General features: G+C 41.8%; 2 protein-coding genes, 1 long non-coding RNA gene and 1 pseudogene across 3 annotated transcripts; 3 read left to right on the top strand and 1 right to left on the bottom strand.

The window, feature by feature from the left end:
• The first annotated feature begins 2,454 nt into the window (after positions 1-2,454).
• Positions 2,455-18,965, top strand: LOC106609622 (uncharacterized). The gene is made up of 12 exons (XM_014208575.3): positions 2,455-2,818; positions 6,852-6,918; positions 7,078-7,179; positions 8,047-8,138; positions 8,246-8,341; positions 8,471-8,765; positions 13,543-13,567; positions 13,889-14,195; positions 14,780-14,906; positions 17,719-17,933; positions 18,224-18,358; positions 18,581-18,965. The coding sequence occupies exons 1-12, from the start codon at positions 2,754-2,756 to the stop codon at positions 18,621-18,623; spliced, it is 1,569 nt and encodes a 522-aa protein (XP_014064050.2). The 5' UTR covers positions 2,455-2,753; the 3' UTR covers positions 18,624-18,965.
• A 1,838-nt stretch (positions 18,966-20,803) lies between these two features.
• Positions 20,804-26,142, top strand: LOC106609282 (aquaporin-8-like; annotated as a pseudogene).
• Positions 26,143-31,162: 5,020 nt separating this feature from the next.
• On the top strand, positions 31,163-39,953 carry LOC106609621 (uncharacterized). The gene is made up of 3 exons (XR_001329728.2): positions 31,163-31,248; positions 32,359-32,458; positions 38,728-39,953. It is a non-coding gene; the product is annotated as an uncharacterized LOC106609621 (long non-coding RNA).
• Positions 35,716-36,536, bottom strand: LOC106609615 (hemoglobin subunit beta-2). The gene is made up of 3 exons (XM_014208574.2): positions 36,398-36,536; positions 36,059-36,281; positions 35,716-35,919 (listed from the first exon to the last, which is right to left on the bottom strand). The coding sequence occupies exons 1-3, from the start codon at positions 36,487-36,489 to the stop codon at positions 35,791-35,793; spliced, it is 444 nt and encodes a 147-aa protein (XP_014064049.1). The 5' UTR covers positions 36,490-36,536; the 3' UTR covers positions 35,716-35,790.
• Positions 39,954-61,433: the final 21,480 nt, after the last annotated feature.

Genomic DNA, 61,433 nt, shown 5'->3' with positions numbered 1-61,433 from the left:
TATTCACTCTGTGATAGGGTTGGATCCTATATGCTACTTTTATTATTGTCCTGTAAATGGTTCAGTGCCTATAATTTAGGCTGTGTGTAGAATGGGGCATAAAGGAAATTACCTCTACTAATAAATTACTACTAGATTATAGTGATAAGGAAAACAGCATACAAATTTGGCTTGTGTATTCATTTGCCTATAACTAATCAGAATTCCATTATGTTTACATAAAAAAGAGAATACTTCAAAATGAGAAGCTCCTGCCATGGAAAAGACGACTGGGCGGACATAAAGTGGAAAGGAGGGGAAATAACTCACAACATGCAGCAGGACACCTATGGGGTCTTTGTAATGCAGATTTGATAGTTATATTTTCAATAATGAATGGTTAGCTGTTATGTGACAATTCGGTCAAAAACTCTATTTTATTTTTTGGTGTAGATGGCCAAAGAAGTTGCACAGAACTTCCCCAACATCCCCTCCCAAATTGATATGGAACCTTCAAAAACACATGGAGCAACTGCGAAAAGAAATGGCTGAGGATATACTAAAAATGTCTGGTATGTAATGACATTTAATTCAAAGTAAATGTAAACTCTTTATTTTTATGTAGTTGTGTCGGACAGCTATATGTTCAGTTCATGCCCATGATTTCAGAGTTCAACAAAGCCAACAACTGCTTCATGTGTGCCACTGATAAAGAACCTGGATGCGGCCCAAAGACTGACTGGGTTAGTAACTTTATTTAACATGTTTATAATCTTTTGATAACAGTGACGGTATGTAAGACAATATAACACAATGGATGGCTAATTCGTCATTCGTCATACTGCATTGATATTTGATATTATTTATAACGTGTTACACTTTGTTTTGTTTTGATTGAATGTTTTGCATGCCAACGGTGGTTCCATATGCTGTGCCTAGGAATGAAGACAAAAGAGTTCAACAGAGTGAAGAACACTAACTGGAAGTGCTGTCTTTGTTGTTGAAAATGTATGCTATACCCCATCCACACTGAAGAGTCTCTGAAATGTACATCAACCAGGGATATAGAGAAAGTTAACACTGTGAAATGTTTTGTACTTAATTGAAGTAAAGTGTCTGTTGACATGTTGGAAAAGATTAAAGGTCTACAATTTCTGTTTAATTTGTCAATATTACATTTTTATTCATTGATTTACTGGCCACCATTACTGTGGTTACATGTTCTGTATATGTATTGACCAGCAAACCCACTGCAGCCTACCTCACTAGCTCACTCTCCATCCCTGCTTTGGACAATTAATAGCATGACTCTCGTACTTTACCCTTTTCCTTTATGGTTGATTATTAACGATGAAAGGAGATATTATCTGTCTCTCTCCTGTCTATCTCTCACTGTTAAATACTGTGAAAAAAACAGGGAAAATAAGTACTTAGAACTACCAATTATTGTAGAATAATATTAAAGAAAAGGATAAACACAACACTGGACTGAACCCCCTAATTGTCAAACTAATAATAAGGTTATGCAATATGGGTGTAAATCCACTGCATGCTTCTTAGGTGTGTAATTGACATGACCAAGGAGTTATTGCAAATTTGAAACTATGAAAAATGTACGTTACACCACGTGATTTTACAGTACACAAACAAGAGTGTGCAATATAGAAGGGTAGTCAGTGGATATTAAGTCACATGACCACGGAGCTATTGAAATTCTACATTTAGAAAAATTCATGTAAAACCATATGAGATGAAAATGGACAAACTAAAGGGTGTGCAATGTGTAGGCCCACTGAGTGGACATTCTGAACCTTGTTTGAAGTCACTAGGTGACATGACCAAGGAGCTATTGAAATTCTACATTTCAAAAAATTAATTTAAAAACGTGTGAGTTGAAAATGGACAAACTAAAGGGTGTGCAATGTGTCGGCCCACTGAGTGGACATTCTGAACCTTGTTTGAAGTCACTAGGTCACCGCCAAGTCTAAGGGTAGAGCTCGAAAAAATTCAAGCTCCTTGGGTGCTGCCATAGAGTTACATTAGAAGTGCCCATCCAAGTAGGCTCAAGGTCATTGGCCACAGATAAAATGACATCAAATCACGTTATATCTACAGTAGCTTTAATTGGAATGATCATGTCAACATCATACTTTCAAAATCTTAGCTAGCAGTCATCATCATGAATGAAGTTGACAATCTACTGGCAAATCCTTTTTAATCCTTGTCATATGAAGAGAAATAACGAAAATAAATTATAGATGAAATGTATCGGTGCTCATTGGACATAAATATTACACAACAAGTTTGAAATCGCAAATTCATCAATGAGTGGTTTGGAAGGAATCAGTGGCTAACTGCAAGCATTGCAAATCAATCATTAGCCTGCTATTCGGTGGAGTGGCTGTGTGGTCCCAAGTCTAAGATTAAGGTTCTCTTTTCCTAGTTTCAAGTTATAAACATTTAACATTGGCCATGCTGTCAATGAAGCATGATTTGTGCTGCGCTCAAAACAACTGTTAACTCAGAACTGCAAAATCTGACTTTAGTGAGTTCAAGACAACTGGGAACTCAGGAAAAACGAGCTACGACTGGGAAAATACATTTTGAACTTTCATCCAACTTGAAATTGTAAATCGGGAACTCTGGCCTCTTTCTAGAGCTACAACCTGAAGATCACTGACGTCATCATGATTGGACCTTTTTTTTCCTCAGTTCCCGGTTGTGTTGAAAGCACAATAAATCCAGAGAATGCCAGACTTTGATGACAAAGTTTGATGACAAAATTTGCCCACGAAGGACCGCCGCGCCACCTTCCTGTTCAACTGAGCACAGCACAACTGTGAGTCCAAACATGTCTTGTATGCTGCTGCATAAATTATGTAATATGCCAGGAAGATATGTATACTGTAGCTAAGAAAGTAATACTAAATGCAGTAGTGTAAAGTACTTAAGTAAAAATACTTTAAAGTACTACTTAAGTCGTTTTTTAGGGTATCTGTACTTTACTTTACTATTTATATTTTTGACAACTTTAACTTTTACTTCACTACATTCCTAAAGAAAAATTGACTTTTTACTCCATACATTTTCCCTGACACCCAAAAGTACTCGTTTCATTTTGAATGATTAGCAGGAAAGGAAAATTGTCTAATTCACGCACTTATCAAGAGAACATCCCTGGTCATCCCTACTGCCTCTGATCTGGTGGACTCACTAAACACACACTTTGTCTATAAATTATGTCTGAGTGTTGGATAATGTGTTAAATAATGAATAAACAAAGTGTTGGAGAAAAAAGTAAAAGTGCAATATGTGCCATGTAAAAAAGCTAACATTTAAGTTCCTTGTTCAGAACATGAGAACATATGAAAGCTGGTGGTTCCTTTTAACATGAGTCTTCAATATTCCCAGGTAAGAAGTTTCAGGTTGTAGTTATTATAGGAATATTTCTCTCTTTAGTATTGCCAATGTAACAGTATAGCTTCCGTCCCTCTCCTCGCCCCTACCTGGGCTCGAACCAGGGACACATCGACAACAGCCACCCTCGAAGCATCGTTACCCATCGCTCCACAAAAGCCGCGGCCCTTGCAGAACAAGGGGAACAACTACTTCAAGGTCTCAGAGCGAGTGACGTCACAGATTGAAACGCTATTAGCGCGCACCCCGCTAACTAGCTAGCCATTTCACATCGGTTACAACAGCCTAATCTCGGGAGTTGATAGGCTTGAAGTCATAAACAGCTAAATGCTTGAAGCACAGCGAAGAGCAGCTGGCAAATGCACGAAAGTGCTGTTTGAATGAATGTTTATGAGCCTGCTGCTGCCTACCATCGCTCAGTCAGACTGCTTTATCAAATATCAAATCATAGACTTAATTATAACATAATAACACACAGAAATATGAGCCTTTGGTCATTAATATGGTCAAATCCGGAAACTATCATTTCAAAATCAAAACGTTTATTCTTTCAGTGAAATACGGAACCGTTCCGTATTTTATCTAACGGGTGGCATCCCTAAGTCTAAATATTCCTGTTACATTGCACAACCTTCAATGTTATGTCATAATTATGTTCAATTCTGGCAAATTAATTACGCTATTTGTTAGGAAGAAATGGTCTTCACACAGTTCGCAACGAGCCTGGCGGCCCAAACTGCTGCATATACCCTGACTCTGCTTGCACGGAACACAAGAGAAGTGACACAATTTTCCTAGTTAAAAGAAATTCATGTTAGAAGGCAATATTAACTAAATATGCAGATTTAAAAATATATACTTGTGTATTGATTTTAAAGAAAGGCATTGATGTTTATGGTTAGGTACACATTGGTGCAACGACAGTGCTTTTTTTGCGAATGCGTTTGTTAAATCATCACCCGTTTGGCGAAGTAGGCTGTGATTCGATGAGAAATTAACAGGCACCGCATCGATTATATGCAACGCAGGACAAGCTAGTTAAACTAGTAATATCATCAACCATGTGTGACTATGTTAAGATTGATAGCTAGCAACTTACCTTGGCTTCTTGCTGCACTCGCGAAACAGGTAGTCAGCCTGCCACGCAGTCTCCTCGCGGAGCGCAATGTAATTGGCCACAATCAAGTGTCCAAAAATGCCGATTGTCTAGTCAGAAGTTTACATACACCTTAGCCAAATACATTTAAACTCCGTTTTTCACAATTCCTGACATTTAATCCAAGTAAAAATTCCCTGTTTTCGGTCAGTTAGGATCACCACTTTATGTTATGAATGTGAAATGTCAGAATAATAGTAGAGAGAATGATTTATTTCAGCTTTTATTTCTTTCAGTACATTCCCAGTGGGTCAGAAGTTTACATGCACTCAATTAGTATTTGGTAGCATTGCATTTAAATTGTTTAACTTGGGTCAAATGTTTCGGGTAGCCTTCCACAAGCTTCCCACAATAAGTTGGGTGAATTTTGGCCCATTCCTCCTGGCAGAGCTGGTGTAACTGAGTCAGGTTTGTAGGCCTCCTTGCTCGCGCACACTTTTTAAGTTCTGCCCACAAATGTTCTATTGCATTGAGGTCAGGGCTTTGTGATGGCCACTCCAATACCTTAACTTTGTTGTCCTTAAGCCATTTTGCCACAACTTTGCTTGGGGTCATTGTCCATTTGGAAGACCCATTTGCGACCAAGCTTTAACTTCCTGACTGATGTCTTGAGATGTTGCTTCAATATATCCACATAGTTTAATTTTCCTACTTCATGATGCCATCTGTTTTGTGAAGTGCACCATTCCCTCCTGCAGCAAAGCACCCCCACAACATGATGCTGCCACCCCTGTGCTTCACGTTTGGGATGGTGTTCTTTGGCTTGCAAGCCTCCCCCTTTTTCCTCCAAACATAATAATGGTCATTATGGCCAAACAGTTCTATTTTTGTTTCATCAGACCGTAGGACATTTCTCCAAAAAGTCCCCATGTGCAGTTGCAAACCGTAGTCTGGCTTTTTTATGGCGGTTTTGGAGCAGTGGCTTCTTCCTTGCTGAGGAGCCTTTCAGGTTATGTCAATATAGGACTTGTTTTACTGTGGATATAGATACTTTTGTACCTGTTTCCTCCAGCATCTTCACAAGGTCCTTTGCTGGTGTTCTGGGATTGATTTGCACTTTTCGCACCAAAGTGCATTTATCTCTAGGAGACAGAACACACCTCCTTCCTGAGTGGTAGACAGCTGCATGGTCCCATGGTGTTTATACTTGCATACTATTGTTTGTAGAGATGAGTGTGGTACCTTCAGGTGTTTTGAAATTGCTCCCAAGGATGAACCAGACTAAATCAGCCAAGACCTCAAGAAAAAAATTGTAGACCTCCACAAGTCTGGAGGTCTACAATTTTTTTCTTGAGGTCTTGGCTGATTTATTTTGATTTTCCCATGATGTCAAGCAAAGAGGCACTGAGTTTGAAGGTAGGCCTTGAAATACATCCACAGGTACACATTACATTTTAGTCATTTAGCAGACACTCTTATCCAGAGCGATTTACAGTAGTGAATGCTTACATTTCATACATTTTTCATTCATACATTCTCCGTACTGGCCCCCCGTGGGAATCAAACCCACAACCCTGGCGTTGCAAACACCATGCTCTACCAACTGAGCCACACGGTACACCTCCAATTTACTCAAATGATGTCAATTAGCCTATCAGAATTTTCTAAAGCCATGACATCATTTTCTGGAATTTTCCAAGCTGTTTAAAGGCACAGTCAACTTAGTGTATGTAAACTTCTGACCCACTGGAATTGTGATACAGTGAATTATAAGTGAAATAATCTGTCTGTAAACAATTGTTGGAAAATTACTTGTGTCATGCGCAAAGTAGATGTCCTAACCGACTTGCCAAAACTATAGTTTGTTAACAAGAAATTTGTGGAGTGGTTGAAAAACAAGTTTTAATGACTCCAACCTAAGTGTAAGTAAACTTCCGACTTCAACTGTACTTGGGTGCACTTTGATTTTCCATTGTTTTTCATCTGTGTGTCGAAGAACCCCATTTCCTTTGATCTCAGCCTATGAGACTTGGAAAGCCCCGTTCCGTTTACAAAAATTGTATTCATACTGTTTAAGTGCATTATTCACGGCTTCCTGTGAGGTCTGGTCCACCACCCAAGCCTCGACGACGTTAGAATGAGTTCTCTGTGGATTCAAGTGTCTTCTGAAATGTCCTCTACTTGTGGTGTTATGTCAGAGATTCTGGGGAAATTAAGAAGAAGATAAATTAATGTTGTCTATTTTTACATGTTGGATGCATCCATGACGCAAAACATATACCTTTTTTTACATGCAAACCTGATTTGGGAATCACAAGGCTTTTTATAACGTGGGGATGTTTTGTTCTCATTCTTCCAGGTTGCCTATGTTGTTCCTGTCAGAGTGTGTGCTCGTCTACGTGACTCCAGATCAGTCATCCAAGCAGGTGAACTGGGCCTCAGACACTTTCCACACAGCCATGTTCATCAACTATGAGCAAGTAAATGAGCAAGATCAGACTCTGAATTATGGCTAGATGGAATCAGCAGAGGCAGTCTGTCTGAATTGCTGCACGTCTAGGCTAATGGTTTCCATCTCTGTCTAGGTGAGCATGATGGATCGTTTTGGCCAGGTGATGATTGAGAATCTGCAGCGTCGTCAGTGTAACCTGGCAGGAGTGGGGGGGTGTCAGTCACTGGAGTCCCAGGTACAGTACCCTCAGCCCTCTAGCAACTATACAACAACCTTACAACAACACATCAAAACACCTTTTTGTTAGATCTGAAGGGAAGTTACAGATAAATATAAGGGAAGCGCTGATAATGGGGCATGGTTAGATAAGGTACACATTGTGACGCAAATGCTGTCTATACGTGCTGAGTGGGTGCCTTCCAGGCCTGTATAGAGGAACACTTGTGATTAGGAGATCCCAAATCTGTGTTTACCGCAGCTGTGTCAGTCTCCTGATCTCTCTGTCTGAAACCAAACCACGGTCTCAGGGCCAAAGACTTAGGAAGTCACTAGGTCAAAAGTTTTGCTTGCTTTAGAAAGTTTACATTTTAGTCATTTAGCAGACGCGCTTATCCAGAACAACTTACAGGAGTATTTAGGGTTAGGTGCCTTGATCAAGGGCACATCGCCAGATTTTTCACGTAGGCGATTCGAACCAGCGACCTTTCGGTTACTGGCCCAATGCTCTTAACCGCTCAGCTACCTGACTCTCTAGTTTTTCACTCATTATGATCCGTTGCTTGGAAATATTAAATATTGAAACTTGATCAAATGTCACCCCAAACACTGAACCAGAATCTGGTCCTTACAGGAGACGTTGATATGGCAAATCTCCTTTAAGCCCAGGAAGCAGCCATTGAATCTGCCATTCACCAGCTTTTCAAGCTAAATAATGTCAAAACATGTTCATTACTCACCAAATATGGAGTTTTGATTAGCAACTATCGTCATTTACTGCCGTCACAGCCGGTATGAGTACTAAATCATGACAATTAAATGACAAATCCCAAGTGTTGATTTTGTGCAAGACATTCCCTGAAGTGGAACATGTTTGCATTAGTAGAAAGAGCACTTCCTAAAGACGGGCTGGGAGAATGTAGATGATCTGGATATGATGACTGTGTACAGTGTTATACCTCAGGATGACGTGGCAAGGTAAGACACAGTCTGTTACATACAGTAGGCAAATGGTACATCTCATGTTATTCCTCCGTTTTCACGTTCTTTAGCTCTGATAAGTTTCTCCACCCTTGTTTATACAGAATAGAGCATCTGGAGTTTCTGGATGAAAAGGAACTTCTGCAGCAGCTTCTCCAACACTCAGTATCTGCTGCGCCACCAAGGACAAGTTCAAGCAGGTACATATGGGTTAGATTAGTCACATACACATTATTTGTAAGTCTGTACATTTGGATACAGCACATTGTTTTATTTCTATCGCTGTTCATGACAAGATGACCAATGACACTATTGTCTGCTTGTTCCAGGACTCTCACAAGTTGCTTTCTGAACCTGGACTGTCTTGTCTTAAGCCTGTTTCTCTGTGCCATGATCAACACTATCAAGAGAGGAGAGAAAAAACCCATCAACACCTTCACATCAGACTCAAGTCTTGTCTGTCTGTCTGCTCTGTGGGAAATGCATGGCATCAGCAGAATTCTACTGAATGTGTTTCCGTTGCATCCCATAAGAGCAACCACTGTCTCCCAACATGCTTTTGTGAAAGAGAAGGGATGTTTCCGCTGGAAGTGTGATACAGTGCATTCGGAAAGTATTCAGACCACTTGACTTTTTCCACATTTTGTTACTGTCACGACTTCCGCCGAAGTCGGTTCCTCTCCTTGTTCGGGCGGCGTTCGGCGGTCGACATTACCGGTCTTCTAGCCATCGCCGATCCACCTTCCATTTTCCATTTGTTTTGTCTTGTTTTCCCACACACCCGGTTTACATTTCCCTCATTACTTGTCGTGTATTTAACCCTCTGTTCCCCCCATGTCTGTGTGTGAAATTGTTTATTGTTGAGGTTGGCACGCTTCCGGCTGGTTTGCGCCGGGTTTTGTTTTATACCCGTACTTTGTACTTGGGTTTTTGTACTTTGTGCTGCCTCACTTGTTCGTTGGGCATTTTTTTTGCGACGCGGTTGCGTTCTGTGCAAATTATTGTCTAAGTAAAGTGCTTTGTCCACTCATCTCTGCTCTCCTGCGCCTGACTTCTATGCACCAGCTACACTCACCCCTCGACAGTTACGTTATAACCTTATTCTAAAATTGATTACATTCATTTTTTTCCTCATCAATCTACACACAATACCCCATAATGAAAAAGAAAAAAATGGTTTTTAGAAATGTTTTCAAATTTATTATTATTACTTATTTACATAAGTATTCAGACCCTTTGCTATGGACTTGAAATTGAGCTCAGGTGCATCCCATTGATCATCCTTGAGATGTTTTACAACTTGTGAGTCCACCTGTGGTAAATTCAATTGATTGGACATGATTTGGAAATGAACACACCTGTCTATTTAAGGTCCCACAGTTGACACCGCATGTCAGAGAAAAAAAACAAGTCATGAGGTCGAGCTCTGAGACCTCATGACTGGGTACCATTCCCCAGGCAAAGATCTGGGGAAGGGTACCAAAATAATTATACCGCATTGAAAGTCCCCTAGAACAATGGCCTCCGTCATTCTTAAATGTAAGTTTGGAACCACCAAGACTCTTCCTAGAGCCAAACTGAGCAATCGAGGGAGAAGGGCCTTGGTCAGGGAGGTGACCAAGAACATGATGGTCACTGACAGAGCTCCAGAGTTCCTTTGTGAAGATGGGAGAACCTTCCAGAAGGACATCCATTTCTGCGGCACTCCACCAATCAGGCCTTTATGGTAGAGTGGCCAGACTGAAGCCACTCCCCAGTAAAAAGCACTTGACAGCCCGCTTGGAGTTTGCCAAAAGGCACCTAAAGGACTCTGACCATGAGAAAGAAGATTCTCTGATCTGATGAAACCAAGATTGAACTCTTTGGCCAGAATGCCAAGTGTCACGTCTGGAGGAAACCGGGCACCATCCCTATGGTGAAGCATGGTGGTGGCAGCATCATGCTGTGGGGATGTTTTTCAGCGGCAGGGACTGGGAGACTAGTCAGGGTCGAGGGAAAGATAAGCATAGCAAAGTACAGAGAGATCATTGATGAAAACCTGCTCAAGACCTCAGACTTGGGAGAAGGTTCATCTTCCAACAAGACAACGCAATAGTGGCTTCGGGACAAGTGTCTGAATATCCTTGAGTGGCCCGGTCTTGAACCCGATCAAACATCTCTGAAGAAACCTGAAAATAGCTGTGCCTAACCTAACAGGGCTTGAGAGGATCTGCAGAGAAGAATGGGAGAAACTCCCCAAATACAGGTGTGCCAAGCTTGCAGCGTCATACCCAAGAAGACTCGAGGCTGTAATTGCTGCCAAAAGTGCTTCAACAAAGTACTGAGTAAAGGGTCTGGATACTTATGTAAATGTGATGTTTCAGTTTGGGGGGGGGGGGGAATAAATTAGCATATTTAAAAAAAACTGTTTTTGCTTTGTCATTATGTGGTATTGTGTGTAGATTGATGAGGGGGGAAAAACAATTAATACAATTTAGAATAAGGCTCTAATGTAACAAAATGTGGAAAAAGTCCAAGGGGTGTGAATACTTTCCGAATGCACAGTATGAATGACAAGACACTGATAGCTTAAGGACATAAGCCCTAGCCTTCATTTCATTTCATCCATCTGTCTGCTCTGCACTGTCTGTTTCTAATGTTCATTCAGACAACATAAAGCAGGTTTGCTGGATGTTGGAGAAAAGTCAAAGGAAGATTTATTTTTATTTGTCAAGTTTTTAATGTGCCATTGTGTTGTGAACTAAAATGTTTTGTTTATTTAGAAATGTATTGCTAAGACAGATATTTTCTTATGTATAGAAATTAGGAATGAATACTTTGGATGCACTTTAACGGATCTGTTTGATTCAATTGCTGGATTTGCAGTAGCAATAGATACATTTGCATGTAACTAGGATTCTTGTCTGGAAGAAATAAGCAGGGCATTTTCACTCAGCAGAGCGATTTCAAGTCCTCGGAAGTGATACAACAGTACCAATGACATGACAATGCAGGTCTATGGCGGTTGAATAAAGCTGTTTAATATTTGTGTATGGAAACCTGACCACCATCATGTGGTCAACAAACTGTACATTTGATACCCTGAAAGTCTAATGTCATTTCCACATGGATGACACATGGTAGTTAGAGGGCACAGAAAGGAAATGTTTGAGTTTCGCCTGTCGCCCTCTGTGAACTGTGTCCTGATGGTCAGACCTGTGTTTTTCCAGAGAAACATTAACCCAATATGACCTTGTGTACACTGAGGTAGAGATAGAGATAGCAGCACTAGAGCACTGAAGACATGGTAAGGCTAGAGAGATGTTTATAACACTGAATTACAGTGCCTAGTAAAAATCCACACCACTTGCACAGTCTTTGCATTATTTGGCTTATTTGAGCTGTTCTTGCCATAATATGGACTTGGTCTTTTACCAAATCAGGCTATCTTCTGTATACCACCCCTACCTTGTCACAACTGATTGGCTCAAACGCATTAAGAAGGAAAGAAATTCCACAAATTAACTTTTACCAAGGCACACCTGATAATAGAATTCCAGGTGACTTCATGAAGCTGGTTGAGAGAATGCCAAGAGTGTGCAAAGCTGTCATCAAGGCAACTTTGGCTACTTTGAATTATATAAAGTATATTTTGATTTGTTTAACACTTTTTTGGTTTCTACATGATTCCATATGTGTTATTTCATAGTTGTGATGTCTTCACTATTATTCTACAATGTAGAAAATAGTAAAAATAAAGAAAAACCCTTGAATTACTAGGTGTGTCCAAACTTTTGACTGGTACTGTATATTAATAAAAAAAGATATTCCGTTTTATTTTTTACAAGATTTCCCAAAAGTAGTGCACTGGGCCTTTACTAGTCCTGTATTAGCGGACCAATATAGCCATCTGTAGCACAGACAAACATTTTATAGGCACATCAGGTGCAGGAAATTAGGTGATCATTAGTCAGTGTCCCAGCTTACAGAGCTGTGAGGCTGCTGGTTTTGTTTGGTGGCCATGAGGCCTTTCGTTATGTTTTGAGTCTTTAGTTTGGGCATGCCTGTTTCTAGTTTTATTTTTTGTATATTTATTTTAGTCACCATCTGAACAAATAATAATCCTCTTGGCTGGCCGACCAAGAGGTCAAGAAGGAGCTGGCCCTGGACCCTGGTAAATTGGCTGTTTCCTGGGCACATGTGCATTCAACACAGTCCTCATACGCTGATATTTCACATTGATGCACACCTTAAATCAGGTTACAGACCAGTTAACTAAGCATAAGACCCCTAGACATAAAGTGCATCAACGTTAGGAGGATAGGTTTCATAACATGTCTAAACATCTGTGTTCCTCAAGGTTCTGTTTTAGGACCACTATTGTTTTCACTATACACTGTATATTCTACCTCTTGGTGATGTCATCCGGAAACACAATGTCTACTTTCAATGCTATGTGGACGACACACATCTGTACATTTCGATGAAACATGGTGAAGGCCCAAAATTCCTACCCTGGAAGCCTGTGTTTCACACATAAGGAAGTGGATGGTGGCAAATGTTTACGTTTAAACCCGGACAAAACATAGTTGCTAGTTCTAGGTACCAAGAAACAAAGGGATCTGCTTTTTGATCTGGCAATTCATCTTGATGGTTGTACAGTCGTCCTAAAGTGCATTCTGTGTGGTGCATATGTTGGATTTATCGAACGAATGGGTCAAACTGTATACGTAGATGGCCTGACAGAAATGGCAGCAGAATGTGAATGTTGAACTTTTGTTGCACACATATCCAGATGATGCAGCGTACTCTTTTGTGCAATGACGCTATTGGTGAAATCCTGTATCCTGAAAATAATTTTTACCAACCCACTGGTTTACCTATTTCCGATTAAACTTTTCCCATCACTGAAAGCTGGAATGGCCTTACCAGTAGGCTCGGGCAGTATACCGTATACATGGGTATTTGGAAATGTTTTTCAATAAATATTAATATTTGTAGATACTTTTTAAGTAAATACCTGCAGTCAACTTGTGCAATACCTTAGGAGATAAAGCAGATTGTGTTCTTAATTTCACCTGTCACATTGTCACAGCTGGTTTGCCTGACCTTGCAATTAGTTAATTTTCATTTGCGCTCGTTAGCATATTTAGCTAGCAGCCTCTATGGCAATTCAATATTACTTGTGCTAATTTTGTTAGTATTCTGGTAATAGACGCCCAATAGGATTTTTGCGTTTTTAGCGCCCCCTTGTGTACTAAAATGATAATACCATTAATCCCGGGATGAGTAAAGACGGTATGACGATATGAAAATATGGATACCATCCAACCCTACTTACCAGTTGGTACGGGCTATACAATGTGTGAAAATAAAGATTTATATCCAACTTTTCCTGAGTTCACACCATATCTCCCTAAAGGTGCCCTGCCATCTGGGATCACGAGGTAATCTGGTGTGGCAACTACTATGGAGTATGGGTACAAGGGAGGACCAAAAAATGTATTTCACACATTGTATAGCCCGTACGACTGGTAAGGCATTCCATCATCAGTCTGTCATGCACTACAATAGCCACTTCCGCTACAGCTAAATACTATGGACATATGGGGATGTGTGCCAAAACATGCCATCATAGCAAAGGGAGGTGGCGTTGTGGCGATACTCCCACGCATATCCTGAGACCACCCTAATGTGACGGTCCTGTCTGCACTCTTATCAGTGCATGTGTCACACTCTGGCTGACCAGTTGACAGAGCAGGTGTAAGTGACACAGAGAGCAGCAGTAGTCAGCAATATGTCTGTGATAGAGTCAAAGACGGAGCTCTTCACCGTGGCTGGGGCTGACACTGGGGACTCAGGGCCAGGTTCAGGGGTAGTCAACCCCAGGAAAATAGTCACCACCTTTGAGAGATATATCCAGCCGTGCTTGGCTGAGGTGTTAGGATGCACTCTCTTCATCTTCGTGGGATGTGGGTCTGTTATTGAGAATGCTGGCGTTCCAGGGAGCATCCAGCCCGCTCTGGCTCATGGGCTGGCGCTAGCAATTGTTATCGCTGTATTGGGAGAGATCAGGTAAGGACATGCTGGCACCTGGTAACATCTCACTCTGAGGTCAGAAAGTTTTACTATGTTTTTGTGAATTATTTGAATATAATTTTGTTCTCATGACTTGAGATTTACTGTAACTAGAGTCTGACCAATATATCAGTATTATCGGCTGATATTGGCCCTTTTACTGCTTTATCAGTATCAGCAATAAGTCAACCAATAACCGATATTCAATAAACAGGATGAAAAGGGAATCTTATGCTGATCTGAACACTTGTGGCCATTCTTATGATGTGTCATTATTGTTACAATGTATGAAATCAACATTTGAAGCATATTTATTGGACAATCACTCTTTTGGATGCCAATTTATGATAATTCAGTGTGGAAAATTACACTTTTTAATTTCCACGCTGTAAAACAGTATATCGGCACATATATCGGTATTAGTAAGTTTTGTCCCCCCCCAAAAATCGGAATCAGTATCGGACCCCAAGAAACATATCGGTAGGGCTCTAGTTATAACAAGTATATTAATCTCTTTTATCAGTGTGATTTTCCTAATGCATGAGTATCAGTGCTAAACATGTTATTCTGTCTGAATCCAGTGGTGGCCACTTCAACCCAGCTGTGTCTGTGAGTGTGTGCGTCAGTGGAGGACTGGACGTCATCCTACTGGGGCCGTATATACTCTCACAGATAGTGGGGGGGATGACCGGGGCTGGCTTGGCAAAGGTAAGGGGGCTTTCACATCAAGTTTGTTTAGAGCGGGGGATTTTTTTTACTCTGGAGTGATTACCCCCTAACATTTTTTTGGACAGGTGTAAATATGAACCGCAATCAGTGCGCACCAAACAACGCGCTGTGGTTCACTCAAAGTACAGTCTGTCTGATTCCATTTGTATGTGGTGTGCTTCACTGCAGGTGAGAATGCAGTATGGACCAAACAGAGGAAAATAACCAGAGACCCGCAGTATTGTTTGTTTGACGCAATGTCAAAACTTGATAGCTCTGAAACATTTTGTGAGTAGCAGTGCATTTATGAGCACATCCAGTGGAGCTGCAGGGGAGACTGAGACTGGTTGTCACACTTCTTACTGTGTATATTTCTCAATAACGGTAGATCTATATCATAAGAGACTCTTTTAAACAAGAGAGCAGGGTCTTGGGTAGCTGACTAAACTCCACTCCATGGTGAAGGAAGTTTATGATGAACTCCACCAATGGAATGGAGCAGAGACCAGGCTTTGTGGAATTCAGCTCTTACTACATCGTTTCGCCCAAGGTCAATACTTAAAAAATGTTTACTTATGAAACGTTTACCTTGTACCTATGTTTGTCCTCTGTAGTTGCGTTTCTTTGTTTGCTGAAATTAATACTTTTTCTAAAAACAGTAATCAAATACAACCACCGACTGTTTTCTCATTGCTGTTGCTCTACAATGGCAACTCAGCGTAAATGAGCATGTGGCAATTGAATCTCAACAAGTCGGTGGTATTTCCTTAACATTTATTGAAAAAGTATGGATTTCAGCAAACAAAGAAAGGTGGAGTTCATCAGAAACGTCCTTCACCATGGAGTGAAAATTAGGCAGCTAGGTCTTGGGGTTGAAATGGGCACCCTTTTGGAGTTATTATTCATTGGAAATGAAGACATTTAGCCTACAGTCTTAGAAATAGTCATATTGATTTTGATAAAACAATATTCAAAACACATTTCAACAGCTTAAACTTTGTAAGTAGAATTTGTTATATAATCACTCCCAATTTAGCATAAAGGCTACTTTCACTTTGGACAGGAAGAGGTCATGTCCCCCTACATTCTGAAATTGCACTTTTGTGCTCCTCTTCCAGTTTTATCATTGCAATGTGATACCAAAAAAAGGCAATTCTTTAGGACCTATGTGGACGCCTCAGAGTGGTCGGGTAGGCTGTTTGGAGTTTTCAGTCAGTTGGATTTAGGACCATGCAGACACCACAAAGCGGGCAGACAGGATCTGTGAAAGGCAAAGCTTGAGGAAGGCTGGCTGGACTAGCACAGGAGTTGAACAGAGGCAGCTGCTGTCAGTGTGTTGCGCTTTTTCTCCGAGTTGTTAAAGCAAGCAGAGCAGAAACGGTCTACTCTTTAGTTGACTGATGTAACTGCTGTTTAACTTAATCGAAACAAAGTTAACTGGTGTTTATTCCCAGTGTTGAGCTATTAACTAGTGTAACTGACATGTAACGTTAGATAATGTTTCATCCCCTCTCGACTGAAGTGAATTAATTAGCTAGCTAGTAGCTAACTTACCACAGCCAGGTCAGCTCTAGACTCTAGTTATCTGGCAGATAGCGATATGAGGTGGCTACTATTATTATCTAACAGCTGTTGTTTGTATGGAAATGTTTTGTAGCCTTTGTTTCGTCCTGTTTCAACTGAAGTAAATTAACTTGGCTAGCTTTCGCCAGTTGATGTATCGTTAGAGAGAGAGCTGGCCAAATGTTGGCTAACGTTAGCTATTATTTTTGCCTCAATCACACTAGACCTGAATCAAACGATAAAACCAGCGGCCAAACGATTGAAGACCGATATTCTGATGTTTTTTCAGTGCAATGTGAGTTTTTATTAGTCAGTATAGCAATGTAACGTTATTGATCTGTCAGTTTCCCTAGCTAATCCCCTACTTTTCACATAAACACAGTAATAAACCGCTCTACATGCTTCACAGTCATGGTGCACAGTCAGTACACAACACTATTCTCATCATGTCTTAGCAGGATCATGTCTTAGCAGGATCTTAGCAGGATCAGATGGTGACAGGTGTCCGAGCAGGTCCAGTCTCCCGTATTCAACCAACCCATGATGAGAACCAGCCCCAGTCTCCCGTATTCAACCAACCCATGATGAGAACCAGCCCCAGTCTCCCGTATTCAACCAACCCATGATGAGAGAACCAGCCCCAGTCTGCCCTTTTAACAGCACCTTGCAGTTATTATAGAGCGGCTATTGTGCTATTTCCTACCGCATGTTACAAAGCAAGTCCAATATGACAATAGGTACACACAAGTGATGCTCCATATGATCATAGATGTATTTAACGTGAGAATGTTTGTTCATTAAACAAATGTCTTGCATCACACATAGTTTTGCGTAGTCTACGCATTTGAAAAAAAAAATTCACAAGCATTTGGATCCAAACAAAAAACATTCATAAATGGCAATATAATCCCAATGTAATCCCAATATAATCCCAATAAAACCCCAATAAAATCCCCCAAAACAATAAAACCCCAATATAATCCACAATAAAACCCCAATATAATCTCAATAAAACTCCAGTCGAATCCCAATATAATCCCAATAAAACCCCAATATAATCCCAATACAACCCCAATTTAATCCCAATAAACCCCCAATATAATCTCAATTAAACCCCAGTCTAATCCAAATAGAATCCCAATCTAATCCCAATATAATCCCAATAAAATCTCAATCTAATCCTAATAAAAAACTATAAAAACCCAATCTAATCCCAATCTAATCGTACAGATGTTGTGATATTCCACAGGCAGTTTACTCCATCATCAGCTATGACAGTGCAGCAGGGGGAGCGTTCAACGTGGTTAAAACCAGCGGCAACATCGGCAGTGCCACTGTAGCAGAGATGGTCATGACCCTCTTCCTGTCCCTTGTGGTCTGTATGGGGGCCGTCAACAGCAGGACCCGAACCCCACTGGCCCCACTTTGCATTGGGCTCACTGTGACTGCTAACATACTGGCTGGGTAAGGGCTGAGAAAATCAATGGAGACCTGTCATGGTAGATGGTGTATTGAAATGACAAGGGTTCACAGCAGAACAGGTTCAATACTATTCCTGCTTTGCCATTATCGACAATAACAAGAAATGACACAGCAGGAATAAAGAGGACATTGCCATTGACATCACTGCCTGCCTGATGATATTACTGCCTGACTGATAACGATTAATTCTACTAACTACGTGTATTGATCTGATGTAATGCATTGTTCGATCAATATAGAAACCAGATGTGTTTGTCCCATTGGTCTTTTAGCAGGTCAGTATCTGGAGGGTGTATGAACCCAGCTCGGGCGTTTGGCCCTGCAGTGATGGCTAACTACTGGGAGTACCACTGGATCTACTGGGTGGGACCGGTTGCAGGGGCCCTTATCACTGGCAGCTTGGTCAGGTAGGATACAGCACACCCAGCCTTCATTACTCACCTATTTATAGATAGTATTACCCTTCTACCATAGATTGTGACCTTAGAGGCAATAAAATGGCACTGCATTTCCATACTGTTTCAGCCTGTCATACATCATACTCTATACAGTCAGTAGGAGAGTATTGCTTCATCGCATTGTAATTCATGTATTGTTTACTATCATTGAATTCCTATTTTTGTACACAGGTTGTTGTTTGGCGACCAGAAGACACGTCTTGTTCTGAAGTAAAAGTGTTATCTTGGAGACATGGGGGCATTGTCTTCCAAAATATTGTATTTCCCTTCATAGCTTGAAGAACTTTTGTATTTCACATCTTGTCGTACACATCATATTGTTTTGAACTGTACTGTATAACAAAAACTATTTGCATAAGTACAGTACATTCAAACCTATGGTCACGTCTGGCCATTCAATCCGTCAATCATTGTTTATGTTTGGTTCAAAGTTCTTTAATGGAAAACATGAATCGTTTTTACTATTTTATTACACTATAGGTGGTGTAATAACTTTTTGAACTCAACAGACGCATTGAACTCACTGACTGATAAAATAAATTCAAAACACAATTCATCTGGCATGCATATATGATTTATTGACAATATCTAAAAATGTTTTTAATGTTTTCACATTTGTCATGCATCCCTGACATTAACAGTGTCTCAAACATAAAATACACTATATACACAGGACCAGTCAAAGGTTTGGACACATCTACTCATTCAAGGGTTTTTCTTTATTTTGACTATTTTATACGTTGTAGAATAGTAGTGAAGACATAAACTATGAAATAACACATATGGAATCATGTAGTAACCAAAAAAGTGTTAACCTCTCTAGGGTATGTGGGACGAAATCGTCCCACCTACTCAACAGCCAGTGGAATCCCGTGGCACGATATTCAAATACCTTACAAATGCTATTACTTCAATTTCTCAAACATATGACTATTTTACACCATTTTAAAGACAAGACTCTCGTTAATCTAACCACACTGTCCGATTTCAAAAAGGCTTTACAACGAAAGCAAAACATTAGATTATGTCAGCAGAGTACCCAGCCAGAAATAATCAGACACCCATTTTTCAAGCTAGCATATAATGTCACATAAACCCAAACCACAGCTAAATGCAGCACTAACCTTTGATGATCTTCATCAGATGACACACCTAGGACATTATGTTATACAATACATGCATGTTTTGTTCAATCAAGTTCATATTTATATCAAAAACCAGCTTTTTACATTAGCATGTGACTAGCATGTGACTTGCATTCCCACCGAACACTGCCGGTGAATTTACTAAATTACTCACGATAAACGTTCACAAAAAGCATAACAATTATTTTAAGAATTATAGATACAGAACTCCTCTATGCACTCGATACGTCCGATTTTAAAATAGCTTTTCGGTGAAAGCACATTTTGCAATATTCTCAGTAGATAGCCTCACAGGGCTAGCTATTTAGACACCCAGCAAGTTTAGCACTCACCAAAGTCAGATTTACTATAAGAAAAATGTTATTACCTTTGCTGTTCTTCGTCAGAATGCACTCCCAGGACTTCTACTTCAATAACAAATGTTGGTTTGGTTCAAAATAATCCATAGTTATATCCAAACAGCGGCGTTTTGTTCGTGCGTTCAAGACACTATCCGAAGTGTAAATAAGGGTGACGAGCATGGCGCAATTCGTGACAAAAAAATTCTAAATATTCCATTACCGTACTTCGAAGCATGTCAACCGCTGTTTAAAATCAATTTTTATGCCATTTTTCTCATAAAAAAGCGATAATATTCCGACCGGGAATCTGCGTTTAGGTAAACAGACGAAAGAAAATAAAGCATTCGGTCGACTCGGGCACGTGCCTAAGCCCATAGTACTCTGATCGGCCACTTGCCAAAAGCGATAATGTGTTTCAGCCAGAGGCTGCCTCGATATCGTTCAGCTTTTTCCCGGGCTCTGAGAACCTATGGGAGCCGTAGGAAGTGTCACGTTAGAGCAAAGATCCTCAGTCTTCAATAAAAAGAGCCAAGATAAAACACAACTTGTCAGACAGGCCACTTCCTGCATGGAATCTTCTCAGGTTTTGGCCTGCCATTTGAGTTCTGTTATACTCACAGACACCATTCAAACAGTTTTAGAAACTTTAGGGTGTTTGCTATCCAAAGACAATAATTATATGCATATTCTAGTTACTGGGCAGGAGTAGTAACCAGTTTAAATCGGGTACGTTTTTTATCCGGCCGTGTCAATACTGCCCCCTAGCCCTAACAGGTTAAATATCAGTGCTTGTGAAAATGTTTATGTCTGAATGCAGCTGTATTGACCCTCTGGGCAGATTAAACTTGGTTAAGCTTTCATAATGTTCGTTGAGTTTTTTACTCTGAGAATTATAACCTAATATTTTCATGCAATTTAATGGATCCCACTTCAACCCTCCCTTCACCATCTAACTGTGTGGCGGCATGCATCTGTTCATGGTCATCCCATACCTTATCAGCCAGGTTAATAGGAGGGGTGCTGGGAGCTGCCATGTCAAAGGTCAGTTGAGTTATTAATGTTCACGTGCGGTAACCTCTAATGAGAAGTTACAGTGGTACAAATGGAGAACAAATTATAATTCTAGAGCGGAAAGGACATTCTCTTCCACCAGCTGGCTCTCTTTGAGCCGGGGTACAAGGTTAGGGAAAGGCATGCTTATAAAGTTATGAAAATCAATCAATGAATCAATTCATTATATGTGTAGGCCTAGCACTTTTTATGAATAGATTTGTCACTAATGTGAAGTGGTATCCTGCTGTGCTTAGCACCTGAAACATGTAGGTCAGCAGTTGACAGTTGTATACTGTCCTTCAGATGATATCAAAGAAGAACTACACCAACGCCACCGGAGCGTCGTTTAACATCCTTCAATCAGAGGACCAGCTTGCGGGGGCAAATCTTTGGAGAGATTGCCATTACGTTACTGGTTTCCATGGTAGTGTTGCTAGGGGCAGTCAACTCAAAGAGCAAAAGTTCCATGGTACCTTTCCTGGTAGGCTGTACTGTCATCATCAACATTCTAGAAGGGTGAGCTGAGAGAATATATTAATTTAATTTTACAATATTTAAGAATATAACATCACATTTTTAAATGTGCCCTATTAAATCTAGGGCTGGTTTCACAAACAAGGCTTAAGCCTAGTCCCAGACTAAAATGCCTGTTTCAGCTGTCTTAACTCAAAGCGACTTGCACAGTCTTATCTTAAAGTAGTCGTAGATTTAGCCTGTTCTGGATTAAATAAAGCAGATTGCAAGAGGGAGGATTAGAGCTACTCCAGGACTAAATTGAAGCGGAAATTAATCCTTCAAAGAGGCAGGTTTAACTTCTGCTTAGTACTGTTTGTGAGGGAGCATGGATGATTTGGAATACCTAAATGAAGACCAACATGCATTACAGAGGCCAGCCAGACGAGTACTTGTGGATAGGAGTAATCCATTAAATGACTTTGATGAAATAGCTTTTCGAGACCGCTTTCGTATGTACAAAGAAAATGCATTGGAAATAATACAGTTGAAGTCGTAGGTTTACATACACTTAGGTGGGAGTCATTAAAACTCGTTTTCAACAACTCCACAAATTTATTGTTAACAAACTATAGTTTTGGCAAGTCGGTTAGGACATCTACTTTGTGTATGACACAAGTAATTTTTCTAACAATTGTTTACAGACAGATTATTTCACTTATAATTCACTGTATCACAATTCAAGTGTGTCAGAAGTTTACACTAAGTTGACTGTGCCTTTAAACAGCTTGGAAAATTCCAGAAATGTCATGGCTTTAGAAGCTTCTGATAGGCTAATTGACATAATTTGAGTCAATTGGAGGTGTACCTGTGGATGTATTTCAAGGCCTACCTTCAAACTCAGTGCCTCTTTGCTTGACATCATGGGAAAATCAAAAGAAATTAGCCAAGATTGTAGCCCTCTACAAGTCTGATTCATCCTTGGGAGCAATTTCCAAATACCTGAAGGTACCATGTTCATCTGTACAAACAATAGTACGCAAGTATAAACACCATGGGACCACACAGCCGTCATACCGCTCAGGAAGAAGATGCGTTCTGTCTCCTAGAGATGAACGTACTTTGGTGCGAAAAGTGCAAATCAATCCCAGAACAACAGCAAAGGACCTTGTGAAGATGCTGGAGGAAACAGGTACAAAAGTATCTATATCCACAGTAAAACGAGTCCTATATCGACATAACCTGAAAGGCCGCTCAGCAAGGAAGAAACCACTGCTCCAAAACCGCCATAAAAAAGCCAGACTACGGTTTGCAACTGCACATGGGGACAAAGATCATACTTTTTGGAGAAATGTCCTCTGGTCTGATGAAACAAAAATCGAAATGTTTGGCCATAATGACCATCATTATGTTTGGAGAAAAAAGGGGGAGGCTTGCAAGGCGAAGAACACCATCACAACCTTGAAGCACAGGGGTGGCAGCATCATGTTGTGGGGGTGCTTTGCTGCAGGAGGGACTGGTGCACTTCACAAAATAGATGGCATCATGAGGCAGGAAAATGATGTGGATATATTGAAGCAACATCTCAAGACATCAGTAAGGAAGTTAAAGCTTGGTCGCAAATGGGTCTTCCAAATGGACAATGACCCCAAGCATACCTCTAAAGTTGTGGCAAAATGGCTTCAGGACAACAAAGTTAAGGTTTTGGAGTGGCCATCACAAAGCCCTGACCTCAACCCTATAGAACATTTGTGGGCAGAACTGAAAAAGCGAGCAAGGAGGCCTACAAACCTGACTCAGTTACACCAGCTCTGTCAGGAGGAATGGGCCAACATTCATCCAACTTATTGTGGGAAGCTTGTGGAAGGCTACCCGAAACGTTTGACCCAAGTTGAACAATTTAAATGCAAAGCTACCAAATACTAATTCAGTGTATGTAAACTTCTTACCCACAGGGAATGTGATGACAGAAATAAAAGCTGAAATAAATCATTCTCTACATATTATTCTGACATAATAACATTCTTAAAATAAAGTGGTGATCCTAACTGACCTAAGACAGGGAATTTGTACATGGATTAAATGTCAGGAATTGTGAAAAACTGAGTTTAAATGTATTTGGCTAAGGTGTATAAGCTTCCGACTTCAACTGTATCTTTGCTTGACCCTAGACTTTCCTCTCTGTCTCAAAGAGGAAGGTCTTCACCCAAGTTCTGGAATCTTTCATCATGAAACTGGTGATTTGTGTGGTGCCAGTGAAGCAACTGTGTGTAGAATGGTAAAGACTCCTGAACTGAGGAGTCTTTACATCAAGTTTCCTGATGCTGCTGGCCAAGCCAACTATAAAGTGCAATTCTATAAATAAGGTCACTTCCCAGGAGTGATTGGCTGTATAGATTGATGTCATGTTCCCATCAAGTGTCCATCAACTCCTGATGCTGAGGAGTATAGGAACTGTAAGAACTGGTTTTCCATCAATGTTCAGGGTGTATGCACTCCTAATTTAGAGTTTTCAGACATTGTTGCCCAGTTTCAGAGAGGACAACGTAGTGGACCACTACTTGGTGACAGTGGATATGGTCAGAGTAACTTTTTATTCTCTCCACACATAAATCCCACAACAGCTGAGCAGCAAAGATACAACAGAGCTCATATCTGCACGAGAGCGATGGTGAAGCATATGTTTGGAGTATGGAAAAATCGATTCCAGTGTTTACGCAATACACTTCGTTGCAAGCCAAGAAGATGCTGCAAGGTGATCATTGCTACAGCTGTGCGGCACAACTACCTGAAGTAGCATTGCTGTCCTGATCCTCCAATGGAAGATCAGGGTACACACTCACTGTGCACTGGCTCTTCCAACCTGTTCAGATTCCTTTCCTCTGGAAAAAGAACACCGTTAGAAGCGCAAATAATCTCATGGTCCTTAGAATGAAAAAAGAATAAAGATTGACACAGACAGTGGAATATATTTACCAAAGTAAGTAACCAATTTACTTTCTTTGGTATATGTACCATTTGTGCTCAGTTCTTCATCTGAACTGTCCAAATGGTCATCGTCTGGTATACCATCCAGAGGTTGGTCATCGTCTGGTATACCATTCAGAGGTTGGTCATCGTCTGGTAAACCATCCAGAGGTTGGTCATCGTCTGGGATACCATCCAGAGGTTGGTCATCGTCTGGTATACCATCCAGAGGTTGGTCATCGTCTGGTATACCATCCAGAGGTTGGTCATCGTCTGGTATACCATCCAGAGGTTGGTCATCGTCTGGGATACCATCCAGAGGTTGGTCATCGTCTGGGATACCATCCAGAGGTTGGTCATCGTCTGGTATACCATCCAGAGGTTGGTCATCGTCTGGTATATCATCCAGAGGTTGGTCATCGTCTGGGATACCATCCAGAGGTTGGTCATCGTCTGGTATACCATCCAGAGGTTGGTCATCGTCTGGTATACCATCCAGAGGTTGGTCATCGTCTGGGATACCATCCAGAGGTTGGTCATCGTCTGGTATACCATCCAGAGGTTGGTCATCGTCTGGTATATCATCCAGAGGTTGGTCATCGTCTGGGATACCATCCAGAGGTTGGTCATCGTCTGGTATACCATCCAGAGGTTGGTCATCGTCTGGTATACCATCCAGAGGTTGGCCATCGTCTGGTATACCATCCAGAGGTTGCTGGTGCTCTATTATTCCAGACAGCAAGTCACTCAATTCATCAGTCTTGTCTTTTTTTGGTGGTCCACCACCAGTAGTAAATCGCTCTCTTCTGATCTCTGCGTTCTCTCTTTTTAAAGCCAGTTTAATGTCATTCCACAGAGTATTTAAAGGCAGATATCATTCAATATAAGTGATGTCACAAAAATATGAATATGAGAAATGTGAAATACTGATAATAATGAAGATATCTCACCTGACGTTGTTGTACTCTTCTTGTGGTTACATTTTCATTTGCATTGAATTCACTGCAAATTGCAGCCCAACCACTCTTTTTATTTTGCCCAGAAGCAGCAGTATGGTTTTTACCTTCAATAACTGGATGGATTGACAAAATTAGTTTTAGTATAGTTTTTTCATACTCACTAAGGTTTTTGAACTAATTATTTTTACCTCTGCCATTGTGTTGTCTCAAGATTCACACCAGTAATAGTGTTTTCTATTCCATTCCGGGTTTTTATGAGCACCATTAGACCAACAGCATGTGCTCATACTTAACCTAATCAGGCTTAACCTAGGTGTTCTCATTTAGGCTTACTAACCTTATTACTCCATGACTCCATAGTCTCCAACTAACTAAGCCAAATTTAAGCCACGTTCATGAAAGATACTTAAATGTCCTAGTTTAACTAGTACACATTAAGGCCTACTCTTGGCTTAATCTAAGCCCTGTCTCTGAAACTGGCCCTAACTAGACTATTACAACACCCACATGCTCAGAAATCACCAATAGTCTGTTTCATTAACATTGTCAAGTTTGTATCATGTGCCTGATAATGTCCCCTTTACCAAACAGCATGTCTGTGTAGACTCTTATCCTAGATTTTTGTGTGTGCAGCAGTTAACCAGTTTGTGTGCTGGTGCAGAAGGGATGTGTTTGGGACCTCTCTGAAGCCAGCCAGGGCTCTGGGGCCAGCAGTGATGGCCAACTACTGGACCTACCATTGGGTTTACTGGGCTGGTCCTATCGCAGGAGGTCTACTGGCATGTTTTCTTTTCTTGACTCAAATTCCATTTTGAAGGTAACGAGTTCAAATGTATTACAAACATCTATAGATCCTTCTACAGTGTGGTTGATATACTGTATACTGAAGACCGAATTTAGCAAGTTGACTATGTAAAGGTAAATGTGGAGATGTAAAAGGCTTAATACAGAGCTTTCTGGATACAGGTGGTGTAAAAATGCAAAGGCTAATAGCACCAAGGACTAAAAGTCCAAGGCCAATAGCATGGTGGCTAAAGAGCATTGCTAAAAGGCAAATGTTCAAAAATGGCAATTATGTTGTGCCCTGGACACCATATGCGAATTGATTGCCCCCCATTTATCTTCAGAGCTCGTGCTGTTAGGTGACCTAAACTGGGACATGCTTAACACCCCGGCCATCCTACAATCTAAGCTTGATGCCCTCAATCTCACACAAACGATCAATGAACCCACAAGGTACAACCCCAAATCCGTAAACACAGGCATCCTCATAGATATCATCCTAACCAACCTGCCCTCCAAATACACCTCTGCTGTCTTCAACCAGGATCTCAGCGATCACTGCCTCATTGCCTGCGTCCGTAATGGGTCTGCGGTCAAGCGACCACCCCTCATTACTGTCAAACGACATCACTACAGGCTCCGGGGCATGGATCATCACTGGAGGCTTCGTGCCATGGATCATCACTGGAGGCTTCGTGCCATGGATCATCACTGGAGGCTTCGTACCATGGATCATCACTACAGGCTCCAGGGCATGGATCATCACTGGAGGCTTCGTGCCATGGATCATCCCTAGAGGCTTCGTACGTGGAGCCGGAACAGGTCTCACCGGACTGAGGAGACGAACTGGCAGCCTGGTGCGTGTAGCTGCCACGGGGCTTACCAGGCTGGGGAGACACACTGGAAACCTGGTGCGTGGAGCAGGCACAGGGCATACCAGGCTGGAGAGACGCACTGGAGGCCGGGTGCGTGGAGCAGGCACAGGATATACTGGGCCGTGGAGGTGCACTGGAGGTCTGGAGCGTAGGGCTGGTACAGCCCGTCCTGGCTAGATGCTCACTTTAGCCCTGCAAGTGCGGGGCACAGGCACATGACGCACTGGGCTGTGAAGGCGCACTGGCGACACAGCGCGTAGAGCCGGAGCAGGATATCCTGGACCGAGGAGGCGTACTGGAGGCCAGGAGCGCTGAGCCGGCACAACCCGTCCTAGCTGAATGCCCACTCTTGCTTGGCAAATGCGGGGCGCAGGCACAGAGCGCACCGGGCTATGAATGCGCACTGGAGATACAATGCGCGTTACTGCATAACACGGTGCCTGACTGGTCACACGCTCCCCACGGTAAGCACGGGGAGTTGGCTCAGGTCTAAACCCTGACTCCTCCAATCTCCCCGTGTGCCCCCCCCAAAAAAAAAAAATTGGGGGAGCTGCCTCTCGGACTTCTGTTGTTGTTCTAATTCTTCATATCGTCGCGGTTCCTCTCTTGCTGCCTCCATCTGCTCCCTTGAACGGCGATACTCTCCAATCCGCATCCAGGGCCCTTCTCCATTCATAATTTCCTCCCAATTCCACTCATCTTGGCCACGCTGCTTGGTCCGTTTTTGGTGGGATCTTCTGTCACGTCCGTCGTAAGAAGGCGACCAAGGTGAAGCGTGGTAGGCGAACATTTTTTCTTTATTAAAAACAAACACTGTGAAAACAACAAAAACAATAAAGCCTATTTATTGCCTCACCCCCCTTATCCTACCTCATTTGCACACACTGTATAGACTTTCTCTATTGTATTATTGACTGTATGTTTTTGTTCATTCCATGTGTAATTCTGTGTTGTTGTTTGTGTCGCACTGCTTTGCTTTATCTTGGCCAGGTCGCAGTTGTCAATGAGAATTTGCTCTCAACTAGCCTACCTGGTTAAATAAAGGTGAAATAAAAAAAATAAAAAAATAAAATGCTTCTGGGCCTCAAGACTATATAGTCATTCTGATTTATGTAAACATCATTACAGACTTTGGTAGATATGAAACTGATAGAACTTGCAGATGAACAATGACAACAGTTAAACTTCTGCTACTTTGTCATGTTATCTGGAACAGAGTGGTGTTCAGCATTTTAGCAAGTTCAAGGTTGTATTGTTAGTTCCTGAGGCCTAGAATTATGTCCTGGTCTTCACTAGTTACCACAGCCACAAAGTCATAATTATGGCTAAACCCCGCCTATTTCTACAGTTTCTTAAAATCAGATTTTAACCCTAACTTTAACCCTAACCACACAGCACATTTTTGTTTTCTTGAATTTTTATTATATAGCCAATTTTGACTTTGTGGTAACTAGTGACAACATCTGAGTCAAAGAGATTTATGGAAAACCACTTTTATACGTTAGACCGTTTGAAGTTAAGTTTAATCAATTAGACAGTCAGGCATGCAGGCTAACCATATTAGGCAGGCAGGCTAATTACACTGAACAAAAATGTAAACGCAACATGTAAAGTGTTGGTCTCTTGTTTCATGAGCTGAAATAAAAGATCCCAGAAATGTTCCCTACCGCATGAAGCTTATTTCTCTCACATTCTGTGCACAAATTTGTTTACATCTCTGTTTGTGAGCATTTCTCCATTGCCAAGATATCCATCAACCTGACAGGTGTGGCATATCAAACAGCACGATCATTACACAGGTGCACCTTCTGCTGGGGACTGAAGCGTGCATGAGAGCAACAGCTGTTAACGCTCTCCGTAGTTGATGTGAGCAAGACCTTAAAACAGGTCAACATTCACAAGGCTGCGGGGCCAGACAGATTGACGTGTACCAAGAACATGCGCGGACCCACTGGCAAGTGTCTTCATTGACATTTTCAAACTTTCCCTGACCGGGTCTGTAATACCTGCGTTTCAAGCAGACCACCATAATCCCTGTGCCCAAGAAAGCAAAGGTAACCTGCCTAAATGACTACCGCCCCGTAGCATTCACATCGGTAGCCATGAAGTGCTTTAAAAGGCTGGTAATGGCTCACATCAACACCATCATCCCGGAAACCCTTGGCCCACTCCAATTCGCATTATCGCCCTAACAGATTCACAGATGATACAATCTCAATCGTACTCCTCACTGCCCTTTCCCACCTTGACAAAAGGAACACCTATATATGAGAATGCTGTTCATTGACTACAACTGGTGTGGCTGAAATAGACAAATCCACATATTTGAAGGGGAGTCCACATACTTTTGTATATATAGTGTAGTTCCTACATGATAGAACACTTGCTTTGTTATCTAACTGATCTTGTGTCCTTTCTGTCATCCTTTGAACCCATTCTCGCCACTATATTAATTTGTACTTTTAAAGTGTTTTACATGTTGCCGAAGTCCAGGGACAGCATTATCACCACAGTTCAAGAATTACCCACGTGAGCCAAATTACACAGTAAACAAGAATCACCTGCCTCCAACCAAATTCTGAATAATTTGGTCCAGGACATTTTTTTACCTCGAAGTGAAGAATATAAATGATTATTTGTACTATTTTGGACAGGCATGTAATACAGGCTACAAAGTATAAATAACCCTGATATCCTTTCGTGTCACCGTGTTTTATTTCATTTTTTATTCACCGCTGATTTAAATGTTGATTCTTGGCACATTCAATGAATTAATGTCCTATCAATTTAAAAAATGAACACGCAGGCATGTTTATCACTGCACGAATGACGCTCGAGAAGTTTCCAGATATAAAGGAGCTTAATTTGGAGTCAGTAATGGGTGGAGAGTCTTGTTGTAGGAGATTACACAGATGCGTGTTTGTTGCAGATAACACGTCCGAGGGTGGGAAAACATGGTACCGATTTTTATGATTGTAACTAAAAGTTTATTTCTCACGCTTTTAATTAGGCCTAAGGAAATCTCAAACGATGGCATCAAATTGATCTGAAATTACAGCCCATCAACTACGGCACAGGTGCACTCTCAGGAGGCAGGGTTGGAATGAACTAATGCCATGCCAATGCCATACATTTTAGAGTAGTCAAAGTTTAGTGTTTGGTCCCATATTCCTAGCACGCAATGTGACAACAAACGTGTTGGATACGTTTGCAGTTTGTTTTGGTAGTGTTTTGGATTATGTGTTGCCAACACAATCTCACATTCAGTTCATGCATTATGTACATAATGCATTTCAGCAAATGTCGTGCGTTTTTGTGTGGCTTAATTCGTGCGAAAAGACACAAATGTAACCAGTACGCTACACACAAGCCTTTGCAACAACCATAGACACGATAGCCTATATTTCATTTTCTTCTTCTTTATGGCTAATTCAACGTTATGAATATACAGAAATTATGTCTTTATTTAACCCTGTTTTAAAATATGTAATTGTATGCTTATATGTAGTGTTTTAAACTTGGTGAAGCGAATTTGTGAGAAAATAAACACATTTACGTGCGACTTAATTCGTGGAAAAAATTGTATTATTAATATCAATGCTGTTTTCTATGCTTGATTTAAATAATACTTTGGGATACTGGTGCACTTGTCATCATAAAGGCCCTCTTTTCGTGTAGGCAACAGTACACGGTTTTCTTCATAACGCATTTATTACGTTAAACAGGTTATTGTAAAATAATGAGTTATGTTGGCTTACACTTATGGCACATCCAAGGCCTTTCCATGATTATTATTACGGTCATGTCAATCATGTTATATACTTAGGCTACTGTAGCGCGTTCAACCAGTTAGCAAGTCAGAAATGTCATTTTCCTAGTGCCGACTAGGACTTGAATGATGTATTATGCTGGCTTCACATTCGCGTGATAAATAGAAAAATGGGCAGTTGAGACTCCGACATGATTGTATTCAAGTGCTTTTGAAGTCGGAACAATTCTTAAACCAATAAGATTGGCAATTTCTCATTTCCCACTTGTAATTCCTATTTGGAGGGTCATTCAAGTGAAACTTCCCAGTCGGAACTAGGAATTTCCGAGAAAACCAATAGCATGTGAACGAGGCATTAGTATGTGTAATAGATAACAGTAGGGTCTGGGTCGCGGCGTGTCCAGCCCTCATACCCATTCACCACCACCGCGGAGTGAGTGTCAGTATCCTACTATGTGTCCGTGCAGTCAACTAGTATAGTTATTGTTTGTGAAGTAAGTAGGGTGATTATTATTAAGGTTCTGGTCGTCTGAGATACAGGCTATTACAACAAACAATATAACTATAGAATTAAGAAACTAAAGTAAATAAAGTATTAATGAAATAAATGCAAAAAATTAAATATAACATTAACAAATGTTTGGTTGCTTTAAGACTAATAAGTCATGTCTACACAATAATATTTTTCAAGGAGCGGTTCCAATGTTTAGCCTACATCTGTCTTCAGATTTATTTTATTGGTGATTTTTCCATTAAATACATTTCTTTCAATCTACCAAGCCACTCTTCCGTAGTATGAATGTCCTCATTTAACCAATGCTCTTTGATACATTCATTTGCTGCAGACAATAGGATATTCAACATGTAGGCATTTTGAAACTGTTCAGAGAACACTCCTAGTAATGGCAGTCTTTGGGTTCTTTGCCAGGGAACATTTAAATACATTATCAATGGCAAATACTGTTTTCTATGCTTAATTTCACTTAATATTTGTGTGTTTTGTTGCGCTCATTGCAGTCAGAAAACATGTTGAACGATCGAAACCCTTGCGTGTGATGTTGCTTTCTCTCCCCAAGACTCACGAGAAAATAACGGAAAACTAACCCAAGATCAGCACTAGAGGTTCTGGGGGGGGGGGGGGGGGGGGGCAGTGCCCATGTGACAACAATTTTGGACCCCCTTGTGGCCCCCCTAAATGTAGAGTATTAAATAATTTTTACATAACAAATTTTTGCTATCTTTCTTTTTTTACATCCATTATTAGACAGTGGCAACTCGGAACACTAATTTAACCCACACGTTTTCTAGAGGGACGGCTTTAGGCGGTATCGTACCACATGCAAAACGATATGACAACAATAACGTCTAATGTAACTGGCCCCTCTAACAGTACAACTGGCCCCAGCTTGGCCCCCCCAGTTGAAATGGTCTAGAACCGCCACTGCATCTTCAAGCCAATGTATTGCAGAGCGCGTTCCAGCTCGTCAACACAATAGGCTGCAGGGCACGTTACTTTCTGGGTTGTTCGGTTTATATAAGAATATTAAATTAATCTAAGAAACGCATTTCCAGGCAGTTTGAATGTATATTCTTCTTCTGTGCAGAATCTGTGTATGATGACCTACAACACAAATGCGCATCATGACTTCAATCAAGGCAACTTGGAACGTACCCGATCCTCCCATGCGATCATCCTCTTTCCCGGTAAGTGAAGTATGCAATGAAACAATGTGGCTGTAATCGCTAGTATGTAATGGAGATTGATTTATAGTTTTTTACATTTCTCAACCCACTATGCATTTTTCACTGATCTGTCAAGGTTTTCAATGAAAATCTTAGCTATAAGCCTACTCAGTTTCAGCTAGCTAGCGAGCTCGGCAACAGTCTATGGAGTTTCATGGTGGGCGCAGGGTTTTGTTCAACATCAACACACCTGATTAGACTAGCTTGAGTGGTTAATTACTTTAATCCACGTGTCAAACTCCTACCATGGGAGGTCCGAGTGTCTGCAGGTTTTTGCTTCCACCCTTGATTGATAAATGAAGGTCACAAATGACTAAGGAACTCCCCTCACCTGGTTAGGTTGTCCAGGTGTTGATTGAAATGAAAAACCCACAGACACTCGGCCCTCTGTGGAATGAGTTTGACATCCCTGTCTAATAGAGCTAGTTTAACTGGTCTTTGCAAAGCCTTTCTAAAGACAGTTTTAGATCTTGTGGAGCAAACAATGGATGAATAGGGACAACAAGACAGCACTGCTCCCATCCACAATGAATGTGTATCTATCCAATGGTCATCTTATTATCCATCATTCACATTTTTGTACACCACCTGTAGTTTTTGTGATGTCATCCACATACAAATTAAGTACATTGTCACGAACCGGCTCAAAGTCCGTAACAAAAAGGGAGACAACGTGGAGATAAGGAATAACCAAAATATATTTATTAACTGAGGTAATGTAAATGAAATTAACAATGGTGTGTTTAGTCAGTAATCAGTAGTGTAAGTGAGTGGTTGCGTGCATGAATGTGATAATGAGAGATGTTGAAAGGTGCCAACGCAAACAAACAAAACAGCCACAAAAATGCCACAACCAAAATCTATCAGTGTGTCTGCATGGAGAGTCTCCTCAATGAATGGGGAAGAGGTGTATTTATCCCGGGACACACCCGAGTCCAGCTGTGTCCCATTTTGCTGACGACCCTCCCGGCTCCGCCCACCGACATCCTATTAAGGAAAACAAGAGCAAAGAGAAAGAATTCGGTAGACAGAGTGGGAGGGTCGTCACCGCCCCCCCCCCAAAACCGGGAACCAACAAGGGCCCGGAATTGACCCAGCTTGCGTCCCAATTCCATGAGGGGGTACGTGTTCACACTTCCACTTGCCCCAGCCAACCTCATCCTATCCAGACCTCACCAACCTTTGCACACAAGAAGCAAACTTAAGAGGAAAGAAGAAAACGAGACCAGAAGAGAACAAACAGGAGCGACAGAACAGGACAATACCAAACACAAAAATAAACAGTGGTCAGTCACTTGGACATTCAGGAACGACCTTATAGACTCCCACTGTTCGGCCTCAGAGGAACGTGCATAATAGTGTTTTAACAGATTTACATGGCACAGTTGGTCCCGTGTGGCTCAGTTGGTAGAGCATGGTGTTTGCAACCCCAGGGTTGTGGGTTCGATTCCCACAGGTGACCAGTATGGAGAAAAAAATGTATGAAATGTATGCATTCACTACTGTAAGTCGCTCTGGATAAGAGCGTCTGCTAAATGACTAAAAATGTAAAAATGTGTGCTTTTCTCCGTTCTGGAGTGGCAACTAGATAGTGTTGCTCGGTGCTCTGGCGTTCAACCGTATATGGACCTTGAAACTTGGCTTGAAATGGAGAACCAACAATTGGCAGCAGAGCAAGAAACTGGTCACCTGGACTAAAGTGACGAGGCTCAGCTCGTCGATCAAATTTGCCATTTATCCTCCCCTGTGAAGATGATAGCTTCTCTTTAGCCATCTCACCAGCAGCGTACAGACGTCGCCGGATATCACAACCGGCCGTGATCGGGAGTCCGACAGTGTGGCGCACAATTGGCTCAGCGTCGCCCGGGTTTAGGGGAGTGTTTGGCAGGGGTAGGTCGTCATTGTAAACATAATTTGTTTTTAACTGACTTGCTTAGTTAAATATAGGTTAAATAAAAATCAAATAGTTGCTAACAGCGGAGTTGTGACTTGATATTAGGAGATGGGGAAAAAACAGAATGAAGACCAACAAGATTTGGTCGGTTCTTTACGAATAGAATGATTTCTAGAATGAAGAACCTGATATCGCTATACCGAGAAAATGTTATGTCACTTTCTTCATGAAGGTGTTATGTATGTGGCAGCAAATATATGGCTTCTCCTACACCTCCCTGGGGGATGATGAGGAATCATCTAGTAGGGAACAGTACAGGCACAATGGAGAGACCTATGGTTATACATTTTATTAGGATGTTTTCATTAAATTGAATGTAAAGGCATAGATATGCCTTTTACTCATTGATTTTCTCAGATCATGTGTGTGCCTACTGTATGTGATTAAAGATAACACTAGGTGTTCCCATTTTTATATTCTAAAACCTCACGTAGGATCATAGGTGAAGAAGCCAGCTGCTGCAGAGGCCTGCATGGACTAGGTTGCTGTGGGTCATGTAGGCTACTGCAATCATATAGCTCATGTAGGGATCTGGTATAGGAAACTTGAATCTCATCCCTTTATTATAAAAAAATGGGACCAATATGTCAAACTTTTTTTAATGAATATGGGGCAGTTTGCTACACCAAACAAACTAGGGTTTGCTCTATGTACAAGTGTAGGTCAATTGTATCAAACCAAACGGAAAACAATCTTAAAGGGGATTAAACATTTCTGGAATTATGTTTTACATAACGGATATGAATATGACAACTGCTACAGTACACTCATGTCAATATAAGGTAAATAGTTTTGACAAATGCATATTAACTGTTAAAGACTCAAAGGTCAATAATGAAGAAAAAATAGTTTTGTGAACAAAAATGTAAATTGCGCATTCCATCCATGATGCGTTGATGTTCGTTTTATGGTCCACGTTTTCTTATTAGTTAAAAAAAATAGTGGTCACTTCATAGTTTTGTTTTTGTACCTTTTATATGTTAATTAACATATTGTGTGTCACGTGTTTTACAGCCAGCGACATTATACAATTCAGCCGGGCCAACTCTGTAAGCTTGTAGGCAATGTGCATCCATTCGCCAACTTGTTCATCTTGGCTAATGTATTATTTATAATGTGTAGATATAACATCTATATATGAAATAACCATTGAAACCTTTAAAGTTGTCTTATTCTATTATCCATGCTTAAAGTGCAATTTGTCTAGGCCCATATGGATACAATTACGCACGAGTAAAATTAACATACAAAATCAACAAACAGATGCTTCTATGCTTCTTTTATTTTTTAATTGAGGAGTGAAACACATGTCTTCTCTGTCAGGTATGGAGGACTGACTCTAGTGGTACTGCCTGCCCAGAGCGGACACCACCACAGACAAGAACTTCTGGAAGGAGGCCTGATACTCGGGGGTGAAGGCGGTGCCCATCCTCGCAGCGATGACGATGGTCAGACAGTCAGACAACAGCTTTAAAAGAGAACAAACCAAAGCAGAACTGAGATGTTTAGAATGTTTTTGGGGGTAGCTTGATCGAGTGGTGCAATGACATAATATACTATACTTTGCACGCGCAAAAAGTGCACTTCAAGGTTATTTTGTATCTTACCTTGAAGTTGTCGGGATCCACGCGCAGTTTCTCGGAGTGCAGAATGCTCAGCTCGGCGTAGGTGTTCTTTATGTCGTCCATGTTCTTCAGCGCTCTTTCCAGACCGCGCAGCACCGTGGTGCCGTGCTTAGCGATCAGAGGGTTGTTCATGATGGCCTCTGCGTTGTACAGGTTGCCGAAGGCCCCGAAGTACCTCTGGGTCCAGGGGTAAACGATCAGACACCTGAGGGGAGCGGAGAGAACAGTGTGAGGCTGAACAACAACATAACATGACGAAGAAGATGAAGATTAAGGGGACTAACACTCCAAATCAAATTAAAGTTACGTTTATTGTCTTACCTTGACAGGCACTTTTGGCCAACGTCGTCATAGTCTAGCTTGGAGAAGATGTCGGAGATGGCTGCGCGCTCTTCATCTGTCCATACAACCATGTTTGCTCGTGATGATTTAGCTTAGATGCTAGTGAGAATCAGAATTATGAACAAATTCGGAAAAATCTTTCTTTTTATGGTATTTTTGCACACCGCCCCCAAGACGAAAACGTGAATGTGATTGGTTGGAGGTAACCCATGTTTTAGATAATACATTGTTGAACATTGGGCCCTCATTTAGGACAAAAGGCCTACTATCAAGAGGTTTTTCGTAAAACTGCAAAAAACCAAACATTTCTGAAACCAAAAATAGATCATGAGGGTAACCTGCAAAATATTGGAGATTTACATATGCAGTAGCTTATTTAGTAATACAGGCCTACTCTCCATTAGTCTATTTCGCCATAATTTGGGGATTTTGAATAATTGTCATTGCATTTGAATGAGTTCGCATTGATAATCATTAATAAGTCACGATGTCTCTCATGATTGCCAAAAAAAATAATGTATGACATTGGCATGGCATTGGTTTCATTGCAACCCTGTCTCCTGTTGATGCGCTTGTTCCATAGTTGAAATAACAAGGGCATGGGCTATAATTAAGTCGCTCTGGATAAAAGCATCGCTAAATGACTAAAATGTAAACATTTTAATGAAATGAAAGCGTTACAAATAAAATGTTTGTTACAATCCAAAAATAGGAACCAGGTTTTCCTATCTTCTGACGTGTTATCTGCAACAAACACGCATCTGTGTAATCTACAACAAGACCCTCCACCCATTACTGACTCCACATTAAGCGCCTTTAGGGGGGAGTAGGGTAAATTGAGCCATTTTTCACAATCAGGGTCACTCCATCAAGGGAAATATAGTTTTATTTCTAACAAAGATATCTAAGTATTTTTCAACATGTTGTGTATCCCTAGAAATAATCAGCGTTCATGTCAACATTACTGTGTTTAAAACATAGTTTGTCCAAAAAAAGTGGTTTATTGGCATAATTTAGTGGAAGTGGATGGCTGCAAACTTTCTACTTTTAAACTTGAACAAAACAGAGATGCTTGTTCTAGGTCCCAAGAATCAAAGAGATCTTCTGTTGAATCTGACAATTAATCTTGATAGTTGTACAGTCCTCTCAAATAAAACTGTGAAGGACCTTGGCATTACTCTGGACCCTGATCTCTCTTTTGACAAACATATCAAGACTGATTCAAGGACAGCTTTTTTCCATCTACGTAACATTGCAAAAATCAGAAATGTTCTGTCCGAAAATGATGCAGAAAAATTAATCCATGCTTTTGTCACTTCTAGGTTAGACTACTGCAATGCTCTACTTTCTGGCTACCTGGATAAAGCACTAAATAAACTTCAGTTAGTGCTAAATACAGCTGCTAGAATCCTGACTACAACCAAAAAATTTGATCATATTACTCCAGTAATATGATCAAAGCATTACATGGGCTTGCTCCTACCTATCTTTCCGATTTGGTCCTGCCGTACATACCTGCACGTACGCTACGGTCACAAGACGCAGGCCTCCTTATTGTCCCTAGAATTTCTAAGTAAACAGCTGGAGGTAGGGCTTTCTCCTATAGAGCTCAATTTTTATGGAATGGTCTGCCTACCCATGTGAGAGACGCAGACTCGGTCTCAATCATTAAGTCTTTATTGAAGACTCATTTCTTCAGTAGGTCCTATGATTGAGTGTAGTCTGGCCCAGGAGTGTGAAGGTGAACGGAAAGGCACTGGAGCAACGAACCGCCCTTGCTGTCTCTGCCTGGTCGGTTCCCCTCTCTCCACTGGGATTCTCTGCTTCTGACCCTATTAAGGGGGCTGAGTCACTGGCTTACTGGTGCTCTTCCATGCCGTCCCTATGAGGGGTGCGTCACTTGAGTGGGTTGAGTCACTGACGTGGTCTTCCTGTCTGGGTTGGCGCCCCCCCTTGGGTTGTGCCGTGGCGGAGATCTTGTGGGCTATACTCGGCCTTGTCTCAGGATGGTAAGTTGGTGGTTGAAGATATCCCTCTAGTGGTGTGGGGGCTGTGCTTTGGCAAAGTGGGTGAGGTTATATCCTGCCTGTTTGGCCCTGTCCGGGGGTATCATCGGATGGGGCCACAGTGTCTCCTGACCCCTCCTGTCTCAGCCTCCAGTATTTATGCTGCAGTAGTTTATGTGTCGGGGGCCAGGGTCAGTCTGTTATATCTGGAGTTTTTCTCATGTCTTAGCCGATGTCCTGTGTGAATTTAAGTATGCTCGCTCTAATTCTCTCTTTCTCTCTAATTCTTTCTTTCTCTTGGAGGACCTGAGCCCTAGGACCATGCCTCAGGACTACCTGGCATGATGACTCCTTGCTGTCCCCAGTCCACCTGGCTGTGCTGCTGCTCCAGTTTCAACTGTTTTGCCTGTGGCTAGGGAACCCTGACCTGTTCACCGGACGTGCTACCTGTTCCAGACCTGCTGTTTTCAACTCTCTAGACAGCAGGAGTGGTAGAGATACTCTGAATGATCGGCTATGAAAAGCCAACTGACATTTACTCCTGAGGTGCTGACCTGTTGCACCCTGGACAACTACTGTGATTATTATTATTTGACCATGCTGGTCATTTATGAACATTTGAACATCTTGGCCATGTTCTGTTATAATCTCCACCCGGCACAGCCAGAAGAGGACCGGCCACCCCTCATAGCCTGGTTCCTCTCTAGGTTTCTTCCTAGGTTTTGGCCTTTCTAGGGAGTTTTTCCTAGCCACCGTGCTTCTACACCTGCATTGCTTGCTGTTTGGGGTTTTAGACTGGGTTTCTGTACAGCACTTTGAGATATCAGCTGATGGAAGAAGGGCTATATAAATACATTTGATTTGATTTGATGATTTACCCCGGGTATGGGACAGGATTAATAAAGCCACCTTCAAATTTCTGTACTGAATGAAATGTTACCAATCCCTTTTTTTAATTCCCAAAGACAATCAAAATAGCTTTTTTTTGTTTTTGAATCATTTTAATAGAATAGGCATATTTTAACACAGGCTTAACACCTAACAAACACTTTGTACTTTTTTAAAAACACTTTTAACATGTATTGCATTATGCCTGGGAAGAAAACACTTATGTTTGCTTAGCTTGCCATTGGCTCAACCTTGGGCTCGACTTAGCCCATGGCCATTGACTCAACTTACCCCAAGGCAAACATTTCAACTATATAGGGTCCCTTGTGGCTCAATTGGTAGAGCATGGTGCTTGCAACACCAGGGTTGTGGGTTTGACTCCCATGGGGGACCAGTACAGATAGAAAGTATGGAAATATATACACAGACTTCTGTAACTTGCTCTGGATAAGTGTCTATTAAAATATTTAGTAGCCCACACAGCTACAAGGATGCACTATCATGCTTGGTTTAGGACCTCATATTGAAGCTTATAGAGACCCCAATTGATATATAGAACAATCTTTAAATTATCTACTTTGGTTTCAATACAAGCATCATGAAACCTCTAACACAATAAATGAATTGTACTTGTGCGAAAATCATTTTTTTGGACCTAACTTGCTTACCACTTTTTCGTTGTGGTTTCTTCCTTCAAAATCCAATGAAATTTCATTTGTCACATGCGCTGAATGCAACATCTGTAGACTTCACCGTGAAATGCTTACTTACAAGCCCTTAAGTCCTCGACAATGCAGTTCAATAAATATAGGTAATAAAACATTTGCTAAATATACTTAAGTAAAAAAGGTAATTAAAAGTAAGACAATAAAAGAACAATAACGAGGCTATATACAATGGCATGGGCTGTACGTTCAGATCAATTTGATGCCATTGTTTGAGATTTATTGAAAGATTTACAAACAAACCTTTAGTTAAAATCCTCAAATTGGGACAAAGTTTCCCATCCTCTGACGTGTCAGTATTGACAGACTTGTTTAGTAAAAACCTAATTGAAAAACATTTTTAACAGACTTTATACTTAATTGTGGCTTCAACAAATGATATCCATCTGTTGCCAATTAGAAATGTATGGTCCACCGCAGACAGTTTATTTTAGATCAGTTCTGTCACTACTGTCCGACAGAACAAAAGTTAATACAGCTGAACAAGTAACGATTTCCTCCACATTATAGTGTTAATGACACAAGTTAACTCATTAAGGGTTTTGTCATGTTTTATTACAAAATAAAAGCACATGAATAAAATACTGTATGTATAATAAGTTAATAGAACGGTGTTACTACAACCTCCACTCCGTTGATCGATGTGCGCGCACATGGGCGGAGTGGGAGTTTTGGAGTAGCAGACACCTTTTGGTAACACAATATCCTCGCAGTCCCACTCCCATTCACAGGGGGCTTAAACAAAAGTATTTTATTTTGGTATTTTCATTTTGTGTTAACAAGGAAGAGTCGCCTTCCCTTGGTAGTAGTAGCTAGCTGGCAGCCTGACTAAAAACATAGCAAGCTATAGCTAGCCTTTTTTAGCTTCCCACATCTCCATGTGAAATAATCAGCCGGCAAATATTCTTCTACTAGCTGGTGTAACCTATAACATTATCCCAGTTTGATATGCTGCTTGTGTATTCAATTCCATATCAGCTAAAAATAGAACGTCATGGAGAACAAAGCACATGTCTAGCTAGTTGGCTACAGCAGGATCTACCATTTCACTATAGCCTATAATCACTAGTTATTACTTCTAAACAACATACCTTTTTGGGTGGATTCTTGGGTTTTGTTGTCGCCTTCTCATTTGTTGTAAAAGCAAAAGAAGAGTCTTGTCTTGTATTCCCTTACTAGCAAGTTGGCTAAACACTGCAAACTAGCCTTTTAGCTTCTGACATTTTCACATTAAATAATCAGATTTATTATTAAATAATACAGTGGGGGAAAAGGTAATTGATCCCCTGCTGATTTTGTACGTTTGCCCACTGACAAAGAAATTATCAGTCTATAATTTTAATGGTAGGTTTATTTGAACAGTGAGAGACAGAATAACAACAAAAATATCCAGAAAAACGCATGTCAAAAATGTTATAAATTGATTTGCATTTTAATGAGGGAAATAAGTATTTGACCCCTTCTCAATCAGAAAGATTTCTGGCTCCCAGGTGTCTTTTATACAGGTAACGAGCTGAGATTAGGAGCACACTCTTAAAGGGAGTGCTCCTAACCACAGCTTGTTACCTGTATAGAAGACACCTGTCCACAGAAGCAATCGATCAATCAGATTCCAAACTCTCCACCATGGCCAAGACCAAAGAGCTCTCCAAGGATGTCAGGGACAAGATTGTAGAGTTACACAAGGCTGGAATGGGCTACAAGACCATCGCCAAGCAGCTTGGTGAGAAGGTGACAACATTTGGTGCGATTATTCACAAATGGAAGAAACACAAAAGAACTGTCAATCTCCCTCGGCCTGGGGCTCCATGCAATATCTCACCTCGTGGAGTTGCAATGATCATGAGAACGGTGAGGAATCAGCCCAGAACTACACGGGAGGATCTTGTCAATGATCTCAAGGCAGCTGGGACCATAGTCACCAAGAAAACAATTGGTAACACATTACGCCGTGAAGGACTGAAATCCTGCAGCACCCGCAAGGTCCCCCTGCTCAAAAATACATATACATGCCCATCTGAAGTTTGCCAATGAACATCTGAATGATTCAGAGAACAACTGGTGAAAGTGTTGTGGTCAGATGGGACCAAAATGGAGCTCTTTGGCATCAACTCAACTCGCCGTATTTGGAGGAGGAGGAATGCTGCCTATGACTCCAAGAACACCATCTCCACCGTCAAACATGGAGGTGGAAACATTATGTTTTGGGGGTGTTTTTCTGCTAAGGGGACAGGACAACTTCACCGCATCAAAGGGACAATGGACGGGGCCATGTACCGTCAAATCTTGGGTGAGAACCTCCTTCCCTCAGCCAGGGCATTGAAAATGGGTCATGGATGGGTATTCCAGCATGACAATGACCCAAAACACACGGCCAAGGCAACAAAGGAGTAGCTCAAGAAGAAGCACATTAAGGTCCTGGAGTGGCCTAGCCAGTCTCCAGACCTTAATCCCATAGAAAATCTGTGGAGGGAGCTGAAGGTTCGAGTTGCCAAACGTCAGCCTGGAAACCTTAATGACTTGGAGAAGATCTGCAAAGAGGAGTGGGACAAAATCCCTCCTGAGATGTGTGCAAACCCGGTGGCCAACTACAAGAAACGTCTGACCTCTGTGATTGCCAACAAGGGTTTTGCCACCAAGTACTAAGTCATGTTTTGCAGAGGGGTCAAATACTTATTTCCCTCATTAAAATGCAAATCATTTTATAACATTTTTGACATGCGTTTTTTCTGGATTGTTTTGTTGTTATTCTGTCTCTCACTGTTCAAATAAACCTACCATTAAAATTATAGACTGATCATTTCTTTGTAAGTGGGCAAACGTACAAAATCAGCAGGGGATCAAATACTTTTTCCCCCCACTGTATGTCCTGGCAAATATTCTTATATTTGCCAGTGTAACCTACAACATTATCCTAATGTAACCTACAACATTATCCTAATATAACCTACAACATTATCATCATTTGAAATGCTGCTTCAATGTATTGCTCCCACATCAGCTAAAAATAGAATGTCATAATTTTTGTCAGGGAGAAAAAAAAGCACATGGCTATCTGTTTTAGCGTAGAACAACATTATCACTTCTAAACAAAATCATTTTGGGGGGGATTCTATAAGGCTACAATGTTGCTTGGTTTATTGTTAGAACAGTCCCTGAGATTATATTTGGTTATCAATGCAAAATAGGCTGCTTATTTAATGCCAAGCTAAACCAAGACAGCAATTTGGAAGTTGAATTGATTATGTGAAGTTGATTAGCTTCCCACGTACCATGTGATATAATCAGATGTATAAATAAATAATATGCCCTGGCAAATATTCTTATACTTACCGGTGTAACCTACAAAAACCCATCCCAGTTTGTTATGCTGCGTCAATGTATTACTCCCATATTTGCTAAAAATAGAATGTCATCAAGTTTTGGTCATGGAGAGAAAGCACATACAGTAACTTGCAAAAGTATTCAGACCACTTACATTTCTTTACATTTATTGTGTTACAAAGTGGGATTAACATTTATTTAATTGTCTTTTTAAATTTATTTTATAACTAAAATATAGTCGTTGAGTAAGTATTCAGCTCCTTTGTTTAGGCAAGACTAAATTAGTTCAGGAGTACAATTTGGCTTAACAAATCACATAATAAATTACATGGACTCACTCAGTGTGAAGTATAGGGGTTGACATGATTTTTGAATGACTAACCCTTCCACTGTCACCCATACATAACATTTGTAAGGTCCCCCAGTCAAGTATTGCATTTCAAGCACAGATTCAACTACAAAGACTAGGGATTTTTTCGAAAGCTTCGGGTAGCCTAGTGGGGTGGCAGGTAGCCTAGAGGTTGATGGATCGAATCCCTGAGCTGACAAGGTAAAAATCTGTCGTTCTGCCCCTGAACAAGGCAGTTAACCCACTGTTCCCCGGTAAGCCATCACTGTAAATAATAATTTGTTCTTAATTGACTTGCCTAGTTACATTTTTAATAAATAAAAAAATAAGGGCAGTGATAGGTAACAATAACAAATCAGACATTGAATATCTCATTAAGCATGGTCAAGTTAATAATTATGCTGTTGATTATATATTAAACCACCCAGACACATCAAAGATACAGTTGTCCTTCTGAACTGAGCTGCAGGACAGGAATATAACTTCTCAGGGATGTCACCATGAGGCCATTGATGATTTTAAAACAGCCGAGTTCAATGTCTGTGATGGTAGAACATCAAGGATGAATCAACAACATTGTAGTGACTCCACAATAATGACCTAAATGACAGAGTGAAAATTTACAGAATACAAATATTTCAAAACTTGCATCTTGTATGCAACAAGACAGTAAAGTAATACTGCAAAAAAAACAAAGCAAAGTAATACACTTTTTGGCCTTAATGCAAAGCCTTATGTTTGGGGCAAATCCAACAAAACACATCACTGAGTAACTGCCTCCTTATTTTCAAACATGGTGGTGGCTGCATCATGGTATGAATGGTATGCTTGTCATCGGCAAATAGTGAGGAGTTTATCAGTATAAAAACATATGGGATTTGCACAGGCAAAAGCCCAGAGGAAAACCTGCTTCAGTCTACTTTCCACCAGAGACTGGGAAAGGAATTCACCTTTCAGCAGGACAATAACCTAAAACACAAGGCCAAGTCTACACTGGAGTTGTTTACTAAGACAGTGAATTTTCCTGAGTGGCCAAGTTACAGTTATGATTTAAATCTGCTTGAAAATCTATGGCTTTGATTTAAATCTGTTTGAAAATCTATGGCAAGACTTGAAAATCGCTGTCTAGTCATGATCCCCAACATCTTGACAGAGCTTGAATAATTTTGAAAAGAATAATGGGTAAATATTGCACAATCCAGGTATGGAAAACTCTTATAGACTTACCCAAGATAACTCACTGCTGTAATCAATGTCACAAGTGTTTCTAACATGTATTGACTCAGAGAGCTGAATACTTATGCAATGACTATATTTTCTTTATCTCATAAAAAAAAATATGTATATAGTCTTTTTTATTCCACTTTGACATTATTTTGTGTAGATTGTTGTCCCTTTATCTACACCCCCCCCCCCCCCCCCCCCCCCACACACACACACACATCTGCGTTATCTCCAACAGTAAGACCGTCACCCATTACTGACTCCAAACGAAGAACTCTCGAACTTCATTCTTGCCATGATAAACATGCCTACCTGTTAATTTTTTAAACTGATAGGACATTAATTTAATACATGTGGCAATACTCTACATTTAAATCAGTGATGAATACAACATTTGCCAAAAGGAGACGCAAATGATAACATGGTTATTTATAGCTTCAGATGGTATATGTTTACATACGGGATGGGCCTCACATAGGCCCGATGTGCTTCACTTAGGCCTAGTTGAGCTATAATATATTGGCACCCTTCACGATTCACTATTTATTTTCGAATAAGTTGACGTTGAAATTTTTTTGGGTGTTCACGCATGTATTTGTTTGATTTACAACAGCACAGGACAACAACAAAAAATACTGAGATTGAGATTTTCACTTCAAGTAAAAAAAAATGGCCTGGACTAGGTGATTCTCCTTTACTGTATAACTTCTCAACTGTGGTAAATTGCAGGGGCATATAGGGTAAAAATAGCCATTCACCCAGAACATTATGGTCCATTGCACTACAATGTAAAGTGCAAGGGTGCCAATATATTAAAGAGCAACTGTATGTAGCTGCAGGATAATCAAAACATTACGCAATGATAGTCCACTTTGAAACGTCGCCTTTACGCACTGTGCCATTTGGCTTTCTACCTGGGGCATTGAGTGCCCATGTGCCACAATTATGTCAAAATGACTCGTTTAGTAAAAACCTAATTAAAATACATTTTTAATACACTTTATACTTAATTTTGCCTTCAACAAATTATATCCATCTGTACACTAAGTTGACTGTGCCTTTAAACAGCTTGGAAAATTCCAGAAAATTATGTCATGGCTTTAGAAGCTTCTGATAGGCTAACTGACATCATTTGAGTCAATTGGAGGTGTACCTGTGGATGTATTTCAAGGCCTACCTTCAAACTCAGTGCCTCTTTGCTTGGCATCATGGGAAAATCAAAATAAATCAGCCAAGACCTCCGAAAAAATTGTAGACCTCCACAAGTCTGGATCATCCTTGGGAGCAATTTCCAAACGCCTGAAGGTACCACATTTATCTGTACAAACAATAGTATGCAAGTATAAACACCATGGGACCACACAGCCGCCATACCGCTCAGAAAGGAGACGCGTTCTGTCTCCTAGAGATTAACATACTTTGATGCGAAAAGTGCAAATCAATCCCAGAACAACAGCAAAGGACCTTGTGAAGATGCTGGAGGAAACATGTACAAAAGTATCTATATCCACAGTAAAACGAGTCCTATATTGAAATAACCTGAAAGGCCGCTCAGCAAGGAAGAAGCCACTGCTCCAAAACTGCCATAAAAAAAGCCTGACTACGGTTTGCAACTGCACATGGGGACAAAGATCGTACTTTTTGGAGAAATGTCCTCTGGTCTGATGAAACAAAAATACAACTGTTTAGCCATAATGACCATCGTTATATTTGGAGGAAAATGGGGGAGGCTTGCAAGCCGAAGAACACCATCCATGGGGGAGGGACTGGTGCACTTCTCAAAATAGATGGCATCATGAGGTAGGAAAATTACGTGGATATATTGAAGCAACATCTCAAGACATCAGTCAGGAAGTTAAAGCATACCTCTAAAGTTGTGGCAAAATGGCTTAAGGACAACAAAGTTAAGGTTTTGGAGTGGCCATCACAAAGCCCTGACCTCAACCCTATAGAACATTTGTGGGCAGAACTGAAAAAGCGTGTGCGACCAAGGAGGCCTACTAACCTGACTCAGTTACACCAGCTCTGTCAGGGGGAATGGGCCAAAATTCACCCAACTTATTTTGGGAAGCTTGTGGAAGCCTACCCAAAAAGTTTGACCCAAGTTTAACAAATTAAAGGCAATGCTACCAAATACTAAAAATTAAAAGCTGAAATAAATCATTCTCTCTACGATTATTCTGACATTTCACATTCTTCAAATAAAGTGATGATCCTAACTGACCTAAGACAGGGAATTGTTACTAGGATTAAATGTCAGGAATTGTGAAAAACTGAGTTTAAATGTATTTGGCTAAGGTGTAAGTAAACTTCCAACTTCAACTGTAGATAAATGTATGGAAGGATGTGTAAAATGCACAGAATACAGCGGTTTGGGTGAATGTGTGAAATTGCAGCTGGTGTGTCACAAAGTAGCCATTGATAATGACTCTCAGTTCCATTACATTACACATAACAGTTATTGATGAAGGCGTCTTCTTTAGGTAGGCTACGTAGGAGTTTTGAACATTGGTCTGAACATTAACACTCTTCACTTGCAGTACGTTTTTGGAAGCATTAAGGACCTTATCTTTCTTATCCGTAAACATATTTTTGTTGTTGTAGATACACACATTTATAGGGTTAGTGTTCGCACACTGAGCATATCTCCGTGTGTTACAGCATGTTTAGGGAAACGGAAGGGGAAAAAGGTCAACTATCCGGGCTTATTAGCTATCGGCATCTATTAACACCTGTGTGTAAAAGGAAGACAGATGCCACAAACATGTTGTCAGGGAAAAATACTGTCGGCTGTTAAACGGTGTACAGTAAGTATTTATTTTGCATTTGTGAAATTATTTGTATGTGATTTGAAAGTAGAGGGATTTATGTTTCTAGAACCGTAGAACCGGTCTGGGGCTGTTTTTCATGGTTCGGGCTAGGCCCCTTAGTTCCAGTGAAGGGAAATCTTAACGCTACAGCATACAATGCTATTCTAGATGATTCTGTGCTCCCAACTTTGTGGCAACAGTTTGGGGAAGGCCATTTCCTGTTTCAGCATGACAATGCCCCTGTGCACAAAGCGAGGTCCATACAGAAATAGTTTGTCGAGATCGGTGTGGAAGAACTTGAGTGGCCTGCACAGAACCCTGATGTCAACCCCATCAAACAACTTTGGGATGAATTGGAACGCCGACTGCGAGCCATGCCTTATCTCCCAACATCAGTGCCCGACCTCACTAACACACACTTTAAAAGACTGTAGAATGATTTTGCCTTAAGCCACACCCCTACATATATCACCCCTTTCCAGCATGGCTGCATGTCTGTCTGCCAACATTTTGAAGAAGATGAGTGAGCAAGTTGGTAAATCATGTATGTTTAAGAAGTGTCATTACCGAACATCTAATATTTCAAGAAATATGTAAAGTATGGTTTTGGGACTAAAATATATGTTTGCTGGGATGTACATCTGTCCAAATGAAAGCTAGTGAGCCATATACGAATGAGAATGCTATGAGAATACAAGAAAGTCTAAAACAGCCACAACAGAAAACATGTACAATGTATCATCTTTGTATCTGTGCCATTATAGTGCCTGTGATGGCATGGAGCTATCTCCATTTGAAAGTTGCAAGCACCATGCTCTACCAACTGAGCTACAGAGGACCACCATGTAGGTAGTTGACAAGTGCACACTTCAAGAAAAAGTGTATTGAGATGCATAGCCAGCAGGGGGCTTCAACCCTCCAAGAGCCCAAACATAGAGGTCTATCAATTATTGTACTGCACTGTACTGTACTGCACTGCACCCTACTGTACTGTACTATAACCTACTCTACTTGACTGTACTGAACTATACCACTTTAAAATGTAATCCATCAATTGCAATGTCCAAGGTAAAACTGGTTATATCTCTATGATTGGCACAATTGTTAATCCACTGCATTTCCACCCCAAAAAGTGTTTTTAAACACTTGAAATGATAATCTACATTAAACACATAGATCATTATTGATATTTTGGATTATTTGTAGAGTTATTGAAGGACAGGGACATCCAGAAGGTGCCAATATGCCGAAAAGTAGAGCAGACAGTCAGTGAGTACAGAGAGAGGATAAAGTCTGACCCTGTGAGTACAGAGAGAGGATAAAGTCTGACCCTGTGAGTACAGAGAGAGGATAAAGTCTGCCTCTGTGAGTACAGAGAGAGGATGAAGTCTGCCTCTGTGAGTACAGAGAGAGGATGAAGTCTGCCTCTGTGAGTACAGAGAGAGGATGAAGTCTGACCCTGTGAGTACAGAGAGAGGATGAAGTCTGACCCTGTGAGTACAGAGAGAGGATGAAGTCTGACCCTGTGAGTACAGAGAGAGGATATAGTCTGACCCTGTGAGTACAAAGAGAGGATATAGTCTGACCCTGTGAGTACAGAGAGAGGATGAAGTCTGCCTCTGTGAGTACAGAGAGAGGATGAAGTCTGCCTCTGTGAGTACAGAGAGAGGATGAAGTCTGACCCTGTGAGTACAGAGAGAGGATATAGTCTGACCCTGTGAGTACAGAGAGAGGATAAAGTCTGACACTGTGAGTACAGAGAGAGGATGAAGTCTGCCTCTGTGAGTACAGAGAGAGGATGAAGTCTGACCCTGTGAGTACAGAGAGAGGATATAGTCTGACCCTGTGAGTACAAAGAGAGGATATAGTCTGACCCTGTGAGTACAGAGAGAGGATAAAGTCTGCCTCTGTGAGTACAGAGAGAGGATGAAGTCTGACCCTGTGAGTACAGAGAGAGGATGAAGTCTGACCCTGTGAGTACAGAGAGAGGATGAAGTCTGACCCTGTGAGTACAGAGAGAGGATGAAGTCTGACAATGTGAGTACAGAGAGAGGATGAAGTCTAACCCTGTGAGTACAGAGAGAGGATAAACGTCTGACCCTGTGCGATATCAAGAATATCTGAAAAGGAAAGGGAAATACGTAAATACTAAAAGATAGGAAGAGGGTAAGGTCAAATTAGTCAAAATATTTATCTGAGGGAGAAGAGGTACACAAGAGCAAGATGGAGTTCAAGTCAAAGACAGCACAGGGAAAAGGCATGAAGACACAGATAGAAAGCCCCATTTAGATATGGTATCAATTAAGTTCAGAATGGACAGTGGGTATTGAAAGTCACCATGAATGGATATAAACAGATTTCAAAGGCTTTGTCTATCCCTCATAGCACAGTTAAGACCATTATTAAGAAGTGGAAGACGTATGGCACCACCCAGACCCTGCATAGATCAGGCTCTCCCTCCAAACTGGATGACCGGGCAAGGAGGAGACTGATCAGAGAGGTTACCAAGAAGCCAATGGTGACATTGAAGGAGCTTCAGGCCTTTATGGCAAAGACTGGTCAATGTGTGCATGCGACCACATTATCACAAGCGCTCCACAAATCTGGCCTCTATGGGAGGGTGGCAAGAAAAAAAACACTCCTCAAAAAAAGCCACATCAAGTCTCGTGAGCTTTGCCAAAAAGCACATTGTAGGTTCCGAGACCAAGTGGCAAAAGGTGCTGTGGTCAGATGAGACCAAAATTGAACTTTTTGGCCTGAACGCAAAACAATATGTCTGGCGAAAACCCAATACATCTTTCCACCCAAAAGAACACCATGCCTACAGTAAAGTACACCATGCCTACAGTATAGAACACCATGCCTACAGTATGGAACACCATGTCTACAGTAAAGAACACCATGCCTACAATATAGAACACCATGCCTACAGTAAAGAACACCATGCCTACAGTAAAGTACACCATGCCTACAGTATAGAACACCATGTCTACAGTAAAGAACACCATGCCTACAGTATAGAACACCATGCCTACAGTAAAGAACACCATGCCTACAGTAAAGTACACCATGCCTACAGTAAAGAACACCATGCCTACAGTATAGAACACCATGCCTACAGTATAGAACACCATGCCTACAGTATAGAACATCATGCCTACAGTATAGAACACCATGCCTACAGTATAGAACACCATGCCTACAGTATAGAACACCATGCCTACAGTATAGAACACCATGCCTACAGTATAGAACACCATGCCTACAGTAAAGAACACCATGCCTACAGTATAGAACACCATGCCTACAGTATGGAACACCATGTCTACAGTAAAGAACACCATGCCTACAATATAGAACACCATGCCTACAGTATAGAACACCATGCCTACAGTAAAGAACACCATGCCTACAGTATAGAACACCATGCCTACAGTATAGAACACCATGTCTACAGTAAAGAACACCATGCCTACAGTATAGAACACCATGCCTACAGTATAGAACACCATGCCTATAGTATAGAACACCATGCCTACAGTATAGAACACCATGCCTACAGTATAGAACACCATGCCTACAGTATAGAACACCATGCCTACAGTAAAGAACACCATGCCTACAGTATAGAACACCATGCCTACAGTAAAGAACACCATGCCTACAGTATAGAACACCATGCCTACAGTATAGAACACCATGTCTACAGTAAAGAACACCATGCCTACAGTATAGAACACCATGCCTATAGTATAGAACACCATGCCTACAGTATAGAACACCATGCCTACAGTATAGAACACCATGCCTATAGTATAGAACACCATACCTACAGTATAGAACACCATGCCTACAGTATAGAACACCATGTCAACAGTAAAGAACACCATGCCTACGGTATAGAACACCATGCCTACAGTATAGAACACCATGCCTACAGTAAAGAACACCATGCCTACAGTAAAGAACACCATGTCTACAGTATAGAACACCATGCCTATAGTATAGAACACCATGCCTACAGTAAAGAACACCATACCTACAGTATAGAACACCATGCCTACAGTAAAGAACACCATGCCTACAGTAAAGAACACCATGTCTACAGTATAGAACACCATGCCTACAGTAAAGAACACCATGCCTACAGTAAAGAACACCATGTCTACAGTATAGAACACCATGCCTACAGTAAAGAACACCATGCCTACAGTATAGAACACCATGCCTACAGTAAAGAACACCATGCCTACAGTAAAGAACACCATGTCTACAGTATAGAACACCATGCCTACAGTAAAGAACACCATGCCTACAGTAACAAACACCATGTCAACAGTAAAGAACACCATGCCTACAGTAAAGAACACCATGTCTACAGTATAGAACACCATGCCTACAGTATAGAACACCATGCCTACAGTAAAGAACACCATGCCTACAGTAAAGAACACCATGTCAACAGTAAAGAACACCATGCCTACAGTAAGGAACACCATGTCTACAGTATAGAACACCATGCCTACAGTATAGAACACCATGCCTACAGTAAAGAACACCATGCCTACAGTAAAGAACACCATGTCAACAGTATAGAACACCATGCCTACAGTATAGAACACCATGCCTACAGTAAAGAACACCATGTCTACAGTATAGAACACCATGCCTACAGTAAAGAACACCATGCCTACAGTATAGAACACCATGCCTACAGTAAAGAACACCATGTCTACAGTATAGAACACCATGTCTACAGTATAGAACACCATGCCTACAGTATAGAACACCATGTCTACAGTAAAGAACACCATGCCTACAGTAAAGAACACCATGTCTACAGTATAGAACACCATGTCTACAGTAAAGAACACCATGCCTACAGTAAAGAACACCATGTCTACAGTAAAGAACACCATGCCTACAGTAAAGAACACCATGCCTACAGTATAGAACACCATGCCTACAGTAAAGAACACCATGTCTACAGTATAGAACACCATGCCTACAGTATAGAACACCATGTCAACAGTATAGAACACCATGCCTACAGTATAGAACACCATGCCTACAGTATAGAACACCATGCCTACAGTAAAGAACACCATGCCTACAGTATAGAACACCATGCCTACAGTATAGAACACCATGCCTACAGTAAAGAACACCATGCCTACAGTAAAGAACACCATGCCTACAGTATAGAACACCATGCCTATAGTATAGAACACCATGCCTACAGTATAGAACACCATGCCTACAGTATAGAACACCATGCCTACAGTATAGAACACCATGCCTACAGTAAAGAACACCATGCCTACAGTATAGAACACCATGCCTACAGTATAGAACACCATGCCTATAGTATAGAACACCATGCCTACAGTATAGAACACCATGTCTACAGTAAAGAACACCATGCCTACAGTAAAGAACACCATGCCTACAGTAAAGAACACCATGTCTACAGTAAAGAACACCATGTCTACAGTATAGAACACCATGCCTACAGTAAAGAACACCATGTCAACAGTAAAGAACACCATGCCTACAGTAAAGAACACCATGCCTACAGTAAAGAACACCATGCCTACAGTAAAGCACGGCGGTGGCAGTATCCTTTTGAGAGGGTGTTTCTCTTCAGCAGGGACTGGAGCACCTGTCAGGATAGAAGGGAAAATGGACAGTGTAAAATACAGACAGATTATTGAGGAGAACCTGCAGCCCTCTGCCAGGAAGTTGAAAATGTGAAGATGGTTCACACACCGCCAAAGCAATCATCCAGTGGATTAAGGACAAGGTGAATGTCCTTGAGTGGCCTAGTCAGAGCCACACCCTAAATCCCATTGAGAATCTGTGAAATTCCTTGAAGAGTGCAGTCACCATGCAATTTGACTGAGCTTGAACAATTCTGCAAGGAACAACAGGCTAATATTGCACAGCCTAGGTGTGCAAAGTTAGTAGAGAAGTATTCAAAGAGACTCATGGCTGTAATTCAAGCAAAGGGTGGTTCCAAAGTATTCACTCAGGGAGGTGATCACTTATCCAAATAGGATATTTTACTTTTTAATGTTAATACATTTTCAGAGTTTTTTAGAGAAAGAAATGTACTTGGATATTGTGGGTTACTGTGTATCAAGGCACAAGGCGAGACCCAGATGCAGACACAGGAGGCAGATGCTTTGAGTCTTACAATGTTTATTAATCCAAAAGGGGTAGGCAAGAGTATGTTCGTGGACAGGCAAAAGGTCAAAACCAGATCAGAGTCCAGGAGGTACAGAGTGACAGACAGGCTCGTGGTCAAGGCAGGCAGAATGGTCCGGCAGGCGGGCACAGAGTCCAGAAACAGGCAAGGGTCAAAACCGGGAGGACTAGAAAAAGGAGAATAACAAAAAACCAGGAGAACAGGAAAGCAATCCTGGTTGACTTGGAACATACAAGACAAACTGGCACAGAGATACAGGAAACACAGGGATATATATACAGGGGAAAACAAGCGACACCTGGAGGGGTGGAGACAATAACGAGGACAGGTGAGACAGATCAGGGTGTGACAACTGTGTGTAAATAAATCTGGAAAAAGTCTGATTTTATGTGTTTTCATTTCAGGCTGTAAAGCAACAAAAGGTGAACATTTTGAAAGAGGGTGGTGACTTTCTATACCCACTGTATATGCCAGGTCACATCCAAAACAATGACATCACTACTGAAACAACTGATATTTTGCCACAAAAAAAAATGGAAAAGTGACTATTTAAACATAAAACAACATAATTAATTAGATGCATAAGTACTTCAATCAATCAATAAGTGTCAGATTCATAAAACCAAATAGAAAATGTTACAAAGAAAAATAGAGATTATATTTCTCTAAATTCAATTGAAGGGTTTTGAAAATCAGGTAAAAAATCAGGTTTGAACTATTTTGTAAATGTTGCATATTGTTTTGTAAAATGTATCTGTAAAAGAAGGTTAATCAAAATTAGCATTACTGTGCCTGGTTCCCCCTTTACTGCAACTTTTCCACTATATTTCAGTAGTGACAATTTTAGTGGGGTGGTCAGGAATTCAGGACAATATTTCAAATATGCAATATAAACAAAGTGTGAGTAGAAGTTATGTCTATCTGACATATGTTGGAAGACGTGTGATATAAGTTTGGGAGAAATAGGATACTAATTTGAATTGTTTTCCAACACCCTATTTGCACCACTTCTCTACAATGACCCATTTATGAGCCATACTAGATGCCTCTATGTAGGTCTTCAACACAAGCCAGGTTGCAGTGAAGGTTTGCTTATCACCTTGAACAGTGCACTGCCCTGCCCATGTTTCTAGTTTCCACAAAATCTTTGAAATATAGCATCTGCATACAAGTCCAATTCAAGGGTCCCAACAAACATATTACAATAAAACCAAAATCCAAGAGAGCTTGCAACATCTTGTAGGATCATAGTCTTTATCCTACAGTAGTGTACAGTAGGCAAAACATAGGTTATACATATTCATACATATGCATACAACAGTAGGGTTAGATCTTACACTGACATAAATGGAAAAAAACAACAACATGCTCTGAGATACATCTGTGGGTATTTATTGCTTTATATTTACTGTAGAACCACACCATTTTTGTTAAAACCAACCTAATTTCCATTTGTCTGTATATCTATGGTTGGAACTCCAGTGGTCATGGCCCAGGTCTGGAAGAGGAGAGGTCAGCCCAGGTTTCTCAGAAAGGGAGGGAGGAGGCTGATAAAGGCCTCCAGCTGCCCCTATCAGCGGCACCAGAATGGGACTCGGGTCAGGGCAGGGCAGGGCCGCGGGGGCAGGGCAGGACGGGGGCCAGGGCACCATGACACACTGTGTAGAAGTCCCTAACCACAGATCCAGGATAAGATTACCCCTAACTCCAAGTTTAACCCTACCCATTAGGGAGTTTAAAACATAGCTGACTCTGGACCTATGGTTAGGGCAGCTTCTACATACTGTGTTTAGAGGCAGAAGCATGATTCACCAGAAAGATGGATCTCTCTGCTAACCTAATTACAGAGCATAGGATGAGCCTGGTGAATCAATGATATAATGTTATGTTTCATTTACTCAATATTTACTCAAAATTAAAAGGTAATTACAAAATAATGACATAATCACGACTAGATAACAAAATAATAACTAAATATCCAATGCTGTCAGACAGAATATGTAGATGTCTCTGGTTTGTCATCTGTTTAAATGTTTCCTCAGACTGGAACCACAGTATCTATATCCCTGAACATAGTGACCAAATCTCTTGACAAAAATCCTGCTTTTCCTGTAACATTGAGCAAAGAAATCCCTTACAAGTCACATGAGCAGCTGTTCCTGGTCAAAAGGAGAATTCCATTCTAAGCTAGTTTTCTCTTTAGCGTTGTATTCAGGTCCCCAATGAGTCTTCCATTAGACTACTGCACAGTACTGCTCTAACTCCTCCACACTGGCTGGCTGTCATCATGCCAATCAATGCCCAGCTAAGCATGGGCCTGTCTGCATTTAATCAGACCCAAAAGCCCACCCACTAACACTCCACTCTCCAGAGTACTTTCCATGCACTGAAAATCAACCCCAGACTTCATGTCAAACTTAAATTCACAGTGTCTTTTTAATTTCTTTATTTTGGGCCTGATCATTTATTGTGTTCTGTGAAGTGGATTATGGTGGGATTTATGATATTATGGCACAGTGCCATCTACTGTAATGAGAGAGGGAGAGAGTAAGAGAGAGAGCGAGAGAGAGAGTACTAGAGAAAGTGTGAAGAGTGTGTGAGAGAGAATGTGAGAGTGTGTGTGTGAGAGAAAGAGAGAGAGAGAGAGAGAGAGAGAGAGAGAGACAGGGAGAGAGTGAGAGAGAGTGAGTGAGAGAGAGAGTGAGAGACAGAGACAGGGAGTGTGAGAGAGAGAGTGAGAGAGAAAAAGAAAGAGAGCGAGAACATGAGGGATAGATCGAGAGAGCAAGGGGGTGAGAGAGAGAGAGAGTGAGAGAGAGAGAGAGAGAGAGAGAGAGAGAGAGAGAGTGAGAGAGAGAGAGAGACTATTATCTACTTCACTTGCTTTGGCAATGCTAACATTCCCATGCCAATTAAGCCCTTAAATTGATAAATTGAGAATTGAGAGAGTGAGAGAGCCTGAGGGAGAGTGCGAGAGATACAGAGAGAGAGAGGGGGAAAGAGTGTGAGAGCGTGTGAGAGAGTGAGAGTAAGTGAGAGTGATAGAGAGTATTATCTACTTAACTTGCTTTGGCAATGCCCCCCCCCCCCCACCCCACCGGAACGCTTCAATGGAGAGCCGAGCACCTGGCGATTCTAGCTTCAATGGAGAGCCGGGTGATTATAGCTCAGTGTGCCCTCATTTTTTAGCTTCAGCCCTCTTCCTTCCCCTCGGATTGCTCCAAGATAGCCTACAACATCACGCCGATGTCCGGGAGGGCTCTCACCTGGGCTACTGTGGTATGAGAACAACAGCCAGCCATATGTGTTAGTCTGGAGGGGTTCGTGGGAGAGGTGAAGAAGGTTTTTGATGCCCCGTTCTCCGGGAGAGAAGCTGCCCGGAAGCTAATCCAGCTTTGGCAGAAGTCCCGCAATGTGGCAGACTAAGCGGTGGATTTCCGCACGTTGGCAGCTGAGAGTGCTTGGAACCAGGAAGCACTGTTTGATATGTTCCTGCATGGTGTCTCGGGGGAGATCAAGGATGAGCTTGCAGCGGATCGTGATTCCCTCATCTCTTTGACCATCCGAATCGATGGGCGACTACGGGAACGATGGAGGGAGAGGAAATTTGACTTCGCTCACATGTCCAGGGATTCCACCTTGCATCCGAGTCATCCCAGAAGTCCCCGACAATCCCATTGCCAAGAGGCCCTCTCCATTCCCATGGAGGTTAGAGCGCTGGACGGGCGCTCTATAGGCCGGGTCACTCATAATACCACTCTCAACAACCTATGGGTGTCAGGGAATCGAGGCGACGCTATTCAATTTCTGCTCATCAAGTCTCTTCGGATTCCCGTAATTTTGTGATTCTCCTGGCTCCAGCGACACAATCCCCCCATCAACTGGTCTACTGGTTCCATCATGGGCTGGAGTTCATTCTGCCATGCCCATTGTCTGAAGTCAGCACAACCTGCCCTGGATCGTCTTCCTGGGGGCTCGGAAGGTGCCCCAGACCTCTCCGCCATTCCCGCGGAGTACCAGGACCTTTGGGAGGTATTCAACAAGGCCCGGGCCACTTCGTTTCCACCACACCGACCTTATGACTGCGGGATTGACCTTCTCCCTAGCACCACTCCGACCCCGGAGACGATTGTACTCGCTGTCGGGACCAGAGACCAAGGCAATTGAAATCTACATTGGGGACTCCCTAGCTGCAGGATTTATATGTCCTTCGTCCTCTCCCGCCGGCGCAGGGTTCTTCTTTCTGGAGAAGAAGGACAAGACCCTGTGCCCGTGCATTGACTACCGGGGACTCAATGACATAATGGTGACGAACCACTACCCGCTACCACTCATCTCCTTGGCCTTTGAGCGGCTCCAGGAGGCCACCGTGTTTTCCAAGCTGGATCTATGGAACACCTACCATCTGGTGCGGATACGGGAGGGGGATGAGTGGAAGTCCGCCTTCGATACGGTCAGCGGCCACTACAAGTATTTGGTCATACCATTTGGTCTCACCAATGCCCCTGCTGTGTTCCAGACTCTGGTAAATGATGTTCTCTGCGACATGTTGAACCAGTTCATCTTCGTCTACATTGATGACATCCTCATCTTCACCCCAAGAACATGTGCTCCATGTTCGACAGGTTCATCAACGCCTCCTGGAGAATCAGCTGTTTGTTAAGGCAGAGAAGTGTGAGTTCCATCGCTCCACCATCCCCTTTCTGGTGTACATCATCTCCGCTGGGAGTGTCCAGATGGATTCCGGGAAGGTGAGAGAGCTGGTGGATTGGCCCCAGCCCACGTCCAGGGTGCAGCTGCAACGTTTCCTGGGGTTCACAAACTTTTATTGTCGCTTTATCCGGGGTTACAGCACCCTGGCTTCTCCCCTGTCAACATTTACCTCTCCCAAGGTTCCGTTCACGTGGCCCCCCGCTGCTGACCGGGCATTCCGGGAGCTCAAACACCACTTCACCACTGCTCCCATCTTCGTTCATCCTGACCCTTCCCGTCAGTTTGTGGGGGAGGCCGATGGTTCTGATGTAGGAGTGGGGGTGGTCCTGTACCAGCGTTCTGCCCTGGACCTGAAGCTACATCCCTGCGCCTTCTTCTCCCATCGCCACGGAGAAAAACTACGATGTGTGGAAACGTGAGCTTCTCGCAGTGAAGATGGCGTTGGAGGAATGGAGGCACTGGCTGGAAGAGGCGGAAACACCCGTTCATCGTATGGACCGACCACAAAAATCTGGAGTACCTCCACACCGCCAAACGTCTCAACTCCAGGCAAGCTAGATGGGCCCTGCTGTTCACACTGTTCAACTTCTCCCTCTCATATCGGCAGGGAACCAAGAATGTCAAGCCAGATGCACTGTCTTGCCATTATAGCCCCATGGCTATTACCCCGGAGCCCAAGACCATCATCCCCACATCGAGCCTGGCGACGGCACTCAGCTGGTATATAGGGAAGCAGGTCCGGGAGGCGCAGCATTACCAGCTGAACCCCGGGGGGGCCCAGATAACCGAATGTTCGTGCCTGACGCGGTCCGCTCTGTGGTCCTGGAGTGGGCCCACTCCTCCAGACTGGCCTGTCACCCGGGCTCCCGCTGGACACTGGTGTTTGTGCGACAACGCTTTTGGTGGACTACCATGGTCCCTGACGTCTCCGTATTCGCCACCGCTTGCACGGTTTGTGCACAAAACAAGACTCCTCGACAAGCTCTGGCTGGTCTCCTCCAACCTCTGCCTGTCCCTCACTGTCCCTGGTCCCACATCTCCCTGGACTTTCTTCTCCCATCTGATGGCAACACTGCCATCCTGACTGTGGTGGATCCGTTTTCCAAAGCTGCCCACTTCATTCCTCTCCCCAAATTACCCTCTGCCAAATAGAAAGCCCAACTCATGGTGCAGCACGTCTTCCGGATCAGTCGACATGGCCCTCAGTTCTCGTCCCGGTTCTGGAAGGCATTCTGCACCCACATTTGGTCATTGGCCAGCCTTTCCTGCGGGTTCCACCCCCAGTCCAACGGACAGTCGGAGCGAGCCAACCAGGACCTAGAGACTGCTCTTGTGGGTCGAATGGTGGGTCGAATACGCTCCAACACCTTTCCCTGCTCTGCCACGGGTCTATCTCCCTTTGAGTGTTCCCTGGGGTATCAGCCCCCGCTTTTCCCTGAGCAGGAAGAAGAGGTCGGCATACCTTCTGCCCAGATGTTTGTCCGCCGCATTCATCGTACCTGGAGGAGAGCCAGGTCAGCTCTCTTCAAGACCACCTCCAGGTATCGGCGACAAGCGGATCACCAGACAGAACCCAGCACTAGGTGCTAGGTCCCTGCCAGAGACATCCTGGACCCAGGCCTCATCGCAGATGAGTGGTACCCCTAGAGGTGGGGTACTGTCACACCCTGATCTGTTTCACCTGTCTTTGAGATTGTTTCCACCCCCCTCCAGGTGTCTCCCATCTTCCCCATTATCCCCTGTGTATTTAGACCTGTGTTCTCTGTTTGTCTGTTGCCAGTTTGTTTTGTTCATCAAACCTACCAGCGTTTTCCCCCTTGCTCTTGTCTTGTCTATAGTGCCTGTTTTTCTAGTTTTCATGGTTTTTACCTTTCTGCCTGCCCTGACCCTGAGCCTGCCTGTCGTCCTGTACCTTTGCCCCACTACTCTGGATTACCGACCTATGCCTGACCTGACCCTGAACCTGCCTGCCATCCTGTACCTTTGCCTGCCCGTGTTCAATTTAATCAACTTTTGTTACTTCGACACTGTCTGCACCTGGGTCTTACCTTCAAACGTGATAGTATGACCATATTAGAGACACATATTTCCCTCAGATTACACAGACCTACAAAGAATTTGAAAACAAATCCAATTTGGATCAACTCCCATATATTTTGGGTGAAATACCATAGTGTGCAATCACAGCAGCAAGATTTGTGACGTGTTGCCACAAGAAAAGAGTAACCAGTGAAGAACCATTCCCATTATAAATACAACCTATATTTATTTTTCCTTTTGTACTTTAACTATTTGCACATCATTACAACACTGTATATATATATACAGTATATAATATGACATTTGAAATGTCTTTATTATTTTGGAACTTTATTAAGTGTAATGTTTACTGTAGAATTATTTTTGTTTATGCCACTTTTGTTTATTATCTATTTCATTTGCTTTGGCAATGTAAACATATGCCAATAAAGCCCTTAAATTGAATTGAGAGATAGTGTGAGAGAGAGAGAGCATTGCAGTTTACTCTACTGTAAGTCGCTCTGGATAAGAGCGTCTGCTAAATGACTAAGATGTAAGATGTAGACCAAAATCAATATCTCCACCCCCTCCAGGTGTTGCTTATTTTCCCTGGTGTATTTATCCCTGTGTTTACTGTCTCTCTGTGCCAGTTCGTCTTGTATGTCTTTCAAGTCAACCAGCGTATTTTCCCGTTCACCTGCTTCTATAATTTTTTTGCTAGTCCTCCCGGTTTTGACCTTTGCCTGTTT

This window comes from Salmo salar, chromosome 01 (genome assembly GCF_965601325.2).
Source record: "Salmo salar chromosome 01, fSalSal1, whole genome shotgun sequence".
Lineage (NCBI taxonomy): Eukaryota > Metazoa > Chordata > Actinopteri > Salmoniformes > Salmonidae > Salmo > Salmo salar.
Note: the sequence above shows the minus strand (reverse complement) of the source record. Positions and strands in the feature narration are given on the sequence as shown.

Coding starts and splice junctions, on each gene's coding strand:
- LOC106609622 (XM_014208575.3), top strand. CDS start 2,754: ATGACAAAATTTGCCCACGAAGGACCGCCGCGCCACCTTCCTGTTCAA. Junction 8,766..13,542: donor ATTCGGAAAGTATTCAGACC/ACTTGACTTTTT, acceptor ATCTCCCTAAAG/GTGCCCTGCCATCTGGGATC. Junction 18,359..18,580: donor ATCACTGGCAGCTTGGTCAG/GTAGGATACAGC, acceptor TTTTGTACACAG/GTTGTTGTTTGGCGACCAGA.
- LOC106609615 (XM_014208574.2), bottom strand. CDS start 36,489: ATGGTTGTATGGACAGATGAAGAGCGCGCAGCCATCTCCGACATCTTC. Junction 36,282..36,397: donor GGCCAAAAGTGCCTGTCAAG/GTAAGACAATAA, acceptor CGCTCCCCTCAG/GTGTCTGATCGTTTACCCCT. Junction 35,920..36,058: donor TGGATCCCGACAACTTCAAG/GTAAGATACAAA, acceptor TCTCTTTTAAAG/CTGTTGTCTGACTGTCTGAC.